This window comes from Lucilia sericata, unplaced genomic scaffold (genome assembly GCF_015586225.1).
Source record: "Lucilia sericata isolate MDLA Ls3-8-SP2 unplaced genomic scaffold, ASM1558622v1 Contig000083F_arrow, whole genome shotgun sequence".
NCBI classification, from domain to species: domain Eukaryota; kingdom Metazoa; phylum Arthropoda; class Insecta; order Diptera; family Calliphoridae; genus Lucilia; species Lucilia sericata.
The window spans coordinates 427201-499289 of NW_023994116.1; the positions used below are offsets into that span (position 1 = coordinate 427201).

Below are 72089 nucleotides of genomic sequence, written 5' to 3' on the forward strand. Positions count from 1 at the left end.
AAATCTTATTAAAACCGATGGATAAGATGAATGAAAACTTTTAATGCACTTTTAAATGTTTGAAGTTGTTATTTGACAAATCCAAAAAATGGATTAAGTGTAATCTACGGAATTATGTATATTAGAAAATAAAAATAATAATGTTAGATACATCTCTTTTATATTATGGGGATATAGTATATGTTCTGGTCATAGAATTTCATTCCATATAGTTCATAATTCTAATGATCCTTTGTATGAAAAGCTTCTAAAATTTCAATCAAAATCTTTCCACAAATTCGATTTGAATGAAATGAAAACCATTGCGATCGAAATGTGTAACAAGTCTGGTAGATTTAAAATAGAGAATCCTTATTAAAATCTAATGCAAAATAGTAATAAATGAAAAGTTGTTATGTAAAAATTTAGAAAATTAACAATTCGATTTAACCATGTGCAAAGCCATTATTGGTACTCTTACTATTTATAATTTTGTTATTTTGTGACGACTATCGAAATGGAATTAATTCCAAATTTGCCGTTTATTCACTTTGCTAAGTAAGTTAATTTTAAAGTATTTTCACAATAAAAAAAATCTCACAATCTCTTGCCATAAATTCCTCATCACAGTATCAACAACGTTGTCATCATCATTATTTTAATCGTCTTCAACCCTCAACATTAATCATGATTGACTGCACTCCAGTTCACAACACAAACAACACATCATTTGATGCTCAGTCCACCCCCATCCTCGAAAGCAATATGTGATTTTTATTTATTGTTGTCGTAGTAAAATCAACCAAAATAAACGTTTATATTACAAATTTTGTATTTGCAAAAACAAAAAGGAAAAAAAGAGTGTGTTTGTGGAATTTGGTTTCGATATTGCATGGATAAGTAGTAGTACACGTCCATTCATTCATTCATGGAGTTTATTTGATTTTTATTTTCTTGTCAAAACGGTTGGGAATAATAGCCAAGGGTTATTTGTTTTCTGGTCTAAAAGAAAATTTCGTTGTATGTGGTTTTTGTTGATTTTTGGGGTCCACTTATTGTAACAATGTTGTGTTTAGATGTGAAAGGCGTGTGAATTGCATACAAAAATTCTGAAAATTCAATTAAATTCTCTTCATATTTGTTCACGTTCGCACACATTAGCACTTACTTATACACAACCAAAATCTAAAAGAGTTATTTCATAAAAACGTTGTCCACTTTTATATCAACTTTATTCTAAATCGAATTTCTCTAACTAAAATTGTTGCAGATCTAAAGTCTTATTCAAAATCAAATTTTTATTTTATTACAGGATTGTAAAACTAATTTGGAAATTTTGTTTTATAATATAAAAATGTTATTAAGTATATAAGTTTTTATTTTCTTATAAACTTAGTAGTTGTTTTCCTACAATTTCAAATAAATACCAAGTTTTTAAAAGTACAACTTTAAGGGCCATAATTCATTTAATTTTTGTTTGAAAACAATCTATTCCTTTAAGTTTCTGTAACTATTCCTACACTCTGATATACAATAATGATAAAATCATTAAATTGGCATTGAATTCATACACACTACGCCCTTGTTTGCAAAAGGGTTTCCTAACTGGAAATTATATAAAATTCGCAATACATACACACAGTCAATCCAACACACAAACATACAAAAAATAATCTAGCTAATTACTTGAACAATTAGCACAAACAAGATTTCAATCGAAGAAGAATTAAACGCTTAAAATCAATAAAATGCCAAATAAGTCATCGTTATCACCAAAACTATCACTACCCTAGGAAAAATTGTCACTACTTTGTAAAGATTTTAATTGATTAAGAAGCAATTTCAAATATTTATTTACAGGCAGATGTATCGAACAAAATATAGAGATTTACAAATTAATTGTATTTTATTTCCAAATATTGGCATCGGCCTCCCTCTGGGCAATTTTGTGTGAAACTAAATTTATAAATTGGATTCCGAATTGAAAATTAAATTTGTCATCGAATTATGGTTCCGAAATACATTTTATTCCATTTCAAATTTTAGGTCAAACAAAAGCAAAATGTTTAAATAGCATACATGTAAGTATGTGTGTATTTAAATTTTTAAAATATGTATTTGTGTAAATTGGATAGATACAAAATTAGTCTTGTAAGTGTATGGGGTATATTTTAGAGAGTAGTTCTAGTAGTAGTAGATCATGTAAAATATACAGTTTTACAAATATTTTGTATTTAGTATTTAAAAGAATCCATATACACTATGTGGAAAGATATTTATTTTTTTCTGTCTTCTATGTGAGATTTTTGGAAAATGTTTTGTACAATTTAAAGAATTATTTATAGATCTTCTAAAATAATGAAAAAATAGATCAGGTCAAATTGTAAACAATTTAATTTAATTTTTTTTAAATGGGTTTACAATCAAACGCTATGAGAAAAAATATTGCTATTTAAGTACATCTATATATTTTCATACTAGGATGGTAGACACGATTTCCATTTTTTTAGTAATATTACTGACAGTTTTTTTCAAAATTGTTATAAACCAAGTTTTTCTAATGATGGGTTTTCATTCAAATTTTAATTGCGATCGAAACTAAGTGTCAATTAATTAAACAATTTTATAACATTAAAATATGTCATCAGTTTTCAAAATTATTGACACAAATATACTCCACTTTAGTGGGGAGGGTATATTGCATATTCGCCCTATACCCACCAATCGGCTTAGAATTGTTTTCTGAGTCGTCATATCAGTCCGCCTGGCTGGTTGTTCATGTAAACCTCAAGGACGAAGCCTATGATTATAGCTCGCATACAACAGAACCCCCGGAAAAGGGCCTTTCAGCTCATAATTTTGTTAAATATACTTGTACCTCGATAAAGAGCGGCACAACTAAGTTTTATACAAGCTTTGATGACCTTGCCAAATTTTATAAAGATCGAGCCTCATTTGACCCTACTCAAGTCCCTTCATAAAATGACTTGAAAGTCCAAAATATAAACACTAATAATAAACACCGTTTTTTTCAGAAATATTACTGACAGTTTACTTATAACCCCCGTTTTTCTAACGAATTCTTTATTCATAATTTCATTGCGATCGAACTAAGTCTGAATTAATTAATCAATTTTATAGCAAATATGTCATCAGCTTTCAAAATAAATAAACACACCATCAAAGTACTTTGTATCATAAATTTTAAGTCGATTTGCTACGATTTACCTATTTATACATTTAGTATGATTTTCGTAATAGGACCTCTAATGACAGTTTGGATCATGGACCGAGCTCTACAATATGTTAAAAAGTAATTAATGTTTAAAACGGTCCATTTTTCTCGAATTTTATCCTAATACTTGAATGATTTATAGAGAATAGACATATTTTCTGATATGTATTTCCTCCCACAGCAAATATTTTTATTTTTTATTTTTGAAAAATTGTATTAATTCAACGTATCCGGGTTTAACGTGTTTACAGATTCAGATTATTAGGTTGCAATGCCCTCAAGATATAAGATTTTTATACCCTATACCACTATAGTGGGGAGTTTAAATGATTTTTGTAATGATCGGGCCTCATTTGAACCTAGCCCCCATACAAAATGCCCTTCAGAAAATTACTTGAAGGATGAAATTCTGCATAAATAACTTTAATGTCATCGTAATTCGCTCTACCAAAATGTATACTGATAGGTGTAGGGTATTATATGGTCGGTCATTCCCGACTACACATTCTTGTTCAAATTGTAATTATATGACTATATGAACATACTTGTTCAAATTGTAATTAAAGTGAACGTATCGTGTTTTGATTGATTGTTCGGATTTGCAGTGTAACTAATGTTAGAAATATGAACGACTTCTTTAATTTTTCTAGTTTTAATTTATATTTAGCTTTCTATATAATATTGCCAATGTCAATTCTTGCTAATTTACTAATTTTTTAAGAATCATTTTTTTTTATTCGTACATTCGTTAAACCGAGATTTGCCTGTATGTACAATTAATTCTACATACTAAAAATGTTAAAACGAATACAAAGTACAAATTCTTCTTCACAATAATGTATGGAGTACTAAAATCAGACTTTTATTTTGAAAAATTGCATTTTTTAAAAATATTTTTTTGTGATATTTCCACAATTGTGGGAACCAAAAGTATTTATGAAATCACATTAAATAATTTTTCTGCATCTACTGTAAAATTTACTGAATAGTACTTGGCACGTTTTCTTACTACGCTAACGATATACATGCATATTTTGTGAAATTTATTTATTGTATAGTCTGTTTAGTCTATAGACTAGTATATAGCCGAGTCTATGGTTGAGTCTATGGTTAAGTCTATAGTTGAGTCTATTGTCCAGTCTGTAGTCTAGTATATAGTCTATTCTATAGTCTAGCCTTTAATATAGTCAAGTCTTGGTACATATTTGGTAAATTACAAAATTTCAAGCCATTGATTAAATCTGATATTTTTTTAGCAGCTTTTGCAAAAACTTATATCTGACGGTTTCGAGTGGTTTTCGTAACATGACTTGACGGAAAATGGTCAACAAAAGTTGCCAACATTGAAAATAAATATCGCCGTAATATCGTGTGCGTAAAGCGAGATGTTCTTGCGAATATATCGCCCATTATGCGTCTAACGATTTCTTAGTAGTGAAGCATTTCGTACTTAATAACATTTATAAATAATAAAAACTATGTAGTACATTAAGTATTTACTATTATTTTCATCATAAAATGTTATTCAAAATATTTGTTGTAATTTGTTGCATGAATCGTAAAACAAAAATTAGTGTGTCAGTGAGCTACTTTTTCTAAATTAGTCCAAATGGAGCAAGTACATGCTACAATTAATTTTTGGCGTTTGTGTTGATATTTTTGTTTCTGTTAGTTTTAAGCTCTTAACATTAAATGTTCATCGCTTCAGTTTGTTTAAATATACAAAGTATGTATGTATGAATGTGTTTTCCATATGCGAATGATACCCTGCAAAGAAATTGTTGCATAGTACAAACATTTATGTACGCATTTGTTTACTTTAACTAGACATTTGTACATACATATCCACATACATTTATTTGTTGCATAGAAATTGAAGCAGCCCATTAATAGCACTTCATTAAAAAATAATGAAACATTGATATATTGAAGAGGCAAATCAAATTCAATAAAATAAAATAGAATACAAAAAAAGAAAAAGACCCCAACATAGCAAGAGGCAATTTCTTCATATTTAAGTGCATTTTTACAATTAGATTTATCTTTCAGGAGTTCAGATACGAGGGCAGGGGGCAAATGTTTTGAATTGATTTGAAAAGCGCATTTTATGACCAAAAATAGTACAGAACACGATTAGTAAATCTCTGTATATGAATATAAAGAAATTAATTGTGTGTATTCATTAAATATTTTGACCAAAGGTGGTATCGGCCGCCAGAGTAAATATCTAAAAACAAGTAAAAAGCACACCGAAAATATGTGATAATGACGTTCACGATGGCGCAATCCAAAAAATTATATTTATAAATATGTATGTATCTCTATATGTTGTAGAAGTAAAATACAAATTACGAAATAATAAAAATAGAATAGATATTTTGAAATGTTGGAAAAATATTGAAAAATGTTTTCTATTTGTGCGGGAGAATCTAGAGCGACCTAATTATTAAAGAAAAACATACAGAAAGTACATATAGGTAGAGAGAAGGAGAGAAAACTAAAATATCCAAAATTCTCACGCCCAAGTGCAACGTTGCCATATACGGTACTTTTGCAGACAAATATTTTCACGATCGCAACACACAAAAGTTCGATCGTGCCTTGCTAAATAGCAACAACATGCATACATATCACATATATATGTATATTTCAGCATTTTTGCTCTCTCTTGTGCTGAAATACAATTTCCATTCTTTATGAATTCAAAATAAAAAAACTATATATTTTTTATCATGTTTATTAAAAATCTTCTCCACATCCACCTCCGAAGAAAAGTATGAGGGACTCCTCTGCTCGGGCTCTTTTTGTGTAGCAGATGAGTAAATGTATTCTATTTTTAGTTTGCGAGATCTCCGATCTCTGCATTAATTATCCGAAGAATCATCCATCGTATGGATGCTACTGTTGGCGGTAGCTGGTTGTGAATGTAGTGGTATTGGTGTGGTTGGTGATCGGTTGAGGGTGCTTGTCGTTGTATTGTGTATGTGTTGAAATGTTTAACGGAATTTTTGGATTCTTCACGTTCTACCACATATACATATACACATGCAAACACAAGAATCGTATAGTTTATGTGAAGGTGGATAGCATTCTAAGCAAACAAACATTCGACGCACACAGATACATACATTGCCAAACACATTCATAGATTGTTTTTCCGAATTCGTTTCATTTCGTTGGGATGTTTTATTTTTATCTTTTAAAAATATATACATTCATTTAGATTTTTTGTTGTTGTTCGATTTTTTCTCAATTTCCGTGATTTGTTTTATTATTTTTCGCGGTATAAAATCTGGTATCCGTTGCCCCGATACTTTAGTCAGTCAGTTGTGTTCCAAAGCGTACACACCGTATCTATTACTGTATTCTTCTCCGTTAGTTAAAAACTAAAAAAAAACTCAATCAAAATGTGTGACGATGAGGTTGCTGCTTTGGTCGTTGATAATGGTGCGTTTAAATCAAACCTGGATACATAACAATAACTGGATATATATTGGATTAAACCAACTATAACATCCTTTCACCAACATATCAATTGGATTAAAAGTGTCTAAACAAAAACAAAAAATATTAAAGAGTGCTCTATAACAGTCCTTTTAATGGACAATAATGTTATTCGATAAAAAAAGAGAGTGATAAAAAATTAAAAAAAAATTTTCTTCTAAATGTTTAAATTTTAACGCATTTAACGTGATTTCAGTTTTTGATTAAAAAAAACATGTGTATTAATATTCGATCGTTAAAGGAACGATTTTCATTTATTAAAATGAAGAAAATTCGCAAAAATATCTTAATTTGTCGTTAAATACGATTGATCAGTTCAATATTAAAATTTTTCCATTGCGTATTTTTAATTTCTTTCAATTTAAAGATTATGTAATTTATTTTGTTATTTTAACGTCACTCTCTTGCTCATCATGGAATAACTAATTTAAATTTCCCTCATAATACTAGAGAGAAAATTCCTCATGACACTCCGTTTTTTGTTGCTTCGTTTCCATGCGACACTTTGGTCCAAACGACATGTTGTTTTCTTGTTCGTTTGGCAAGTTATTGAACGTGTCCCTTCTGTTTCTTATTTTTAGGCTCCGGCATGTGCAAGGCCGGTTTCGCCGGTGACGATGCTCCCCGTGCCGTCTTCCCCTCAATTGTAGGTCGTCCCCGCCATCAAGGTGTTATGGTTGGTATGGGCCAAAAGGACTCCTATGTCGGTGATGAAGCTCAATCCAAGAGAGGTATCTTGACCCTCAAGTACCCCATTGAACACGGTATCATCACCAACTGGGATGATATGGAAAAGATCTGGCATCACACTTTCTACAATGAATTGCGTGTCGCTCCCGAAGAACACCCCGTCTTGTTGACTGAAGCTCCCTTGAACCCCAAGGCTAACCGTGAGAAGATGACCCAAATCATGTTCGAAACCTTCAACTCCCCCGCCATGTATGTTGCCATCCAAGCCGTACTCTCCTTGTACGCTTCCGGTCGTACCACCGGTATTGTTTTGGATTCTGGTGATGGTGTCTCCCACACCGTCCCCATCTATGAAGGTTATGCCTTGCCCCACGCCATCCTCCGTTTGGATTTGGCTGGTCGCGATTTGACCGACTACTTGATGAAGATCTTGACTGAACGCGGTTACTCTTTCACCACCACTGCTGAACGTGAAATCGTCCGTGATATCAAGGAAAAATTGTGCTATGTCGCTTTGGACTTCGAACAAGAAATGGCCACCGCTGCCGCCTCCACCTCCTTGGAGAAATCCTATGAACTTCCCGACGGTCAAGTCATCACCATCGGTAACGAACGTTTCCGTTGCCCAGAATCCCTCTTCCAACCCTCATTCTTGGGTATGGAATCTTGCGGTATCCACGAAACCGTCTACAACTCCATCATGAAGTGTGACGTAGATATCCGTAAGGACTTGTACGCCAACATTGTCATGTCTGGTGGTACCACCATGTACCCCGGTATTGCCGATCGTATGCAAAAGGAAATCACCGCCTTGGCTCCCTCCACCATCAAGATCAAGATCATCGCTCCCCCAGAACGCAAATACTCCGTCTGGATCGGTGGTTCCATCTTGGCTTCCCTCTCCACTTTCCAACAAATGTGGATCTCCAAGGAAGAATACGACGAATCTGGCCCCGGCATTGTCCACCGCAAGTGCTTCTAAGCAGTTTCGCCCCCTCCCTACCATCAAACCACCCCAACCCTTCCAACTCATCTCACTGCTGCTGCTACACTTGCTGCTGCAACAATCATTACAGCTGTTTACGCGTTGTCTATTTGTCTGTCTGTGCTCTCATCTGCTCAGCCATACTCCTACTCAACGCCTCGCAGCTGCTGAGCACCTACCACCCTGCTCATAAAGATGCCCGCTCACGCGATTTATATTTGGTTCCAGATTATTTTAATTTTTGTACGACTGAATTTCTTACACTAAATCCCCTCTTCACCATCAACCGATATCACCTTATAATTTCTGTGTCTTAAATGTCTCTATTTAATGTCTTAACAAAAATTATTTCGTGTGTATTAGTGCATAATAAATTTTTATTATTTTTAAGGGGTTTATTGCCACATGTAAAATAATCTAATGTTTTCTTATGTAATTTTCTTTTTTAATCTAATGAAAAAAAAAAAACACAAAAACAAAAAACACAAAACATATATTTTTAATTTTTTTATAATAAAATAATAGTAACAATTATTTTATAAATAGTTGATAATAGTTAATTATCTGATCGGTCACCACTGCCACTAGTGATCGATTTGAAAAGTACTTCGAAGAAGATTTTGATAGAAATAGTCTGTTTTTAGCAATTTGAAAATAAAAGAAGAGAGATAGAAATTAGTGTAAAAGTAGAAAGATTCCCATATTAGAATGGATTCAATGACCTCCTACTCGTATAAATATTAGGACCCAACTTTAAAGTGTTCAAATTCGGTACATCATGGTATATATTTTTAATGGTACAACCATTGAATGATATATTTTTCTTTTATATCGTTTTTAAATTATTGTTAAAAATCTATTTCTGTATATTGGAAGAATTTCTCCATTTGTGTTATATTTAAGGGTTAATTTTTTTATAAATCATCATTTTTTTTTTCAATTATTAAATTTTAAAGTAAAACAAAATTGTGTTTAAAGCTGAAACTTAAAATTACTAGTGAAAATATTGTCCACAAAGTGGACTACAAATGATATTTGGTCAGATGTTTTAAATACTCGGGAATAAATAGTTTTTTTTTTTGCTTCAGATTTGTGGAAAAGAAGGCTATAACGATGTTATTTGTCACATAATAATCTCTATAAAATATGATTTGGTGAGTCATTGCGCAAAATCAAAATATTTTTTTTTTTTTCTGAGAAAAATCATTAACTCGTTAACTCTTAATAAAACAAATATAAAATGTTTTGTTTTATTTCTGTTGTTTTTCTCTCTATATAAATGAGCATTATTCAAATGAATAACGTTTTTTTTTTAATTTTTACTTTAGTGTTAAATTGTTCCCAAGTGCCTTAAAGGGTTAATTTTGTTTTTCTCATTACTATCTTAAATGCCGGCCGACAAATAAATAATATTTCGAAATGGTTCACTTAGAATTTTCAAATATTGCAAAATTTGACCTTTGAACTCCACAGTTTATGGTTTAAGACTGTCCAATTTAAATAAAATAACGTATATGTATATATATATATATATATATATATTTAATATTATCTAGACTATAATACGCCGAATTAAAATCGCAGGTACAGCTAAACTGTAGGAAGTATTGACCTATTTTTAACCGTTTTATTCCCTTATTTATTGTCCATTAAAACGTTAACCCTTTCAGTGTCAAAAATAATTTATGTCTAGAAAAAAACTTGAAAACTTATATTTAAGATAATTTGAGTATGCTGAATCCGGGAAAAATAATATTTTTTTAATTTGAGTTTTCCCTAGTGAGTTATAGAAGGTCAAAGTTAAATGTCGAATATATTCGACATTCGAAAAACAGTCTCCAAAAAGTACCACCAATATTTTTTATGAATTTTTTTTTTGTAAAATGTCTTCTTAAACTTTTTTCAATACAATACAATTTAAATCTGCATAGTCCGATCTCCTAAAATACATTTTTTTGGCCATTAAATGAAGCTGTTTTTTAAACGTTGTTAAAAAGCACTTTTTAAAAAGTAGTCATAAGTCACAATTTCTTAAAATCTGATTTTTAAATACTTTTAAAATACGGAAGATCTTTCAAAATCTCAATTATAAATACAATAAAGTCTTCATTTTCATCTAAAAGAAAAAAATTAAAACTAAAGTTAAATATTATACCCAAAAAATGCTTAAAAACAGAGTCTATTGTAATGTCGAATATATTCGACAAAACTACGGAAAGGGTTAAAACAATTTTTCATTGTTACTTCAGAATAGTGCTGTTAAAGTATTGAGTAGTGGGTATCGAGTATCGAGTATTTGCCCTATTTTTTTGGGTACTCAATACTAAAAAGTAGTTACTCAATACTTTCAGACTTGTATATGGATTTAACTTATTTAAATTTAACGGCTATGATGTGAAAAAATACAGCTCTAAAATCTAATATAGACCATATCATTATTAGAAATGCAACTCTTAGCAATATCAAATCAATGTAAAAATAATTTAAAAACTGCAATAATAGTTAAAAAGTTACAAATATTTATCGACGCTATCTAAAAAAATAAAATGTCTCAAAAGTGGTGTGATGTCTGGTCTAACTTTACTTAAAAAAGGAAAAATTCCTCGTTTTTAATTTAAAATAAAACCGTTAAAAGTATCGAGTAGTATTGAGTACCCAAACGAAAAGTATTAAGTAGTATTGAGTAATCAAAAGTAGTAGAATATTACAGCACTACTTCAGAATTAACAAACGATTTGAAACAACGACATTTTTTAAATCGATACTGCCATCTAGTGTTGCGGAGTGAAATTAATGAATACTAATTCAACTATTCAACACTTGGCGACGCTGTTATTTGTTATTTATCTTAGACACACACCCTCAGTTTTGAATGTTTTACAAAAGCGATAATATTTATCGATAAATTTATAAAAAGTAAAAAATATAGGAACACAAACAAACAAAATAATTAATATTTTATTTGTTTATATAAAAATGGTATTATAAATCTGTAGTTGTGGTTTTATGTATTCTGTGGTGGATGATTGACATTAATAATAAGCATTCCTTCTTCATTTATGGATATCTGGTTATTTTTTAGTATAAGTATCCCTTGATTCAGAGAAATATGTATAAACTAAACTTATTCATAATCATTTATCAAGGTTTTATATGACACATTTTGTATGAAAATTTGTTTTATAAACCTTTGATAAATATATGTATTTATGAATGAGACTATAAATGATTATGTGTTCCATGTTAAAATTTTATTTTATAACAGGTTTATGGAACAAAACTTTCACACAAAATTAATTTTATAAAAAAATTTGGACTCATTTTTCGTGCGATAGGACTACATATTGGTGGCGCCAGGGCTCTGAAGTGGAATATGATTTTTGTAAACATTTGACCACTTGAAATTTTTTGAATATTAACAGCTAATAATTGATATTGTATTTTCATCAAACGAATATCATTTTAGAGATAATTTTGATTAAACATTTTTTTTTTTTTGCTATTTATTCGACTGTAAATTTCTTTTAATTTTGAGCAAAATTTTTTCAAATTAATCTTAAAAAACCAGAAACCCTTTTAAATGTTTTGAATTATAATTTAATAAAATCACTCACCTTATTTAACACTTGTTTTTTTCCGCCAACATTTTATTTTCTCTTTTTCAGAAATTTTTATTTATTTATTTTTCTCTTTTATTTCAAAGCTTTTTTATTTATTTTCACAACTTTTTTAATTTCTTGGCTTTTTTTTCTTATAAAGAATTTCCTTATCATTTCCTTTACTATAATTGAAAAAACTTTTGCCTATTTGAAATTACTCTGCTTCTTCATTTTTCTTTACAAAACTTATAAAAGCTTTTCTTTTCTCATTAACAACCTTTTTTTCCACTTTCCAACCAACCAACAAACAATGAATTTAACACACTCCCCTACCCGTACACCAACTCACACTTATTGACAACGAATGGCCAAACTAAAGCAAAAACCTTCCGGCACAACATTTTATCTTTTTCCAAACATTTTTGCTACACTATTTTTACCAATTTACAAGTTATTTTTTAACAATATTTTTACACAGAAATATTTACAAACAATTGAATTTCACATTTTTGCAAAAATATTAACAATTTATTAACTTTTAACCGGATTTATTAATTAATAAAACGACCACTAATCACCAAACAACCGAACACTTGCGAAATTTCTAGAAAACTGAAAGAAAAAATGCAAGTAATGATTATATTGATATTGTTGTTGTTGGTGCCGCTGTCATTATTTGATTTGTACTAAATTGTATGCAAATATGTATGAGTTTGTAATGTGTTTGTTGTAGACAGTGCGTAAATAGATTAAGAGCAAGATGTTAAGGAGATTTATTAGTGAATCTCAAATTGGAAATATTTTGTAAAATGTTAATAAAGGAATAATGACAGGGTTGGGATTTTGTTTTGTGTATAGTATTTATTAAGGCGAATGCGAATGCAAATATCTAGTATAATTTAAGTTAATAAAATCGAGTTGTTAGAACATTTTTACTTCATAAACAAATAAAACACAAGTACAGCGCAGGAAATTTAAATTTTTATTCGCTGAAAGTGTTTATTAAATAGAAATTTTTTAAATGATCTAAGTAATAGTATTCATTCAGAATTAGTGAATGTTGAAAAAATAAACGATAGTGTGTCAAAATAATAGAAACATCCTTACCAAATTATTTTCTATGCATTTTTTCGTAATTGAAAGGTGGAATTTTATCATTAGTACTATAATTTGAAGGTAAATAGGTATATGTATATAGGAAGGGGTACATGTTTCGCCTACCTGTTTCATTAAGTAAATTATTTCCTACTCCGGTTAAATTCGTTAGGTCCTATTTTTACATGGAAAAATTAATAGAAACGAGTGACTTTATTATACTTGGGACATAATATTAAAAGAAATAATTTTTTTCCATTTATATCTTAAATTTTTAATTGTTAAAGCAATTCTGAAAAATAAAAAAGAGGTTATGCTCGGATGTTTCAAATTAAAGATGGGTTTATTAACCATTTTTTTTGAACATATGAAACCTGACACTTTCAAAATTTAGATAACATAAACAAACAATAAAGAAATTGGTAAAATTAAAATATCATCTATAAAATTAATATTTTTATGAATCTAGGACAAAAAAGTTCATAGAGTTCGAAAACCTTTAGATTTCCAGGTAAAACTTCGAAAAATTTTGCAATATTTTACAATTGAAACTCTTTAGAATGGAAGAAATATCTAAAATTCCATACAACTAGAATGTCGTATAAGGCTTTACACTTAAAAATTAATACCGATATAGAAACGATATGTCCTATCAATAAAAAACTAAATATTTGTTAATATTTTCGGTAAAATACGTTATAAAGAATTCGAATACATGTATTTTATAAAAAAATACTAAAAGAACAATTTTTCTTAGATTTATATACGATACTGCCATTAATGCCTTAAAGATAAGTCCTCTGCGACATTTTCAGTTGTTAAGAATTTTCTTTTCAATGATACATACATACTAGGGTGATCGATTATTTGACATTTTCTAAAGTTGATATTTGACAAAAACAAAAAAAAAAAACTGGTTGATATTTTTCAAATTCAGAAAAAAATATATAAAAATCTATTTTAATTTGCAAAAAATTAACATTTACATATGTTTAAATTTGTTTAGTTAAACATAGCCCGAACTGATTTTGAAAATTTTAATAGATTATGACTTAAGATCTAATCATCTGATTTTCTCGCCATAAAATATCAGCCTCAAATATAAAGTATCTTCTATTATTATTGTAAAAAAAATCTGAAGATTGGTAAAATTTTATTGAAAACAAAATATTAAATATTATAAATATTCTCAACTGCGGTTATTCCAATCAATTTAAGTATAATCCTTAAGTATAAGCAACGTGTATTTTTGATTTCATGTACTACTTATATCTTATATATTCTCATTCAAGCTAAAATTTTATGTTTATATTATAGAAAATTCAAAAAGTATAATTTGATGATCGAAAAAGTACCTTTCAGTAGATTCTTGGTCCCTCAGATCTGCAACTCTTTTATATGCACATATATAGGCATGGATTAACGCCGTTCAACTAGAAGCAGAATAAGTTAAACAATTATTATTTTATTATTTTTTAATTTTCGTAACAAAATTCCAGGCAATTCATACTCACTTAAGAAACTTCTTTAAAACAAAAACCCCAACCCTGGCTTTATTCCTTTACTAAATAACATTTTACTAATGTATTGCGTTTGACCATTACTAAACACTCTCCTACTTAACATTGTGCTCCTAATCTATTTACGCACTCTAAAATATTCTCCCCCTCAACCCAACACAATAAAATAACAACAAACACATTATATGCATATACATACATACATACATAATTTAGTACAAATCAAAAAATGACAGCAGCAGCAACAACAACAATAGTAAAAGAATCATTACTTGCATTTTTCTTCTTTAGTTTTCTAGAAATTTCGCGAGTGTTCAGTTGTTTGGTGATTAGTGGTCGTTTAATTAATAAATAAATGTTGTTAAATGTTAATAAATTGTTAATATTTTTGCATAAATATGAAAAATCAAATGTTTGTTAATATTTCTGTGTAAAAACATTGTTATAAATAACGTGTAAATTAGTGAAAATAGTGTGGGGAAAATATAAATGTTGTGGCAGTCGGTTTGTTGCTTTAGTTTGTCCATTCGTTGTTAATAAATAAGTATGGATGTGAGGGAATGTGTTAAGTGCAACAGTTGGTAAAGGGGGGGGGATAAAGAATAAAGGTTTGTGTGAAGCAAAGAAGAGAAAAAAAGCTTTTATAAGTATAGTAAAGGAAATGAGGAAATAAAATAAATTTTAATAATCACTAAGCTTTCAAATGTAGTGAAGGAAATAAAATGATGATCTTTTATAGAAAAAAGCTAAAATAATGAAAAAATAAAAAAAGTTGTTAAAATAAATAAAAAGTAAAGGAAATGAGGAAATAAAATAAAATTTAATAATCACTAACCTTTCAAATGTAGTGAAGGAAATAAAATGGTGATCTTTTATAGAAAAAAGCTAAAATAATGAAAAAATAAAAAAGTTGTTAAAATAAATAAAAGAGCATATCAAAAGCTGAGAGCATATCAAAAAGCTAGAAAAAATATAAAACGCAAATAAAAAGTTTGTAAATAAGAAAAAAATATAAAAATGTTTGTGAAAATAAATGTAAAAGCAAATTTGAATTAAAAGGAATAATTGAAGTTGTTTGCGGAAAGGAAACAAGTTTTAATAAGGTAAATGCTTATTTTATTATAATACATATAAAGCTTTTTAAAGGGTATATTAAAAAATGTTGCATTAAATAATACCAAAATTTTTAGTTTGTATGAAAAAGTAAAATATAAAAATATCTCTAAAAATTATTACTTATAAAGCGTTGGGCAGTTTAAATTTTTTCTATCAGGTTTCGTAATTAATCCTCTCCTACTTCGATGATACCTATTTGGTGACTCATCTATCGACCAATATGTAGTTTTACATAATCGTCATACATTGGACCTTTCTACTAGATGACGGTCTAAAATCCATAACTTTTGACTGGATTGGAATTGACTGAATTATTGCCATAAAACTTAAAAGTTACCCATTTTAGTTGAATTTTACTACATATAAATTTAGTTTACAACAAATTTTTAAAAATAATTTGTTAACTTTAATCTTGTCATAATGTTAAATGAATGTCAAACTTTGACCCTCCTAAAACTTTTCACATATTTCTAATGTTCACAAAACCCAAAAGTTGTTTTTTTTTCCGTCCGCCTACGCAATCCGCTTTTTTAGTTATGTTTGTTTTCAAACTTTTGTCTGTGTGTATGTTGTAATCAGTTTTCAGAAGACCCCATATATCTTCGAGATCCTAATCTTCAATAATTCTATCAGAAACGATATTTAAAATCATCAAAATCGGTCCATAAATAAGAGAGATATAACGAAAAATCTGAGACAATCTCTGGAAATTTCATCTAGAAACATAAAATTAAGCAAAAAAGGGGAGTTTTTGGTACTTTTTTGTTCTTCAAAAGGTACTTTTTGATTTTTCTATATTAAAACCTAGATACATGATATTAAGCAAGTAGAGCCCGGAGTAAGTGAGAATCTATAAAATACTGGAACATTTCGCTCCATTATTTCACCTAGCCCCCATTCAACCGTATGCCTCGAATATTTATGATAAATGTTGTAGTATCTTTACAAAAATTGGCACAACTCAGTTTTATATAAGTTATTGCCGTTTTTCGTAATGATCGGGTCTCATTTGACCCCATATAAAGTCTTCTTCAGAAAATGACATGAGGGACAATTATTCACTTATAAGCACTTTTATCACTATAAAATTCTGCAAAAAAAAACTTTAATGTAAACGCAAATTGCTCTACCAATATTTATTAGGATTGGTCCATATTTACCCTTGCCCCCGTATAACCCCTCTTTCAGAAAATCACTTTTTTGTCTACCAATTGTTAAAATATTTCGGAATTTCTTATTAGTTATTCTTGTAAAGCTAAAACTGTTGCATTTATAGCAGAAATTATGCTAATAAAGCTAAATAATCGATTTCTAAAAAAACGAAAATCATGTCCCACATCTTTTTTGTATGTATTACATATTTGTGTATGTAATATTTTGAAAGCAATTTCATAAATATTTAGTGTTAACAAACATTTTGATGAAAGTTTTAATTGCATTTTATAAATGTTTCATAATAAACTACATACTAATCAATTATTAAATTCACACACATTTACTTACATATGTATATGTACATTCATACATATGTATAAACATATACTATGTTCGACAATACTATCTTTTGATCACTTGCATTCATTATTTGATTACAATTTTTAATAATGTTGATTGTATGAAAATAGTAGACCTTGTGATTTGTTTCAAACTAAGCGCCCACACTACTGCAAAATTGACGGTAGATACAGAATTTGTCACGACAATTCTTGTAACGGCAACAACAATAACCAAGAGGTTCTCTCCTTCCCTGATAAGGACGATTATGTCCTTTTGTTTACAATACATTTAGTAGTTTTAATTGTTCGGTTGGCTGGTTAGTTGGTTCGTTGAATAGCAGGTTCGTTTGGTTTATAATTGCATTTAATTCTAGGTTGTCAACACTTCCTTTGCAGAGAGAAGAGTGGTGGTAGAACGTACTAGGGATTGAAAATAAAATATAGAAAGGGGACTATTGTATGCCCGTTTTGTAGTTGTCATGTGAAATTGTTTAGTTACTTTGGTGTTTATTTGTTCCTCTGTTAGTTTCTACAAGTAAATCCAACTGATTCCTCTCTTGTTTTTAATTTTTTTTGTATTAGCATATTAGGTACGTGTGTTTTTAAAAACACATGCGGTATATAGTGGTGTGATTAATTTGTTGTGATAATGATTTAATTGATTAATGCTTCAGTCTCGCTGACATTTAAATTAAAAGGAAGCAAGTTCTACATTTTGGTTGTTTTTAGTTTTTGATATAATTATTTTGTAATTGCGGCAACTAATTGCATTAGAATTGTTAGAATTATTTAATAATTAAATGGTTATACCCGGCGTTGCACGGAGTTGTAAGTATTTTCATAAAGCTACGCTACAGATAAGGACAACATATACAAAAAGTATCTTAAAATACACACTCTTTTGATTTATCTAAGTCAATACTTATAAAGACACAAATGCATTTATAGGGATAGACACTTATCCCTATATAATCCCTCTTTCAGAAAATCACATTTTTAAAGTCATAACTAGCTTAAAAATACCAGTATATTGACTATACTCTCCACATAAAATCTCCTTATTCCCCTCAGAAAACTACTTTAACGCTCATAACTTGCTTTAAAATGTCAGAATAGCAAACAAGTTTTATAGTTACTTAAATCTCTCTTACAAAGGTACTAAGGTACTCTGAAAAAATTACTTTAAAGCCGATAACTGGCTTAAAAACATTTCAAGTTTTATTGTAAATAAAAAATTCATCGAATTTTCTCAGCTTCGGTCCATAATTCACCACACTTCCTACAAAATCCATACTACTATCACCCTGATGTTCATACAACTTTTAATATACGATAATAAAATTAAAATAAATCTAATAAATGAAATCCGAAATTTCGTTGAAATGTATGGCATATTGATGGTGTAATATAAGATACAAAAGACAGAATCCAAATTTACTCCAAACGGCTTAAGTTAAAAAGTACTTGGAAGCTAGAGCTAATTATTTGATTGATTTCATTCCTAAAAATATGTATATTTAACGAGCCAATGACACTCGATTGTTTTAAAATGTGAATTTATTTATTGGTTAATGATCTAGTAGTCTATCTCTTAAAGTACACTATTAATTATAGATTTAATAAAAATACAGCTACAGCTATTTATAAATACAATAGTACAAACTAAAATATAATATTATTTCTTGACTTGACTGCCGTGAGAAATACATTTGTATTTTAACTACTTATAAAATGTTTTTTATTTCGGATTTATTTGCGATTAAAATTACAAGTATGTAAAGTTAACTAATGTTTATTTCTTATGAGTGAAGGTTAAATTACATTCTTAACTTAAAAATGTTTAGAAACTAAGTACAACTAACGATTTAATAATTTACTACTCGAATTTATTTAATTAGGTGTTCAATGGTTTTAATTAATTACATATATTGATTTTTGTCTGTATATAGAGCCGTGTGTATTTTTGTGTAAATTACTTAGTTAAACATTTGTGTCAAAACATTTAATTGAAAAATGACATAAAAGAAGGCTTGGTGAGCGAGTCATAGGAATAAAATTAAATTACGGTGACGGTTAACCAGACATTCTAAACCATAGTTAAACTTTTATTTATATTTTCGAGATGTTCCTTGGCCTTGATGCGTAATGTTGCAATAGAATTTGAACGTATGTCTGTCGTTTGCGGTTGTTGATTTGTTGCTGTCACTGAAGAAGCAGTGTTGGAGGAGGCAGTAGAAGAAGGTGGTGTTGAAGGCTCGTTGACATTTGAATTAGTGAGGCCATTATTTGTTGCTACGGTTGCGTTAATTGTGGGTATGGGACTTTCGCGACCCACATCCACCACATCAATGTTTGCAGAAGAGCATTTTGTCGCACTCGAGTGGGAGTCATTGTCACCATTGACGGTGGTAAGATTTTGCGGTGACAGTGATTGTGGTGCTATAGAGACAGAAGAACTTAAAGAGGGTGGAGGTAAAGAGGTGAGTGGAGAATTTGTGGCCGACACATTAGAGGATGTTGTTGATGTTGAGGACATTGAATTTGCTACAGATATTTGAGGATTCATTGCGGCCATCGACTGTGGTGACATGCGTGACAAATGAGGTGACAGATGTGTTAGCTGCAAATGTTGATGGCCTCCATGTGAACTACTAGATCCCAATGTCATTCCAGGTGGTGGCTGATGATGACCTGTTGAATGCGGTCCATGACCATGTGGTCCCATTCCTGCTAAACTGCTCATCGCTAGGTTAGATGGAGTTAAACTTAGAGGTGGTGTGAGATACGATGGATAGACTGTTTGAGGATGTGAAAGAAATCCTAAAATGAATAATAAAGAGTATACGTTAATAAAATGAGTTTTCAATATATTAATTAATCGTTTATTACCTGGCAAAGCTGACAGTAAAGGAGGCGATAGCCAGGGATCTACCGGCAAGCCTGAAGGACCACAGCCCAAACGATGCGGTAGTTGTGTAAAATGTGTGAGACCAAGTCTCAAACTTTCTGATTTTTCCTGTCTTCTCCATTTGGCTCTGCGATTTTGAAACCATACCTACAAGTAAAAGATACAACATTTATTTTAGTTGTACAATTCAATTTTCTTTTACTTAATGAAATTTTATAATATGAGTTTAAGAGGAATAATATTAGCTTGTTCTTTCATTAATCACTTCAAAATTGAAATTTATTCTTTGTGATTATTTGATGATATCTTAGAAGAAACTATTACAGATACTTCCGACGGCATCTATCATTTTTACATCGCCGTCATTTGCTGAAATCATTTTATGATTAATAAAATTAAAAAATTTTCTTCTTATATACATTTATGTATTTGTATGTATATATTAGCACCTATGGTGAAAAATTATTTATTATCGTCTGCAAATTTACTTGATTTACTTAAATTTCACTAATTATGTTTTTAAATCTTCTCTAAACCAATTATGGCCTCATTTAATGTTGTATATTCTTTGCTGATAATCACCTTAAGCAACAATTAGTTTAACGAACGAAAAAATTAATTAAACTTACAACAACAAACAGACACATACATTCAAACAAAGTTCATCACGAACATGAAGGCAGCAAAAGACAAGTGAATATTCTAACAGGCATCTAGTTAAATGTCATTAATTTGACAAGTACAAAACAACGACAATGGGAAGAAGAAAAATTACGTTAGAAAAAAAAAAAAACAACTCAGTAGACACAAACAATTTTACATAAAAGAGGAAAAGCACATCTACTGTAAGCTTTTTTGCAGTTGTTTTTTTGTCTTCTTTTACACAAAAACCATAAAATATAATTTCAAATGAATGAGCTTAATTATAACACTAACTAAATATGTATGTATGGATGTATACTTAGTACTCGTAGTATTTGTAGAGTTAAGTTCTGTATAAAATAAAAGAGAATTACATACATAGAAAACAAAATGGCGGCTGTTTAACTTGTTTGCATTCTTAGCTTCAGCCATCTTCAATTTAACATTGACTCTGAGTTTTTATTCTCATTCAGAAACGGTATTAGAATTAAGAATGGGAAAAGAACGAAAAAAAAAACGACGAAAAGACGAATAAAATTCAATTAAGTAAACAAGCTGTAATTAGAATTATCTTTAACCAAAAATGTAATAAAACGAAGTGAATGTGGCAGACATCAACTTTTGGGTTTCAGCATCCCACCAAAAGATTAAGGGTATGACAGCCAGACTAAATGAGTCACTAATTGAGATAAATACAACGGAAACACATTAAATAAACGAAAAGTGTGGTAACAAAACTAATGGCGGAGTATAAATGAAGAATTTTATATGCATACATATTTACACGCAACCATTTTTCCATGAGTGGGGGAAGTTATTCAAGTTTTCCAATAATTTTAGATTATCTTATAGTCTCGTTTGAAAGTGAAGTAATTAAATGCAATTTGTGTTAATTAATTATAAATGAATACAAACAAACAAAAATATGCGACTACAAATGTCCAACAATATAGTTTTAGTAACTCTTCAAGTATTTCTTTTTTTAAAATTATGTATATACATATATGGCAAAAACATGGTTTAGTATCGAAATTTCTCGACAATATTGGAATTACATATTATTAAAATACTTTATTTAATGTGAAGCATAATTGAATAAATTTTAAAACACTTATTTAAAAATTAAGGAAACGAAAAATATGAAAATTTATTCACAATTTTGTAACGAGTACATGTTGCGTATACGTAATATTGAAAACTAAAATTTAATTATTTTTAAATAGTAGAGACAAGTCTGATAAAATATAATGTTAGGATATATGTATGTAAGACGGGATTTAAACTTAATACAAATTATGTGAAATTTTTAAAACTGAAGTAAAAAACTGAAGTGAACTGAAAAACTGAAGTCTGATAAAATAAAAGTCTGATAAAAATCTGATAAAACTGAACTGAAAAACTGAACTCTGATAAAATATAATGTTAGGATATATGTATGTAAGACGGGGTTTAAACTTAATACAAATTATGTGAAATTTTTAAAACTGAAGTAAAATGGGTTTTCGATTAAAAATTTTGCTGTGTCAATAAAAAAATAAACATAAAATTTCCTGATTATTTTAATCGACATTGTATTTAAATTAGTAAATTTACATTTATTTAATTCACTAGATTAATCCATGAATTGAAATGCTTTGTAATTTTACATATTAAAATAAATAATCGATTAAAAAACGTTCATTTCAATTTTACTAATTGACATTGTCAGCTTTTCATTTATGTGTATATTTTTTGTTTAGTTTTAATGCTGGTTTTAATTAAATATTGCGTTGTGTGTTGATGTGAGTGGAGGATGGAGGCTGGCAGCTTCTTCATTTTAATTAAATCATCAAAAATCAATTTTGTAATTTCCATTCATGGCGCGCCATAATGAAAATAAACATCATAAAAACTCAAATAAAGACATACACACCCACACAATATGTATTTGTATAACGAACTCGATAGAATAAAAGCAAAAACGCCCCCATTAACCCCAACTTTTTTAATTGCCACCCATCGGAGGCGAAAAAAAGCTTTATTGAAAGCTTTCATGTTTTGATCTGAGCTGTAGTTCAAAATGTACAAAAAATGAGATACAACTTACTTCGCAATTTGTTTTACTTTGTTTGTTTCATCCCCATTCATCCCATATGAAATAAATCCCCCATTTTTTACCTGCCTCCCACAATCACACTCAGAGAAAAACTTAACAACATTCGTTAGTGCCATCAACCACTTTTCATGTTTAATCTCTTTCAAAAGTCTTTATTGTTTGTCCCCCAACACTGCCACATTCTGACAGCATTCATAGTCAACAAAATTTTACGAGTATATTAACTGAACCCGTACCGTTGGAAAATATTCAATGGCGTTTTTGAAGGGTGTGGGTCAGAACTTTTGGGATGCAGAACAGGGGTTTATAAGAGAATAGTTAATACTGAGTTTAACCCGAAAGCATCACCATGATGGCAATTTTATTGGAAAACTTTGTTGTGTTTAACATCTCCTTCTTCAACTGGTAGCAAGAACTCACATACACGCACCTTTACACATAGTACATCCATTTCGAAACAGCACGCGACTTGTGAACTCAGTAAATAAAGTACGAAGATAGAAAACGTTTTCTCTACATCATCAATATTTAGCAGTTGTGTATGTATGCAATGTTGAATTAGTCCTTCGTCCTTCGTTTCTTGTTTGGTATCTTCATATTTGTTAAAAATGTTTAGTCCACCCAAAAAATCATCAAATGATAAACAACAGCAGCAAAGTGAAAACCAAAAGTTTACAGTACGCACTCTCTATGCTTTCATACCACCACATCTGGAATAATACATACTGATTAAAATTAAAGTTGGAGAGAAAAAAGTTTGGCACCAAATTACTTTCGAGTATGTTTCTGACAGTTTGCAAATTGGAAAATTGACTTTTAACTTGAATACACCAGTTAGTGTATATGTGTGAGTGTGTAAGTTTGTAATATAAACATAAATACATGTATTCATACATACATACATATATGTACACGTATATATAGATATGCATATGCACGTTTGTGTGTATATGAAATATAAACGATTTTAGTGTTATAATAAAAATGGTCAAAGCAAATTGATTAGAAGAATTTGAAAGAACATTTATTCTTATTAACCTATAAGTATGGAAGTGGTGGTAAATTTTAAAAGTCCTATAAAATAAAATGTCTAGTTTATTAAGCAAAAATTATAAAAATATAATATTTTAGTACAAACTTTTAATAAAGAGGGGTAAAAAACGTAATAAAAGCAAGAATATTATAATAATAATAAATATACTAGGTAAACGTAAAGACTAAGGGCCTTATTCATAACAATTTATCAAAGATTTATAAGACAAATGTTTATACAATATTTGTTCTATAAACCTTTGATAAATTGTTGTAATTTTACACAAATATTTCCTATAGGTAATTTGGTATTAAAAATGGGCAATATCGGTCCACAAGTGGCCTCCAGGAAAACAGTTTTAATTGTCATAGCTGTTTTAAAAATACATGTATAGCGATAAAATTCGACAAGTTTTATATGAGCCATAATCTCTCTACCAAATTTTATGATGATCGGTCCATAATTGACCTTACTCCCCCATATAAGGTCCGTTCAGAAAATGACTTTAATATTAATGGGTTACTCGAAGTACAGCGATGAAAATCGAGACAAACAAGTTTTGTATAAACCAAAATTGCTATACAAAATTTAATGTGAATCGGACCAAAATTGGCCAGACCCCCCATATATGGCTTAAAAATACTAGTACAGCGATGAAATTCGACATAAATTTTGTATGAACCACAATCACTCCACATCTATCTGTTTTATGAGGTTCGCTCGAAAATTGACCCCGTCCCCTCATATAAGGTCCCAATTATAAAATCACTTTATCGTTCATTACAGGCGAGTACAGTTATGAAATTTGACATACGCAAGACTTATAGGAACAAAAATCTTCCTACCGAATTGCATGGGGATCGGTCGATAATTGAATCTACCCCCCATATAAGATCTCAATCAGAAAATTACTTTAACTCTTATGACTGAATTACAAATTCGATTATAGCAATGAAATTGAAAAAATAAATGTTATACGGACAGAAATCTCTTTTCAAAATTTTATGAGGATCGATTCATAATACTCCTTTTATGATTATAAAAATTGGATAAAACTTATTTGTCAATAATTGACTTAAGTCCTCATTAAAGGCCCTATCGCAAATATCATTCGATTTGTTGGTGGGATTCGGTATAGCACTCTTACTTGTTACTATATGACTTTTTACAATATTAAGATATAATTGGCTGTTCATAAGCAGATTTCGTAATTCTGTATTTTAATAAACTAAAAAATATGTAACATAACATTTGTGAATTGGACAATTATGTTGACTTTGGAATTATTCTATTCGGTCGACGTACAATTCCACATCATAACCACATTAATCTATTAACGTTTTATTAAATAATTGTACAAAAACAATTTTTTACAATTTTAAAAAATCCAAGAAATGTTATACTACATTTGTGGAATGAATTCAAAATTTCCAAGTTTACTCAATACTTTTTTTTGCTTATTGGCGAATGTTTATCGGAATTATTTTTTCAAAAATCATTTCCTAATACTTATCACGTGTCATGACTCAATTCTATTTAACTTCATTAAACAGATTCTATAAAAAATAAAAGATACGGAAATATTAAGGGAGAAATCATCAACTTGAAAAGAGCAATTTGTATGGACGCAAATATCTATCTTCAAATAATGTTGGAACGTCTTCAAATATGTATGAATATGTGAACACGTTTTTAAACTCGAATTACACTCGTTGCGCACCCTTCACTATTATAAAGACGACAGCTTAACTTGATGAGTCTTATGAAACGTTTTGAGCAGATTACATATTCGAGGAAAATAATATATTTAAAAATACATTAAAATTAAATATGATAGGCATTCTGAAAAAAATATTTTTTTAAAGATTAAAATTTATTTTTAATAAATCTTTTTTTGTACGTATTTTAATATTGTAAAATATTATGAACTGTGTCTTTAGTTCAACTTAAATGCACAAAAGTTTAATGTATATGTATGTTGTACATATATATGTACGTTCTTTATAAAGAACAATATAAAGAATATATTTATTTTTCTTTAAACCATACGTTCTTACGAATAAAGCCTACATGACGTAATTGGATGCCATTATTTAGATAAAGACGGCATTTCAAAAACAATGTCAGTTAATACCGCAAAAACTTTAGAGCTTTGAAAAGTTGTCGGTAACTGAAAGGACATGCTCGTAGATTTAGTAAGTCTCAAGCATTTTAATTAATTGAGACACTTTACTAAGAATGAATGAATAAAAAAAAAAAAATAACAAATGATTAAGGATCAAACACGGATGAATTAAATGCCGAAACATTTATTACCATTAAAGGCGGTATTATTTTTAATTCGATTATGACAATTATAAAAATGTGTATAAGTAAAAATTTAATTAAATATTCGTTTTATAGATTTGTGAAAAATATTTATTTAATTACGACTCTGTTAACAATATTATGAACGCCTCCAAACTAAAACATTTTAAGTCGAAAAAGTAAGTTTTAAGGTCTTACTTTCGAGTTATTTCAAAATTTTGACCTAATATGCAAGGATCTAATATCGTTTAATCGACACAAATGTGAGTTGAAATGCAAACGCTGTTTGTTTATTCCTTATGGCAATGAGTGTGTTTGTAATTGTAATTTGTTTATGATTATTATTAATGTAGTTTAAAATCTTAAATTAACAATTTTTTCTCAGCTATATTATGAAATATATGTACGTATGTAATTGTGTATGTGTCATGTAAAATTGTTAGTCTGTCCATGTATTATAAGTGAAAGTTTGACACTAATACTAAACTAATCACATGCCTGTGTAAATAAAACACGTGCTTGTTTTTTGTTTCACTGAATTTGTTACCAGTTCATTTCATTCAAACATAAACACACACTTGCCTTAGTAATAACGGTTTTTATTTCAACGTCAAAAATCATAATGTAATGTAATACTGAACATGTGACCGACCTTTTACTAAATCAAACGTAATAGTCAAACACAAACAAACTCTGCTACTTGTATCCTACAGCAAACATGTATTTAAAATTTTAGTTTTTGTCAAAAGAATCTGTGAAAAAGTTCACAACCACTTTTTGTCAAAATGTCACATCAACAAAAACAGGAGCAAGCACAAAATCATCATCATCAAGGCGGTGTATTAAATTGTATTTACTTTAGAGTCACGTGTCTCCATGTATTTAATTAGCTGCTAAACCAAGAGTCCTTTAATAAAACTCCTTCGCAATAAAGCAGGCGTTTTATTTCTATTTCCATTCAATTTTGTGTGAGCGGATGGGGAGGAAGGGGCGTTTAGATGTTGTCGTTGGTTCTATTGACAGTTTTGTTTGCAACAAAAGTTGTTTATGCGTATTTAATAAGCAGTTAAATTGTAATATTTTTTCTTTTTCCTCTTTATTGTTTCTATTACTTACTCGTACTCTTACCTTATACCTCACCTACAAACATACAAACACACTTACATATTGAAAAGAACAAAGAACATAAAAGTAACCATTATTTTGTTTCTTGTTTGGATTTTATTTTACTTTTAACAAATAAGCCAAAATGTAAATATTGCCCTTGGGGGTCCAAAAACAATTTTATGATTTGAATGTGTTTGTGAAAAAAGTTTAAAAAGAATAAAAACAAAACCTAGAAGTTATTTTTAGTGTCAGAAGATCGAAACAGAAATTGAAAATAAATTTTATATATTCAAGATTGGCAACCAGTACCGATTTAATACGTTTAGATTTAGATACTAGTATTGATGCTGACACTAAAATAGAAAAGTCCCCTATTAAAATTTTGAATGTTTATTGACTTCTAAAAACTACGTTATTTTATTTTTATAGTTTATAATTAATGTAATTTGCAACCTTATGGTTAAAACCTTTAAAATGGCATAGAAATTACTTCTGTTCTAGTCATTCTGAAGTAATGAAGAGGAATTTTAAAAGAGAATCCCTCATTTGATAATATTATGTTCAGAATTTGGTTATGTATGCAATTATCGTTCCTATAAGATATAAACACAGAAATCGGTTAAAAAATTTAAAGTTATGAAGAAATAGCTATCTGATCTCCTTTGAACAATTTTTGCTAGGACCAATAGGTGAAAAGTTACACTCATTGGAATGAAACCCTGTATGACCGAAATGTCCAACTTTGACCCCCTCTAAGTCCGGCAGTTCTTGACCGATAGAGCTGAAAATTTGTGTCTGACCTACTATCCAATAGTACTAAACTTAGTATTTCGTCAAAATCAATTTTTTTAGTTGGGTCACTTGACATGAAATTCCCCATATGTTAAAAATATGCAATATTGGGAAACTTTCTTGAAACAATAATGAAATTTAGAGAAAATATGTAATAAATACTCATATTTATAAGGACATATAAAAGATCGATATTAAACGTAGATACATATATTTTTAAAATTATAGAAAATGTTTGAAGTATATGAGCTAAATATTCCATATTCCGAAGAAAATCGATATATGAGATACAGGTTTCAACACCTAAAAATAAATGAAATCGAGTCAGATTGGTTTTAAAAGTTTTTCAAAACATTCATTTTGTTGGCCTGCGCAATTAACGGTTTTTATAACAAAAACTTTAAAAAATAGGAATTGTTTAAAATGATACGGCCCCTTCAACTTCAATAAATTTTAATTTTTCTTAATATGTGATAATTTTTTGAAGTCTCCAAAAAACTTATACGTTTTACTCTTTAGGGATGAATATAAAAAATGCGCTTGTAGTCGGTATTGTAAATTGATATACGGCGCCTAAAATTATAATAAAATTCCATTGTTTTCCAAACACAATCATGTTTGCTATTGAACAGGATAAAATGATTTTAAATGCTGTCACGCTGTTTTAATTTTAACAAAAAATATGAATAGATGTCCCGTAGTCATAATTAAACATATACCCTAAAAAATGAGTTAATGAATAAGTTCATAATGCACTTCCCTGTAATTACAAATGATTCGTAAGAAGAGAAATGTTACTTTTATGAAATAAATACTTGTGTGCTTTGGATTTTTCTCATACATAAATAAACATGCTTTCTGCCAGTGTTTATAATTTTAGTTTATTTAAGCTTAATTCAATTTTATTTAAACAAAGAAATTTTATAAATCTGACAGAAATTATGACATGTTTTATTTTTGTGATTTTTTTTCGTTTTGTTTTGAATTTGAAGGTTAATTTTTAGTTCCGCCTTTGTCAAGGTTTGTAGTTTTACTGATTTTATTGTTCATGTCTTTTGGCATCCTGTTTGTTTGTTTGTTTGTTTGTCTGTTGTGTGGTTAAATAATTTTTCAAATACTCTTCAGACAAAAGCCAAGGTAAAAGGAAATATTTTAATTAGTTAAAATGCCGACAATGATATTGATTTTCAAAAAGGATAATCTTACTCATACCTACAATACATTAACACATGTGCTTATTATATTAAACTTGAATGTCCATAAAATTACAGTTAGAAAGTTTTGTTATATGATTCATTTTTAGTTTTCAATTATTTTTTCTGGATTTTTTAAATATTAAACTAATTAGTATGTGCTTCATTATAATTGAAAATCTGAAATATCATTATTAAGCACTTGTTTTTAAATTAGTTTTATATTGTGTGTAAGTATGAAATTAATATCACTGACGAGATTTAAGAATTACAGTTATTCACTGCAAAAAATTCATACCAACAATTTTCCAAAATTATTTCCTTTGTTTAAAATTCTTAACAATATTTTTGACGAGATATTTCTATTTTTTTATTTACATAATATTTATTATGTAGTCGAAGTCAATAAATTTTCTTTAAACAAATTGTTGTGGGTTCACCGTTTTTGTTGTTCAGTGTGTTCATTCAATTTAGAGGGTGTAGAACAATTAACACATTATTAGCCTCCTTCTTTACCATATTCACTTACATTATTTGCTAAAGGGATTTATGAGTAAAAGTCAAAACACTTGAACCGAAAAGCAAAACTAACTAAAACAAAAAAAAAAAAAAAAAAAAAGTAAATGCGTGCATGTAAAAAATGCTAACAAAAGGTATGAGGATTTGGTTTTTTTCACTCTTTTGTGGTATAATTTTTTGTTGAAAGGTTGTCAGGGTAATTATGCAATAATTTATGTGGTTTTTTGTTTTGTTTTTAAATAAAACTATAACATAAATAAGTGTTCAACAAGGTACGAGTTAAGCAATTCATGTGAGGGTGTTTAAAGAAAAAAATACTTATAAATAAATAAAATAAAATACACATTTATGAACCTTGTTTGATATAAACATCTGCTCATAAAAGTCGAAAATTTTCAAATAAATGTCATATATTACGTCAAGTAAACAGGGGACAACATATAGTTAAAAATAATTAAAAATCCCTATAATTTAGGTCATTTATACATATTGTCTAAAATATATTCTAAACATCAATCTTGCATATTGATGATAAATAATGAATATTAAACTTAACATGTGCATAAAATTCATATTCAGGTTTACTAAAAAAGTTTATTGCTAAATTAAAATACCCATCCACATAATCAGAGTGCTATATGCCAGAATTATTGGACATTATTTTATACTTACATAGATAATTGTGTTTAACGAAAAATCTTTTTTTCCAATAAAAATTTGTTTCAAATTACATAATTTCATTACTGAAAGAAACCTTTTTACCCCGCCTCAGTCATTAGAAAACAATTTCATACTCATTTAAACACTAAAATGTAAGAGCTGGAGAGTATAACACCCCTTCTCTTATTTATTTACTCAAAATGCTTACAAACCACTTGACATCTGACATTAAAAGTTTTACTTGTTCAAGTTGCTTTTTCGTTCATCATGTTCAGATTTCTCTGAAAGGGACATGTGTAAAAAAATCAAGTCAAATACTATTATAATAATGCAATTTACTTAGAAAAAATTGAAAATAATAAATAAATAAAATTATGTTTTATTTGTTGCCAAACAAAACATTTTTTGACTTATGGCACACTTCATACACTTGATTTCGAAAAAAAAACTGTCATAAAGGTGGTCCTTATTTACATGGATTATAAATAAATTGCATGGAAAATATTTCCATATTTACTTTACCACCCTAATGTTGATACATAATCATTCATAATTTCATAATGCTACAAAAAAGCAAGTATGTACTTACAACAAGCAACACCAAGGCATTGGTTTGTTCTCGTGTATTAGTTGCCGGTAGAATGTTTTTGAACAGATGTGCAACTCATTATAAAGCATTTAAGCGTTTAAATTGAATCATAAATGAAAAATATTACAATCATATTGATGATAACGTACGAATGAGTGGATTAGAGGGAAACAATTTACCACCACCAACATAGCCCTCGTTGTTAAATTTCGTAAATTTTGTCACTGTTTGTTTTTTAATAATTGACACTTTAAGGATTTCTAATGCGATGTATGAAGTCGAATAAAGACGTAGACTTGTGTTGAGTGGGACATAAAACTTTACACTAAGTTCAACAACTACATAAATGAATGTATGTATGTAATTACTATCATAGGATTTTTAATTTAAATAAATTAAAGAAAACTGTTCCATGAAAGTTAAAGAAACACTTTAAATTGAATACGAAATCTTAGTTTTATATACAATTTTATTTTCAAATCTAGACACCAATCCAAACTAGTCTAAACCTGAAATGAATATTATATAAAAAGCGAAAGTTTGTAAATGTAAATTTTCAAAACAGTTTAATAATTTAGTTTTTAAAACTTTCTGCGTAGCTTTGACGAAACTTTTATTTTCGTAATATAAAATCCACGGATTTGATGTGAAATTTCTGTATTCTATGTTTCAAATCTTGGAAACAATCGCCAAAGTCTGATAGTAGGTCCTACTGAAATATTTTAAACTCTTTAAATTTCGCTCTTGGGAGTATAAACGAAATTTTATATTAAGCCCCCTTGAAAATCGAATATTTAGAGTATTGTAATTATTATATACAAGTTTGTTCCACGATCCGATAGAAATGGTTTCAATTCTGCAGTTTTATTTCCTATTGATTTTGATTTAACTTCTTCAATTCAACACGATAGCCAATATTGTGTTATTTACGAAAACTTTCCGCATGTTTTGAATGAAAAACCTCGAGCACAAAATCAATTAACTCGTTTATGTATACGGGACACCGGTGTCCCAAGATTTTTTAATTCTTCTCGATTTTGATGGTTATTTCCAAAGAAAAATAAGTTATTTTTTAGAATTTGATGTCAGTACATGCTAAAATGCTGCGATAACCTTCGAAAACACTTATTATTTTTCATCAAAAATGATCAATATACGTCAAAATAAAGTGTGTGGATATAAAAGTCCAGCGGTTTAGTTTTGTGCGTGAAAGGGTTAAATCTTTTTCTATCGAACTCTATCACTTATTTTTATTTTCTTTGTCTCTCAATCAATTTAATTTGTTAATAAATCATATTATTAAAATTAAAATAATTATCCAACACAGTTATAAAATTGTATTACCACATATTGAATTATGCACTTAACAGAATTGATGAAAATTATTCATTAGTTATAAAAAACAGGAAAAAGTCCAAGCTTATTAGAATGTTCTCTGGAGAACAGACTGGTCATGTATTTTCGAAACTTGTTTTTTACAGGTATTTTATATAATTTTCTATGCTACAAATATTTTGTTGTTCAATTAATCCCTAGGGATGCTAATTTGGTTTTGAAATATTTACTTACAAAAATAACATATTGTCATCAATTTTCCATGAGGGGGAAAAGAAATCATAATAAATTGGTCACTTGGGCAATTAGTTGAATTCAAAACAATTTTATTAAGTAGATGAAAATTTTAGCAAATAAGTTTAGGGAATTTCAATGAAAGAGAAAATGATTGACAGATAATGAAATTTGATAACATGATGACATAAAATTTGTAATTCGATGGTTATGTTTTTACAATATGTGAAGTCAAAATATGTATAAAGGATTACTTCATATTGATATGTGTCATATTTATACGGAAATAATTTGTATTTTTTTTATTTAGGGCACGTGTCTTATTCCGTTATTTCTTTGTATTTCCTAGTTATTCCCCAATAAATATAAATAAGTAATACATATAAAGCTGCTTTATAATATGAGATATGTCGTTAGTTTTTTCTTAAAGCTGCCACTCAGTGGCATACAATGAATGGTACATTTAAAATACCATTTTAGTTCTCTACCGTTAGCAAAATAATGAAAATTAGCTTTACCGTTACTTTTTAGCCGTTTTTTCTCATAGTTTTAAGAGGTTTTTCTGTTAACTTTTTTTGTTTTTAGTAGAAATTTATTAAATTTTTTATTAGAAACACAATATTAATTTTGATTAAGTGCTAATTAATCACTTCCCCGTATAAATACACGTTTATGTTAATTTTCGTCATGTTTTCCGTCATAACTTTTCGCTTCGTTTGTTCGTTGTTACGTTCAGATTATAATTGTTTGGTACGCATAATTATGCCTTTAGGAATTAATAAATATTTTGGTTTAGATGTATGTTTTAGTTAGTAAAATTATAAGCTAGAAGTTTTAAACACGCAATTTTCAATTAAGTTATCAAACCAAAAATGTCAAAATTCAAAGAAACAACAAATTAATTATGACACAATTCCCTTCATGCCATTTAAAAACTGTGTTCACCCTACTTTTAGTTCCTTTACGCATTACATGTTTAATCTGATTTTTGGGTACATTTTTAGCTTTTTATTGTTTTTTTTACATTTAATTAACACTATGTAGTTAAGAAAAATATGTAGTTATTTATGTAACATAAGTTAAAGGAATAAATAAAATCGATTCTATATTTTATTCAGTTGTAATCAAGAATATCACATTACAGCTTAGAAAAATTTCATTTTTATTTTTAATAGAATCAATTAATATTATAATTGACTTTGAAATTTTTTTCTAGACCTACTTTATTATTTAGTTTAGTTTGTAATGAAAATTAGTTTATTTGTTTTTCTGCACATCTTCGGGCAATACATCTTTATATTTCACAGGGAATATAAAAATTAAAATATTCTTATAATTTTTATGATTTTAACAGAACAGCATTTACGAAGTTGTTTTAATTAAACTTCCAAGTACAACTGAAACAAATTAGATCAAATATACAATTAACTGCCGAATAATAGATTAAATCGCATTGAATAAAGTTCTGATTAAATACAATTAAACTGTCAAATAATAATTTACGATAATGTTAACTGAGTTAATAATATGGCAGACTTCAACTTTACACACAACATACATATGTACATGTACATGTGTGTGGATGTATTTATGTAAATTTAAATGTATTAGTGTATTCAAATAATTATTATTTAAACATAAAATAACAAATAATGTTTATAAATTTATTGAAAATAGTCGTGAATTCATTTGAATAGACAAAAAAGAAAACAAATAAAAACAAAAACTAACAAATAAAATAGATTTTTATTAGTTGGCAATACAATATATTTGAATTTAAATTCGAATTTGTATTTCTATTTTATTTATTTATTTGTTTGTTGTTTACTTCAGTCTGTCTGTCTGTCAATTGTTTTAGTTAAGAAACCCTTATGTATAAATGTTTAATATGTATGTTAATATGTACATATATTTACACAAATGCATATGTACATACATAATATAAATGACAATGTACATATGTACAAACTCACATGCTAAATAGAATCCTATTTACGACCATATTTGCTCTATATGTGGCACATATACCCACTTAGATGGCGTGTCAAAGACACCTTAATTCATTTTTATTTAGTTGTTGTTGATTTAACATCCACCTGCTCATTTGAATTTATTTATTTAATTTTTTCCATTCGTTTATTTGTTTTTATTTATTTTTATTACAATTTATATTACTTAGATTGTTACTATATGAATAACTAGTAAAGATTTCTCAAATTATAGTTTTTTTGTTTTTATTGAAATTCAATACAAATTATTTATAAATTCATATATTTTGTATGCATTTGTGTATAAAATATTTCAAGTAATTTTTTTTTATTGATAATCTGATTTACTTTTCTAACAATTACTAAAACTTTGACAGTTTTATTTGAATATTGATACACGTACTAAGTCTGTGAGTATACTAGTAGTTTTTATACCCTACATCTCAATAACTATTCGAGGTTTTAAGTTAATCGTTTCATAATCGTTTAATTTAAAATTGATCGGTTAATCGAGAATTTTTATCATTTTTACTACCTTTTACTTGACATTTATTCCATTAACTCAAAAAGTTGGCAATTTTCAATAATACTACAATAATTTATTGTACAGACTCATGTACAATAAAACAACAATAATGCCGTAAAAGGAATGTGCTTAAGTCAATTATGGACCAAGCTCTTTCGAATTAACAATTCATTTTTAAAAACAAAATATATATATTTTTTGTTTATCTCGAATTTCATTGCCACAGTTATGAGCGTTAAAGTAATTTTCTTAAGGAGGACCTTATATGGTGGTAATGTAGATTATGGACCGATCCTTATAAAATTCGGTGGGAAGATTTTGGGTCGTAAGAGGCTTATGTCGAATTTCATCACTATACTCATATTTTTAAAACAGTTATGACTGCGGAGGTAACTTGTATGGAGGCTATGCGAAAACGTGGACCGATATTGCCCATTTTCAATACAAAACAAACAGGAATATTATAAACAATAAGGAATATTATAAAATTTCGGACTCTATCATGCATTCATCATACGGACAAGGCTAGATCGTCATAGAATTTATTTAGGATCCATAATTTATATATCAGTATTTCGATGTGTTACAAACGAAATGACAAAATCAATATACTCCCATCTTTTTTGATAGTGGGTATAGCAAGTGGACCCATACTAATTTCAAAATAAATGGTTCAAATATATATGTAATTTAAGTAATTCAAAATTAATAAGAAATAAGTTCTTGATATAGGATAGAAACAAAATTGAACTTTTTTTAGGGATCTGTCCAAATTTGGACATAGTTCTTCACAACATGTAAAGAAGTTAATCGTTATTTTAGATCAAGTTATTTTATCAGAATCAATCTTTAATTGGGCACTGGAAGCTAACAAAGTGGGGCATCATACAGTCGGCCAACCATAATCTCTAACTTGTTTTACATAAAGTTATACATACAACTATAAGTATGTAGAATAAAAAAATCATTACTAAATCCCATTGTTTGAAATTATTTAATCCTTTTTTCCTATTATAACTCAATCTTTGTAGTGGCACTTAAATTCGTAGAAAGGAATCAAAAGAATCAATCAATCAAAATTTGTTAAACTTAATCAATTTCTATTAGACAGTTTTCTGTTGTATGTGAATTAAATGAATTTCTTTTCTATTTGATTTACTCTACAATTTACTCTGCTTTTACACTAAATTACATTTTAATTAACCCTTCTTGTGGCAGCAACAATAACAAGAACTACAACAATGTACAAACACAACGATTATTTATAACAAGCATAAATAAACGTACGTACGTACGTACACACTACTACTTCTTCGTGTAAAGCTAAATAAAACTCCCTTTTAACCATAAACACATTCAAGTAGACGTACATACATACATCTTCATCCAGGAACACTTCGACTCCATCCACACTCTACTAGGTTTTTTTGGTTCTTTTATTTTCCATTCTTCATACACATTGTAAATTGTAATTTTCTTCAATGATTGTGCTTAATCCAGCGTATGATTAGGTGTTTTCAAACACTTTACAGATGCTGCTACATGCCACTTCAGTTTATGCCACGAACGACCAGAGAACAACAACAAAAAGTCTTCCAACATTAAGTCTAGTTTTTTTCTTTTCCCATTCAGTCCGTATAAAAACTACAACAACAATAGACAACTAATAGTATGTGGAATACAAAAATCATTATTTTGCCACCCCTTAGTTTTGCAGATTTTTCCTTAATGTCATCATCCGCTGTCTCTTCTGTGATGATTCTTCTATAAACAATTGCTCTTTTTTAACCCTTGTGGGAATATTTGTCTCTTTCTCTCTATCTCCTCTACGTATCCTTTTGCTCTCTTTCAGGGATTTTGTTGTGTTTTGGTTTTAGTCTTTTAATCTCAATAAAATAATTGTCATTTATTACCACAACGTTGCCATTTTCAGTTGCAACAAACATGTGTTTCCTTTCTCATCATAAAAGTTTCCTCGTTACTTATTTGTGGCAAAACTACAAACCAAAAAAAAAAAAAAACAACAACAACCGACTAAAACAACACAAACTTTTTATTTGTTTCAGTTATTTTTTCGGTTGGCATTTAATTTGCCAAGTGTCAAATGTTGTATTATGATAATCTAGCGCATAATTTCAAGATTAATGTTATCATTATTGTTGTTATTATTATTTTATTATCACAACTGTTATTGTTGTAGCGACATTTCGATTAAAAAGGGAACATTTCAATCAATGGTCGACATGGTATATTAAATGTTTTTCTTTTATTTTAATTTGGATTTATGATCATAGATGCAAACATTTGTTGCACCGAATTTTAATAATAAAACTGATCAAACAAATTAAAGGCCATCGATGACATACAAAATTTAATTTTCCTGGATGGATCTGTATAGTTTATTAGTGTCTAAAACTAACTGGTGTTAAATTTATTATTTCTAAGTATATAATAGCAGAGTTTTGCATTACTTCTTTAATATCTTCTAGAGGAATCGACAAATGTTTAATACTTTATTGAAAAGATAATTTTCTCTTAAAGATAATATTTTTTGGAAAAGATTAAAAATACAATTTAAATAACATTAGTTTAGTTTTAAAAAAATCTGAAAAAAAAGTTTCAAAATTGGAAAATATGGAAAATTTATACTTTTTAGTACCTCTAAAGTACACATACAGAAGGACATATACCAAAATACATATTCATAATAGTAAATCTCGTGTCATAGAATCAGTGTTGTCTTGCCAAGTTCCAATTTGAGATATCCTATTTACGTTATATTCTCCCAATTAGTCATGATTTCAATGAACAATATAATTTTTATTGCAAACTAATTTCCTCTAAGTAATAATGAATAAAAACCAATCAAAACTTTTTAAACAAACATTTAACAAATCTATTGAATCGATTACAAAACACCAGAAACAAAATAATGTAATAAAGTTATAATTTCAAAGAATAATACTATAAAACTATTTGAAACTTCTATGAAAATTCCACAGACACAGAGACAGATATTGCCCACTTTCTTCGGCACCAAAAATATTTTGAAATAATTTGAATTTAGCGTCAATTTGACAAAGTGACATTTAAGGGCTGTACCATAATAATGCCAAATAAAAATCTTTGATAAGGTAAATTTATGCAAAACAACAAAAATGAGGCAAGAAAAAATCGAAATCAAATTCAAATTTATACTTTTATTATGAATATTTTGTGCATGTTTAGACTTCATATACGATTAAGAGCAGGTGGGTGGGTGGTGGTTCATCATTCTATTCAAAATTTTGTTTGCATACATACATATTTTTCGTACTTTCCTTTATAGAATTTGACAATATTCACACAAAATATTTGCAGACAACGATATTTTCGTGTGTGTTTTTTTTTATATTGTTGTGGTATTTTATTTACCCTTTTATTATATTACATTGTCATTGGAAATTGTGTGGTGGATTGAACCGTTTGTACCCTGTTATTTATTTCCATACTGCAGATGACAATTTACTAAAACCAGGTTTAAAAATTTACTGTATTTTAGATCAAAATATTAAAGTAGTTTTATAAAAATGCTTAAATTTTTAATTTCATACCCCCATTATCTCAATGTCTGGTTATATTTTATCGTAAGGTTAAATTGACATTTTTTATATGAAAAATATTTTAACCGCAGTAAATCTACAGGTTAAACGATAACGGGAGGTGGAGTTAACAGGGATTAAAATTACATTTGATTTTAAACTTTAAAGCCTTATTCATAACAATTTATTAAAGGTTTATAGAACAAATTTTGTATGAAAATTTGATTTATAAACCTTTCATAAAAGTTTATGAATAAGGCGGTACAAATCTATTTAATTTTATAAATTTGCCAAACTTGAAAATTGATTTATTACATTTATACTACTTAATTCATTTTAGTTAAAATTACACTCCACAAAAGTATGTATGAATGTGTTGTGAAAACAACCCTGAATATAATTTTACTAAGAGTTGTTATTATTGTATTGTTAAAATTTGTATGTTTTCGGCTGTTACTTTGGCATGATAATGTTTAGTCAATAAAAATGATTTGTCAAATCACGAAATTTGATAGTATTTATGTATGTTAAAACCGCTAAAGTAAATTTTTGTCTATTTGAGTTTCTTTTTACTATAACGTTATTTTGTATACTCGAAGAACTTAAGATACAATGAAAAATAAATCACTTGATATTTCTGAAAAGTATGTGACAATTTAAATAATCGAATTTAAAGATTTTTTAACACAACAGCATTAAGGATACATTTTCGACTATCGACTTCGACTATACTATCAAGCACCCACTTTTTTGTGTTGATATAAAAGGTCTGCAGTTCAAAAAAAAAATTAAATTTAATATACATAGTCATATAATCCTCCTTTATTTGCCATAAACTATGTTTTCCTTTAAATTGAGAGTTTTTTCCTTCTAGAAAAAAGTTTTTAGGTTTCTTATTTATTTCAACTTTTCACAACTTAAAGTATTTGCGTAAAAATGTTGAAAGGGGATATGAAAAGTAAATGTTTGACGACAATATTTTATTTATAAATCAACTAAATGTGATTTTATTTTTAAACAGAAAATTAACGGAATTTTTAGTTTTTTCAAAGTTTTGAATTACGTCTGATATTTGCCTTACCTTCTAGGAGTATTTCATATACACAAGTACGTAAAATACGTATGTGTATTATTTTGTATCTATATACAAATTTATTTGTTACTTTTATGCAACACCTAATTTAACTTGATTGAACTTAATTTCATTGTGAAAATAAATTGTTAACGGAAATTATTTAATTTCCGTTTTTTGTTTTGAATTTGAAACCGTTGTATTTTATTCACACTTTTTATTTTGCTTGCGCCCACTAATGTGTTTTTGCTACGGTATGCGTATGTATGAATTTGAAAAGAATTTTTGCCCAACTCACCTGTACTCTAACTTCAGGTAAATTAACCTTCATGGCTAACTCTTCGCGGGAATATACATCGGGATAGTGCGATTTTTCAAAGGCTCTTTCCAATTCATGCAATTGATATGTTGTAAAGGTTGTACGATTGCGTCGATGTTTCTTTTTTGAACAATTGTCATCTTGTCCTATAACGAAATAAAATAAAAGGGTTGTTTTTCAACATGAATGGTATTTAATTTAGATCGTGTTCGGATATTCTTACCTTCATCATCACTGCCGGAAGTAATTTTTTCACCCTGTTCACTGGAATTTGTTTGATTAAGATCTTCACTTGATGCACAACTGCCATTCATGACACTATCGTTGTCGTTAAGCCGATCCTGTTGGTCCCCGGCTGGTCCCACACTGCCTCCCCCACTTATGTGGTGTAATCTGTTATAATCGTCCAAGTGCTTTTGTTGCTGTTGTTGTTGTTGAGACTGACCGCTAAGATTGTGTTCCATAGTTGAATTCCCATTAAGCGACATAAAATTTTGTTTCTGCATGTCTTCCAATGATCGCGGTCTCACTCCTCCTTCGAATTGAGTCTTCAGCAAATAATTATCCCCGGCACCGCCGTTGCTATTCATTAGATTTTTGCTTAGGCACTCGCTAGTTCTATCGTCATTTGTATTGATGTTGTTGATTGTATTTAAGTCATCACAGTAAGAAGAAGAATTTGAAGTTAACTTTCGTTTTAGTCCAGAGCCATTGCCAAACCCTGTGTGTTGTGGTGAAGATGTTACATCGATGTTGTGTGTATCATTGGGGTCCTTCGCTTCATCCTCATCTTCAGTAACGGCATCAATATCCCCTCCATTGGACATAGAGGACAACGAACGCTCGTCATAATCGTTGAGATTATGTACAAGATTGGAGGCGCCATTATTGGAAAAATACGTAGAAGAAGCCGTCATTTGATTAGCCATTGTTGATGCCACTAATGATGCAGCAGCCGCTGCTGTGGTTGTTGCTGCTGCAGTTGATGTTGTTGAGGATAATGACGATGACTTGGCAAACTTTTGATCATGCTGCGCTTGGGCTTGGGCATGTGCAGCTAAGGCAGCCAAATGTTGTTGATGACTATGATAGACACCAGAATTCATAATTGCCGATGTCGCTGGTGGTGGTTGGATTTGTGATTGAGTCGTCATGTTAGCATGTGGACTCATGTCATTGTTGTGGTGCAATTGGTTTAAATTGTTGGCTTCGACCATTTGATGCATTGAATTTAAATAATCACTACTATTCATGGACGGACTAATACGACTGTCGTTCATATCGGTGGTATCTTGAAGATTGCTATATGATAGTACGTGGTTAGTGGCAGCATGAAAATTATGTTGTTGTTGCTGCTGTTGGAAATTCATTAACGTATTATGATAGCCAAGATGACTATGTTGACCATGTTGCGGATGAGTAGAAGGTGGAGGTAAATTCATAGATGACATATTACTTTGGTGCATTTGACCGTTAGGTGAAGGCAGGGAATATGAAGAATTATGACGTTGCTGTTGCATTAACGTGACCATATGATTGTCCATGTTGCGTAGTTGTGCCAACGTTTTGTTACAACGCAAATCGGTGGCGTCATCACAATCACCTGTTGTGATTTAGGAATAAAACATATTTGTTGTATATTAGTTTTCTACATCGAAAATCTTAGAGTTTGAATTTGATTATAGATTTATACATATTTATATATGTAATTATTATCATTCAATCAATTTAAGTGATTGTCTGTCTAATTTGAATCAATGTATTTGCATGTAATAATCAAGTATAAAACACCTAATAATTAAATACAATTTAATTAACCACGAAATATTTATAACGTGTAGTAATCATAGTATTATTTTTAAATTAAAACATAATCGTATGTTGAGCATTAAATGCTAAGCAATCTAGTGTTAACATTCACCCTACAACACGCGAATCAGATTTGAATTATATAAAATAAAAGTCAAAAAAGCAAAATAAAACATTTTTCCAAGTTCTTTTATCCGTTGACTTCAATGAACATACAAAATTGTTTCCCTTTTAACAGATAGTACTGTGACAACGAGTCGGTATTGGTTGGGCTCCTGTTTGTGGTATACAAAACCTAAATGACTTTCAATTAGACGCCGTTTTATATTTACAATGTGGCATAATAAAAATTTTTAAAACGCCTGCTGAATAGACTTTAAACTGAACTCGAAATAACGAATTAACTCATGAGACTATCAAAACCAAAATAAACAAAAACAACAACCACAACGACGACGAAGGAATAAAAAGAAATCATTTAATTTTATTGAGCAATATGCTTTAACTATTTGCCAAAGTTAGAGTAAAGAACGAAAACAATACAAAAGTATCATGTGACATGCAAGAAAGTCATTAGACTCTCTTAAACAGAATATTAGGTACACGTTACAAAAATTTATTCGTAATGAACGAAAAGCTAACTAACCGAAAGTTGAGTTAAATAAAGTGGGTTGTTTGGGTGGTGTTAATGATATCACTATGAAATGACTAAAAACTAAAAAGGATAATTGTACACTTGTTCGACAAATACATTCCAAACGATTTCCCTCCCATCCCATGCCGCCCATCTATGTATGTATTTATCGAAGGAGTGAAAGCTATTGTTAGTTGTTCGAGTAAAAGTGCCTAAAACCCGGCAACAAATTGACTTTTTCCAGTTGTAATCAATTTGTGGTCATATTATAGTCATATGTTGGCTGTGTTTGTGTGTCGTCTGACAATTCGAGGTCCTTGTTTATTACATTTGTTTGATTCATATTAGTGCACAATTTCAATTCATTTCATTCCATTTAAACAATGAATGCAATTACATTGTTTAACTTCGAATCCAATTAATAGTTTGAAAAATGTATAATTATGTTGTGTTGAGTAATTGCATTTTGATGATGATGTACGATTGTAATGGTTTATACAAAAACAACTACAATAACAACGGCAAATATGAAAATAACACCAATAACAACAACGACTATTAGTACAACAATTATTGGGAATTGTATATATTTTTTTCTATTACACCTCTAGAAATATTTTTGATAACTGTTTTTTTTTTCAACTAGAATTAATTAAATTTTATTGATTTGACGTAATGTATGTAGTTGCGACTAAAATGTGACTTTTTACAAGTCTATTAAATAATTTTATATAATTAATACCGGTGGTTACAGGGAAACATTTAATTCATAGTTAAATTATTTTTCCTATTTATCATGTAATGTTTAGGCACTACGGTATAGCGGGAAATAAAACCACCAAAGAGACCCGATACTCCATGTATATTGTGGAATGGGGTTTTATTACGGAATGAATGATATTAAAATAAATATAAGAATATCTGTCAGTTACAAACTTATTAAAACAGAAGATAAACTGTTTGGTATCCCGAAAGTTTATATTTCAATCTGGAGGTTGTAAGTTCGAATCCCACATGTTTGTTCTGTATATGTAAATGGCATATATTCTTCCGTTAATTAGGTTAGAATATAATTTGTAATTGTATTGTAATATATAAGGGGAATTTCATGTCAAGGCTAGTAGGACACAAATTTTCAGCTCTATCGGTCAAGAACTTCCGGATTTAGAGGAGGTCAAAGTCGGACTTTTTGGTGATACAAGGTTTTGTTCAAATGAGTGTAACTTTTCACCTATTGGTCCAAAGGAGTTCATATAGCTTTTTTCTTCATTCTTTCCAAAAAAAAAAAAAAAACTTTTTTTAATTTTTTTATTTTTTTTTTTCAAATTAGGCCCTTTTTTTGCTTAAAATAAAGCTTTTACAATTTCCTTTCAGATAGCTTTTTCTTCCTCTAAGTCCGGTAGTTCTTGACCGATTCATCCAAATCAGAAGACAATGATTTTTAAAGTTGGGTCACTTGACACGAAATTCCCCATAAATTAACAAATATTACTTTATTCTATTGTACAATTTATATTTGTTTTCAAGTAACACCAACACTTGTCTTAAACATTTTTAACTCTACGATCTTTTCTGGAAAGACTCTATAAATACCCCAATTAAGGAAACAAAATATTTTATGCTTCTTCAAAAATATACAGAATTTTATGTTTTATAATCATGTTGTTGTTATTCTTTATGAAATTATTGGTTATATAAACTATTTTACTGTCCATTAAAGAAGCATGACTATACAACTTTAATTTTCCAAAGGTCATTCATATATTGTCCCTTTGTCTGTATTCATAAAATGTTTACGAAGTACGCGTATTACCAACTAATAACATTTCAATTAAGTGTGCCGCCACTTAATTTTCTTTAATAAATTTTGGTTTTTATAAAGAATTATCATCATCAACATCAAGATTTCTGTATAATTTTTTTCTTAATGATAATGCAATATACGAACAGCATCGGAGACCAGTATCTGGATTACTGTCACTTTTTAAAAAGTCTGAGATGAGAGACGTTGTTTGAAAATGGAGCTAAAGAGAAAGAGCAAAATGTGTTTAGATGTGTCAAATCATCATTTTGACACGATTAATGTCAAATTAAAAGGCGTTTAAGAAAGAATATTTGTTGCAGCGAGTAAAATATTTTTCATTGTAATTGTTTTTTATTTTTTTTTTTTGTAAAGGAAAAATATACTTAAAACAGAAACAATTTTGTTCAAAGTATCTAAACATGTCATTTAACAAGACTATATTTTGAATTTGATCTTTATCTAAAGAGCCGAATTGTAATTTTGGTTTAATCTATTTTCTTTAAACAGATAATTAACTGAATGTCTTAAACTTAAAAGGCAAATACATATCGGTGAAAGAAAGAAAGGTTTATTTCTTAATTTGTTTGATCCAATTTCTTAATGCTTTAAGTGCTCGTTGTATCTTGTTCATTCATTTTTTTTGTAATTCAAATATCATTAATAAATGTATTTCATATTTTGTTAATTGGTAAATGTACATTTAGTTTTTATTTTTGGAATAAAATCTGTTTTTATATACAGCTGTTCATCAACCTGTGTGCGTGTGGGCTTTTAACAAATTAGTTGCGCCTATTTTTTAGGTTAAAGCTTCCAGGTGAGCTACTTAATTTGTTTTATCTTTATTTTTTCCTACTTATACACTTTTTCACATCTTTATTAATAGTGTTTTTATTTTGCACTTTTTTTATTATTTTGTTAATTATATTATTAAAGCATTTAATTTGCTAAGCCATAACCTGCTGAGTTTAATAATAAATTAAAAAAAATATATATGTATACATACTACATATGTACATATGTATGTAGGTATGTATATGCCATTTAGCAGAAATAAAAAACGGCAGTGTGTTGAAAATGAGTTATTGAATTTTAATGCAGAAGCTAATTTCAATAAAAATCATGGTGTGAATTAATTTTTTATTTTTTTGCAAAAGTTCTTTGGGTCAACGTTTTATGTGATATTTGCAAATGTGGCATTATTTATTCAGCTACCAATAACACTTACTATATTATATTCTCATTGGGATATTAAAAACGAAATTTATTACTCTAATGCAACCATGTTGCAAACGTCCAATGGTATAGTGTCGCAAGTACTTCTTCCCCCATCTAGATTTAATCAATTTGTAACCATTCATTACAAGCAATTATTTTGACATTACACTACCAGCCGAATTACTTTTCTTGATGACAAATGTTTTACAAACAAACTAAATTGTCGGTATATTTAGTAAACCAGTTAGAATAAATAGTAAAAAAAAAAACAAAAAATATAAGTAGAATGTATGTACATATGTATATTCGTAATAGTAAAGGATCTAATGTGCTAAATTGCTACAAGTTTAATACGAGTATAGAAGTAAAACTCACAAATGTCACGTAATCATAATCATACAAGTTTCATGTTTAAGATTATAAACTGATAAGGAAAAACACAATTTATATAATTCTTTCTTGCCACAATTTTCGCTGATTTGTAACTGATTGCCTTTTAAAAAATACATATAAATAAGGCATAAAAACAAGGAATATCTTGTGCATTTTCCTTCAAAAACTGAATTTCAATTATGACTTTAACAGGTTATAAAAACATGAAAAAAAAATCTATACTGATTGAGCTCTAACAAGCTAAAATATTTGGTTATGATTTAAATATTCTCATTAGGATTTCTTTGAAAAAGAAAATATATTTGTTTATTATTTTTAAATATTTTTTGTCTAAATGCTTATTTAAGTTTATCTCGTTTCTGATTTCTGTTTTAACTAATACGTATTGTATTTTCGAATGAAAACAATCAATTCGTATACATATGGACAATTTCGTTTCAAGTGACCCTTTTTAAATGTCTTTTAAAATGTCTTCTGTCACTGTCTTCCGATTTGTATGAAATACACCACGGTTAGTACGAGCACAAATTTTCATCTCTATCGGTCAAGAACTGCCGGATTTAGAGGGGGTCAAAGTTGGACATTTTGGTCATACAGGGTTTTATTGAAATTAATATAACTTTTCACCTATTGGTCCTAGTTCAGAAAGCTATCAATTCATTGTTACTACTACTATCCAATAGTACTAACCTTTTTTGAGTTGGGTCACTTGACATAAAATTGCACATATTGCAAAAAAAACATTAAAATTTTTGCACATATTGCTTAGAACATTCAAATCTCGCAACCGATTTCAAATTTTCAATAAACTTGTATAAAATAAATAGAATGTGTAATTTTGTTTAAGTCGATTTAAGATGTTTTATTTTAATAACACAAACATACAATTATTATTTATATCGACTGCAGCTTTTTAAAAATTGGAAAAAAAATATTTCCAAAGCAACATTAAACTAACAAAACTGTTTTAATGATTTTTAAACAAAGATAAGAAATAAAAATGTTTTGTTAACGAAATGGATTAAGGATTATCCTTTAATGTATTTACATACATACATAAATATGCATGTACATACATACATACATCCAACTAACTATCTGTTTAATATAAAGAATGCAACATTTATGGGGGATTTGCAGAAAAGTGTTTGTAATGGGCGGTTTTTATGGATTCTTTTTAAAAGGCAATTTAAGTTTATTTTAGCTTTCTTTGTAAGTTTTTTTTTTGTATTTATGTGGTTGCAATAAAAATGTTTATTTAAATGAATTATATTCAAATATTGTCTTGTTGTTCAACAACAGAAAAAGGGAAATAAGCCACCGACATGGTGCCATAGTGAGATGTCACGTCACTCGAATAATGTCGTTTTGTGGGATTTTATTAAAGCAAGAGTAAGTTGAATTGATATTAATTTGATTTTAGCTAGCGATTAGATAAAATTTTATTTATTTTTTAGGGGGAATAATACGCCTACTTATTTAGTAAATGAAGGTGTTTTCTAAAAGTGGTTTATTACTTTGGCGCGTCAAAATTAATTTCGTTTCATTTTTATAAATAAAAATGTAATTATTACAGTTTATATACATATATGAATCGTTAATTTTGAAAGTTGTATGAGTCCACTTTCCAAAAAAAATTTTTCTATTATTTTTTTATATTAAAAATAATAATAAATTTTATTAGAATCTCTGCTAAGTGCTTACACTAGTTTACAGTGATTTTACTCATGATATAAAAACTTTATGGGGTTCTTTATTTAGGCCGTCTAAGTCCAGAAAAAAATGCTAAAAAAGAGTTAAATTTTTTAGGAAAAAAATATCAATGTTTAGAGTTTTAACTGATGACAGTTAGTTTTAGAGGCCGTCTAAGTCCAGAAAAACATGCTAAAAAAAGTGTTAAGTTTTGAGGAAATAATCAATGTTTCGAGTTTTAACTGACGAAAGTTAGTTTTAGAGACCAATGAACAAAAAAGACCCATCCAAATGAGAGGTGCAAAAAATCGATAATTTTTGGCACATCTAATGCACATCAGCAGGAACAGCATTTTTAAAAATATCATATAGTAATAAAAGTATTACATATATATGTACATATGTATGTAATAAACAGTTGATGTAAAATGACAAGACCAACATAACAACTCATACAAAAGATTGATACAGGATTGAATGAATTTATAAATTGTAAATCAGGTGCCGAATTACCGCATATGTGATTGTGTAAAATTTTGTAGAGTAGAATATTTTGAAATGTATTTAATTAATTTCATTTTCTGCTATAATTTAAGAAAAAAATACTTCCACTAATTGAATTAGTTGTTAAGAAATAACAAAGAGAAATAATTGACGTTAAATAACAACATAAACAATAAACCAATCTTGCAAATTCATTTCATTCATTTACGAATATTAAACAGCAACCACTACTACTACTAATTTTAATGTTCGTAGGAATACATTGAGTGGTTTAGAAGCTGTCAAATATCATTTTAAAATGACAGCTAAAGGTTGTCGGGCTACAAGTCCATTAGTAGTTACCGGCAAAATCTTTACAGAATATCTTTTAGGATTAAAAAAAATCCACAAACACACATGAATGTACTTGTTATGAAAGTTTGTCTAGTGCTCTTCGCTAGAAGTTTGATTTATTTTCTATCTGCCTGTACGAATTAGCGAGTAAGTATCTTCCACAAACATTGTTAAAGTCATGATAAATGCATTTTCTTTCTTAATTTCTTCGTCTTCATCATCATCATCATCTTCATCAGTGTCTTTCTGTTTGTATTCTTTTGAGGTTTTCATAACTTATGTTATAAATTAAGCCCACTATAGAGCGCTACTAATTGGTTTCAATACACTACACCACACAACATTAAACGTGAAAAAACAGTTTTAAACGTGGTTTATTGAACGATTCAATTCATTAATACATTTTTTTCTTTGTTGTTGTTTATGTTGTATTTTATTTATTTGTTTGATTGACAGTTTAATAAGCCTTGTTTGACTTTTGATATTATTAAATACATTTGTAAGCACTTAATAAGTTTTAAGTGGTTATTAATGCAGATTAATTGAACATTGATCAGAGGCGTAGCGATCGTGAAAGAATGAATTACAACTTTAAAAAAGTTTTTTTTACTTATTTATTCGGTGAAAATTTCTATCGAATTGAATTTTTTATTAATTTTTTTGCCTTGGTAAAATTTATTAAAAATATTCCGATACTTATGGGCCGATTTTGAAACAGAAAAAATCTTGAAAGCATGCCTTATAGAATAATTTGAGATTAGAATATGGGGTCCTCAGAAAATTGTTTTCAATAAAAATACAGACAGGATAACTCGATGAATTAACTGCTCTATGTATAAGATTCCGAATATATGCACTTTATACACTTTTTCGTTTTTAACAGGGTTGGCAAAGTTCAAGAGAAAATCGTCATCAGAAAGCATGTAAGATTTTTATACACACCATCAAAAAATATGGGGGGATATTGGTTTTGTCATTCTTTTGAAAACATGAGTCCAAACGGAACACGCTTGAGAGATGAAATTTTGCCAAAATGTTTTTGGTTGATGTTGTTTGGTACTGAAAATGGGCAGTATAGGTCCGCGATTTCACCTGGCCTCCATATAAGGACCTCTTCAGAAGACCGACTCACAAAAAATGATGCTTGAGTTACCCCCCTCAAAATATTCGCCGTTATTTTGGATTCAGTGTTGTCCGTTCGTGAGCTGGACATTTTTCAAGAAAATATCTTATGGGGAACACGATTTTTCATGTTCAATTCAATATTTTACCCAGCTCCAAAAATTCTTTGTTTTGTTTTATGATGGTTCCGACAATATTTCTACCCGTTCGCGAGCTGGACCGGTTACAAAAAAGTCCCTTTTTAGTTATTTTTTAAAATTTTACAGTTTTTTCTTAAACAAAATATACGATGTGGTATCATTTGAAAGGTTTTTTGAAGCCACGTCCAGTGGTGTGCAAAATTTTACGCTTATTTATGATTAATACATCATTGGACGCGGCTTTAAAACCCTTTCAAACGATACCCCATATTGGATATATTGTTTCAAAACAAAACTAAAATTTAAAAAATAATTCAAAAATACCTTTTTTAAATTTGGTCCAGCTAGACCTAAAATATTTTGGGAATCATTATAAAACAAAGCAAGGTAAATTTTGAGAGGGGTAACAAAAACACGTTTTTGCTTTCCATATAAAGTGAGTCGGTCTAATGTATAGTGATGAAATTTTACATAAACAAGTTTTGTTTTTGTGAAATCTTAAGTGGATCGGCCCCTAATTGATCCTTCCCCCCCCCCCCCATATATTCCTCTCAGAAAATTGCTTTATAGCAACAAAAGTCGACATAAATAAGAACTAAAATATCTCTCAAATTTTATCAGGCTCGGTCCATAGTTGTATCACTCTATCAATTTTCATTACTTTCGGTCTATAATTGACGCTACTTCCCATTTAAGTCCCATTCAGAAAATGGTTGTAAGACTAATAACTTACATCAAATACCAATAAAGAGGGGAAATTTTACATAAAAGGATTAATTTAGTTTTATACCTCAAATATGAATTATTTTGGGATATACATACATATTGGGAATTTCTTGTCAAGTGGGCTAACTTAAAAACTCGATTTGGATGAAATTTACACCATGGTTAGTACTATTGGATAGTAGGCCGTTAATCTTCAATCTGACCTATTCCAATAGTACTAACCTTGGTGTAAACGTCATCCAAATCGATTTTTTAAGTTAGGTCACTTGACATGAAATGCCATTTTTCAAAATATTAATATTATATTAATATTTCACTTACCGTCATTCATTTGGTGGCGATTTTTTAAACCTAAAATTGCATCAATCGTATGACGAGGAGTGATCGCTTGATTTGTATTGGCATATCTGCGTGTAGTATCCTTAATTGTACCATCTGTATCTGAACACAAATAGAAAGAAGCAATAAAAAGTTGTTTTTCTAAATATTTTAAAATTTAATTTACAATAAGAACAGAACACTAAAACAACATATCAATTGAGTTTGAATAAATGAAAACAAATTAAAAAAATATATTTTTGCGAAATGTTTAAACACGACAATCTTCTGCAAATTAGTAAACTATTCAAATTACAATGTCATTTTCCATAAACTTTTGCCTCTTTCTACTTTTATAATTAATTGGGCGCATGATTTTATGCGAACACATGTTTGTAAATTTACAAAAGAACATAATATGTAATTTTATTAAATGGGAAAATTAAAAAAAATCGACAAATGTTACTAAAAATATGTGACGAAAGTAACATTGATGTGGAGTTTGTTACGTATATGAAGTTGGCATATCTTTTCATTTAGAAATTATTTTAATTGTATTGGAAATATTCACAAACTTTAAGTTTTAACATCAAAGTAATCTATGTCAAGTGTATTCCAATGCATTCACACAGATTATGATAAAGTAGAGTTCATAAAAGTCGTCCTTGTGAACAAAAGAACGTTTCAATTTTTTGTAATTATTGTTAGTTACATGTTATTTTAATTACATTCCATAAACGTACGAATGTCCTTTTATATGAAAATTACTATATAATTAGTTTTAATTTTGAAATGATTTCACTGTAAAAAATGTTGCTTTTTTCTTCATGTTCATGTTTCGTTAATAAACATTGTTGACAACATGTAAAATAATGCACGTGTTGCTGCAATTGTTGCTCTAGAGTCTAGACCCAAAGAAAACGTAGCGTGGTATGTCTAATTTTATTTTTTTTTTTTGCTGTTGATTCAAATGCGTGTTTACTTGCAATTTCTGTTAATTAAATCAGTTTAAATTTTTTGTCATTTAATCCAACGTTACTGGACAGTCCCCCCATAATCCCTCAATATAGAAAGTATGTCCATGTATTGTTTATATGTATGTAATCATACGAGCTAATTGTTTTTATTTTAACGTTTTTGGAGCTATTTACAAAAACTGAAATGTAGACTATATAAAATATTTCCATGGCCAATGGTTTAAATTAAATGAATGATCTCTCGTGAATGTTTTTATCTTAGGGATTATTGACTATAAAAATTTACGTTTTGTATTTGGTTTTGCCTCTAATATTTACATAGCTATTAGCTATCAGGAAGTTTATTTATAGAATTTACTGCCAAATTTAGTTTTAACTAAACTTTTTTAAGTAGAAGAAAATATAAAAATAAAATTTGAGACCTAAATAATCTAATTCAATAGATTATTAGATGGGTATTTACTAGAGCCCTGCATGAGTAACTCTATTTGCTACACACAATGAGTGACTCATTGCTTTGCACTCAACTCATTGTTTGTTTAGAATAGTATTTACAAAGTTTTGTTATACTCAAACGTTGTGAGTTCTATCAAGTGAATGTGCAACTACATTCAAATCGAGCGAGTAAACAATTTGTTTATGTTAAAACAATACAAAATAGATTGTTTGAATCGAATGAATCGATTCAAACTTTTTCTTGAATAAATGGTGAAAATTTTGAATGCTGTTAAAACTAGTTCCTGTGGCCCGAATTCGCTGAAATTTGGTAGTCTTGAGTACAATTGATGACAAGATAATATTATGTTCGAATATTCGAAATTAAGTTCGAAAATTCGAAGTTATGTTCGAAAAATTTTTTATGCTTTTAAATTATTCTTTGGGTCCAAAAAACTAAAAAAAAATTTTCGAAAATTCGAACTCATGTTCGAAAAAAATTTAAAGCTGATAAAACCAGTTTCCGTGGACCAAATTGGCTGAAATTTGGCAGTGTTAAGTACAGTTGATGACGCTACTATATTATCTTCGACTATTCGAAATTAAGTTCGAAAATTCGAAGTAATATTCAAAAAATCTGTTAATTTGTCGAACTTAAAAATTGTTTTGCTTTCACTCGATTCACTCACTGTATACTACTTGAATTGAATCACACAAACACTCTCATTATTTGTTTCGTTTGAATTGAGTATTGACTAACATTCCTTATTTTCAAATATACTATTCATTTCATTCATAAAACAATGAGTGAGTCAAACACAGTGTTTGAAAAAAATCAAATGTTTTAATTTATTATTTAAGTCACTCATGCAGGGCTCTAGTATTTACATATTATCGTATGTGACATTTGTGCGCCTTCAGAGTGCGACAGATTTTGTAAAAATAGGAATACTTTGAAAAAGTCATAATCGTTTTTTCCTGCATTTGTTAGGTTATGAAATATTAATTTTGTAAATACATATACATATTCATATTGTTTTTAACACATAAACGCTTGGCAGATATTGTTGTTCCATCTATATATGTATATGGGTGGTGTAAATATTAAGGAATCAAAAACTCTTGATGTTCTGGGCATGAAAATTCAGTGCGATGACCGCTGGACTAAACACATTTTTCAAGTGTCGAAAGAAGCATTCAAGTGTCTCGGTTTTTTGAAACGGTGTAAGACATACTTCACGCCATCTGATCTTATTACTATTTACACCACTTATATCCGACCGAAAATGGAATACAACTCTCATGTATAGGCCGGAGCTTCGAAGTCTATTTTGGAGCTACTCGACCGTGTACAGGAGAGGGCGAAGGTACTTATCGGTGACAGTAGGGTATCCAACCCTATTGATTCACTGGAGCACCGTCGCAACGTGGGGTGTATTTCACTGTTCTATCGATACTACAATGGAATGTGTTCCTTTGAAATTAGGGAACTTGTTCCCGATACCCGTATATTGCAGAGGTATTCCCTGCCACTTTCGATATAAGAAGATTTAAATCAAATGTTCACAAACACTACTCCCTCTATCCTCCTTCCCACAACCTATTTACCTAGTTCCAACACAATGCTTCACATAAGTAGGGGTCATCCCCTGAGTGCTGGTCCAATTAAAAAAAAACTGAAACAAATCGAAAGGAGTTGGAAAGGGCAGTCGGACATGACCGACACACATACATATATCTATATAAAAATAAAAAAGGAAGTGTTATATGGCAACTAGGGTCAAATATGGATCGATCCTCATAAAATTTGAAGGTGGGATTTATATAAAACTTATTTATGCTAAATTGTGTCATAATACTAGTGCTTATAAGTTTAAGTGTTTTTCTGAAATCAAACTTTGCATGGGACCTTGGGTCAAATGTACGATGTTAAAATTTGGCCGTGAAAAGGTAAACCACGACTGAAAAAATAAAACCCGTAAAACTTTCGCATTTTTTAAGATAATTTAACAAAATTATTCACAAATTTATGGATGTTGAATGTATTTAAAATCGGTCCATTATTACACCTAGCGCCATACAACCGGACCCGTAAATATAGTTTTTTAGCTCATAATTATGTTAAAAACACTTAAACATTCATAATGCACTAGTATTATGATAAGATTTGCTATAAATATGTTTTTTATGAGTTTTATAAGAAGCATCTACAAATTAGCAATTCCATATTTTGAAAAACAAGGTTCCGATTGGAATGTTTTTTTTCAACATATATTTTCTCTGAATGGAACAATGGAATTGCCCATATATTTACATACATATATTTATTATCATATGAAAACATTTCTTCAAATTTTTCCATCGTATTTCCAATAAATAAACAGTAAATTCCAAAATTGGTATGAGTCCACTTTCGTAAAAAAAATGAGTTAAGGATGAAGTTAGGTACTATTTTATAGAATCGTTTAATACTACAAATAGTAAATTTAAAAATCTTAAAAACAATTAAGCTTTTGTCAGCATACCCGCTACAAGTCTACATTTTGAAACAATTACATGTAAATTACCCTTACCCGAGCACATAGATTTTTTAAAAACATTAAAATAAAAAGCCTTTTATATCTCATTTTAAAAACAAGAGGTCTGTCTCATACTACTTTCAATATTAAAAGTTCAAATATGCATCAAAAATTTGGTTGTTATGAATTACCTTCAGTCATCATAGAATTTTTTATTCCATTTTGCGAAAAGTTCGTATCCATTTGCTCAAGATTTTTAAACTTTTCCACAATCATTTGCAAATTTTTGGGATCGCGTACATTTTCCAATAAATTTCGAAAGTATTCATATTGTTTTGGTGGTATTTTTGCGCTGCCGCCGCTACTGACAACCAATTTTTCAAAAATATGTTGAAATGTTTGCTTTTGAACATCGGATAAACTGGTTATGGATGTTGCCGTTATGGGCGAAGGCGGTGTTGTGGGTGGTGAGGATGATATATTGGTAACACTAGATGATGTACCACTTGGGGTTTGGTTTGGTGGTGGTGTGGTTTTAATGTCCATTTTCTTATGGTATTTTTTTGTTAGTAAAATTGATTAAAACAATATTGATTTTAATTTTTGAAATATCGAAAATTAACTTTTATTATCTTGTAATTATTAAAATTTTATCTCATTTTGATAATTATTTAAAATCACAGAAAAATCACTTTTGATAAAAAAAATAATAATCAACTTTTTTAATTTCTTAAATTTATATTTATTTATTTATTTATTTTTTTTTTACATCAACATTCATGTATGAGTATTTTATTTATAAAAGCCTGCGAAGCTTTAAAGCTATTCTTAATTGATGTTTTAAATTGTAATTTGTCACTTGAAACTACTTTTTTATTTTAATGTGAAAATTATTTAACCGCTTAATACATAAATGAATTAATTTTTTGCCGTTTGATATTTATTTAACATTAGTTAAAACGCGTTAAATCCGTTTAACTCCAAGCGCCAAAATCGCGTAACGTACTTTCTGTCTTAAAGCAAAGGTAGCAATAAACATGAAAGCCCAAAAATTCTAGCACAGAAGCCAACACGTAACGTACCTCTAATAAATAAACGCTTGTTATGTTTGCTACCTTCCATACAATACAGTCTTTGCGGCAGGGGAAATGTTAATACAAACAAATTCAAATTGGAAACTCGTTTTGGTGGATGTTTGATGAATGAAAGAGAAGAGGTTGGTTGGTCATGTTGTTGTTGCTGTTGTTTTTTACCTCCATACAAACACTCACATTCAACAAGGCGGAGCCACATTTATTTCCTATTTTGTTTAATGTCCTTAAATGTTGTTGGAAATAAAATATCCTTTGTCATCTAAGAGAGCGAGAGAGTTTGTTTTTAAATCCCTGCATTTGAGGGCAAATGTGTTGTTTCCAATACAATGATCTGTGTTGTTATTGTTTGTGGTATGTTTGAATTCTTTTGTATTAACGCGTGCTGATAACTGAGCTAAGCAGCTTTTATCCTGCCGAAAGAAAAAAAGAATACACAAATAAAAAAATGTAGTGTGAAAACCTTTTACATTCTCTTTAGTTTAGTCTAGTTAGTAGTCTATTGTATGCGAGAGAGTGTTAGGCTTTAATTCTACTTGACTTGATGTACACATACGAGTGAGTGCTTGTACCGCAGTATATATTTTGGAAATTTACAAACAAATTAAGCAGATTAAAATGGTTTAGCAAATTGCTATTCTATGTTTTTTTCGGTAGCCAGGTTTAGTGAGATTTATATTTGCCGCAATTTTTAAAAATTATGCCGCAACGTTTTAGGAGTTGTACATTAATACTTAACTAAAATTTTTAATTACAATTTGAGAGTAAACAAGTTTTAATAACAATATTAGTTGTATGTACATATATTTGTCGAATAAGAGTAAGCAATAACTATTGCCAATTGATTTTATTAACTCTAAAGCTAAAAATAGATTAACATGAGGTGAAAATGCCCAAGCTTCTGATACCATAAACCATACATTGCTATAACGAATTTTATAAGAATACCGATATTAATACATATGAGCTTTAAACGCGGAAGAATGGCCTTTAAGGGGATTTTTATTAATGGCAAATATATGTATGTATATCTTTCCGTCGTATTTCCCATGTCTGGTATAAATTTGAAACCAAAAAGTGATATCTTAATATTTTTATAATTAGCAACATTGCGCTTGTGAGAGAAAAATGAAAGAGAGTAGAAATTTGTTAGAGTTTCCTTCTTTACACAAAAAGAAAAAATCCCTCTTAATAACAATATTTACTTAAACAGCTATGCATTTTTATGTATAAATAAGTACTTATGAGTATGTATTCACATATTCATACATATGTATATATACATATTTATGTAAATATGTGAACTTGAGTGTGAAGTTAACAAAAGGCACTTAATTTTGTTATTGTGCCATAAAACGTTTAACAAGAGTTCAGAAAAATTACGTTCCCTCTCACAATCGTAATATTCGAATGTAAGTATATAATACATTAGGTTGGTTTCAGATAAGAATTCCCAATGTCCTATATAATGTAATAAAGTTTTACCCCCGTCTTCATAAACGCTTAATAATGTTATTGATTTGTATGAAAAATGTGCTTCATAAACTAAAAATAAACGATTAATATCTATATGAATACGGGGTTATTCTTCGCAAGTCAATGTCAAATGCTGTAGAACACTTTAGAATTTTTAAACTGAAATTTTGAAAAAGTTTAGCTAGAACATTCACTTATAGAGTTTATAAACCGGTTAACCGGTTTTTCCAAAAGTCGGTTTTTTATAAACACTAGTTCCATGCTAAAGGAACCACCTTACGCTCAACTATGTATGGGTCTTATATACACATTAGGGTGTCCCGTGGACCATTTAAACGATGCCTTTTAATAAACTAAAGACAAAATATTTTTTTGGAAGAGCCTCAGTTCCCTGTCAGCGATTGAAAATCTTGATCTAAGTACAATATGTTATAAAAATATTCAGGAATCTTTTCGAAATGGGTTTCAGAAATTTCGTAATTTTGATCTTATCGCGGAAAAAATAATTAAATTTTTTTAGAGTACTTTTGACTATCGCATCGATTGGGAAGTATTCCTACATGAGATTCTTAAAAACGCTATTCTTCGGGACACTCTAATACACATATGTACATATGAACATCGTACGTTCGTATCAGCAATGCCTTCAATATAAATGAGATGTGTACAAATATAAGCGAATAAATAGATACAGGATTTACAGCATACATTGATTTTAATATGAGAAACTACTTTTTGAAACTTTCGAGAATATTTATAATTTTGATAAAAAATTATAAAGTTTTACTAATTTATTTTGATGCTTATTGTGTTATCGGTCGAAACAAGATTTTTATAAAAAATTATATGCAGAGTGTATCCTTCGCAAAGTTATGTATATATGGTCGGATTTTAGAAAAAATAAATTTATAAAATTTTTACATAGATTTTTAATTTAATTTATTGAAAATTATTTATTTTAAACCTCTCTAAAATTCACCAACAGATAACAGTTACATTCATGTTATATATAACTTTGTAATTTCCACTTTGCCGACCAAATAAAGTATATGTATATTCCGAATCTTTATAGATATTATCGATGGAGATTTCCTTCTATCAGCATCTATGCTGAAATCAATTTTCTAAAGACCTTAGATATCTGTTGGATCCAAATCTTTAATAATTCTATCAGATACGCTTTCAATAAGTTTAGAAAATCAAGAAAACTGGTTCATACATTACGGAGATATGAGTAAAATTCCGATAATGCCCATGATTTTTTCAGAAAAATATGGGGTTTTGGAGATCTAAATATATATTGTTTTAAATTAAAAAAAAAAGTTTTTCAAAAGCTTTCTATTTTTTTAATGTTCGGATTTTAGTAAATTTTAGCCAAAATTTTAAATTACCATGATAAATTTAGCATTGTTATTTTTTAAAAATACATTTCATTCTATCTAAAATCATTCATAATAATTGTTACACCCTATAGCGTTATAGTAGGATGTATGTATATTATATCTACCAGAGAGCAATTATCAATTGGCTTAAATTACATTCAGATTCGTTCTAATAGTACCTGTTCGCACTAAAACTATAGTTTAAGTTCGAACAGACAATTTTTTTGGATAACATTACGAAAAATTACTCTAAATTATTAAAATCAGTATTTTTTACTAAGCTTTCCGAAAATCATAGGCAATCATAAAGTCGGACATGCTCGACTACTAATTGTTACTCTTTAATTCCTTTATTTTTAATAGGGGTTGTTGGTTTTCATTTTTGATGGAGTTTTTGTTTTATTTAGCTACTGTTGCGGTTTGTTGTTTTATTATTTGATTGAAAAATTAAAACGCAATATATGTATGTACATAAAAACATCTTCTTTTTATTAACATACCTCCGTTGATGTTTTTGTTTTCTTTTTCTCTTTTGATTTTGTTTCCTTTTTATATGTAGCCATATTGGTTTTTCCGGTATATGTATAAAAAGCATGGATTTATTTGTGAAAATAGTAAAATTTAAGGAAATATTAATATCTTATTTTCTTTCTAGCTTAACAGGATATTATTTAATAAAAACGGATTTGTATTACTTTGCTGGAATACTATTTATTGATCTTATTTAATATTCAATGTATATTTGAAATTTAATAAAAATAAAAAAAATATTAAAAAAGTCATACAAAATTTAAAATTAGTATGAAATACTCGATTAACTGTCGTACGGTTATCCGATTAATTTTGGTCAATTAACTTTCCCAATAAACAACTAAAAGCTTAATTAAGCCATATTGGTTTACCTTTATACAGTAAAAAAGTAAAATTGATAAAATAAGATGATAATTATAATTATGAACTAAAATTACGATCCAAATGAACAGTAAACATTAAGATGAATTTAATTATTTTAGAATTTATTATAGAGAACTGAACTTGAAGTAATGCTAACTTTTTATTATCCTGTCTGTTCTGTAAATCGATTCGGTTTCAAAACCGAGAAACTTTTAAAACCGAATTTATTATAAGTGAAAAAGAGTTCAAAATGCTCATAGCATTTATATTAAGTTACAATTATTGTAAAAAACGCAAAAAAAACAATTATTTAATTTATTTTAATAAAATTAAAATCGATTTACTTTCGACTAGATTTGTGTACTCGGTTTTAAAACGAGAAAAATTATGAGAATTCGTTTTGAAACGAAAAATTTACTAGGATTCGCTTTACAGAACAGACAGGTATACAAAAGAAAATTTCATAAAGATTAGTGACATTAATATGAAAACAATTATTACTCGACTCGTGCGATTAACGGAAAACAATACGTAATTATCCGTTTATTAACCGAGTTCTATTTATTGTAGTGTTCTAAATAAATTAACGTTCTAAAAATGATTAAATTTAAATGTATTTTATATTATAAACAATTTTCATTAGTTTTTGTTGAACAAAATATCTTATTTTATTTATTTTCCCAATTGTATTCCTGTATAATGATTTCTTAATGTTATTATAATTTACTCGTTAGTTTTTTGCGTTTTTATACCCACCATCAAAAAAGATGGGGGGGGTATATTGATTTTGTCATTCCGTTTGTAACACATCGAAATTTTGGTCATAGACCCACAAAAGTATATATACATATTCTGGGTCCTTATTAAATTCTAAGACGATTTAGCTATGTCCGTACGTCTGTCTGTTGATAGCACGATAGAGTCCGAAAGAAATGAGCTAGAGGATTGAAATTTTACACAGATATTCTCTATAGGTTTGTTTGGTATTGAAAATGGGCAATATCGGTCAACGTTTCCGGATAGCCCCCATACAAGTGGACCCTCGAAAAAGAGCTTTAACAAGTATATCTGTTTTAAAAGTACGAGTATAGCGATGAAATTCGACATAAATAAGTTTCATATTAGCCAAAAACTCCCTACCAAATTTTATGAGAGTCGGTCCATAATTGACCCTACCCTCCATATAAAGTCTCCTTCAGAAAATGGCTATAACGCTCATTACTGGCATAAAAATTTGAATATAGTGATGAAATTCGACACACTTAAGTTTCATGTGAGTCAAATTTGTATATGGATCGGTCAATAATTGAACCTGCCCCCCATATAAAGTCCCCTTCAGAAGATGACATTAACCCTCATTACTAGCTTAAAAATACGAGTATACCTATGAAATTTTACATAAGTTAGTCTCTTAGAAGCCAAAACCTCTCTACCAAATTTAACGTGGATCGGTCAATAATTGTGCCTACCCCTCCTAGGCCCCCTTCAGAAAATGACTTTAATATTAATTACTGTCTTAAAAATACGAGTATACATAGCTATGCAATTCGACACACATAAGTTCCATGCGAGCCAAACTTTTTCAAACTTTATGTAGATCGGTCCATAATTGACCCTATCTCCATCAAAAAACAACTTTAATCTGGCTTAAAAATACAAGTATAGCAATCAAATTTGACATAAGTAAATCTCAAAGCAAAATACTCTCTACTAAATTTTATGTGGATCGGTCCATAATTGACCCTACCCCCTAGATAATTACTTTAACGCTCATTACTGACTTAAAAGTACGAGTATAGAGATGAATTTTGACATTAGTAAGTTTCTTACGAGCCAAAACCTAAGAAAATTTTATAGGAACGTAAATCATCCTACCGAATTTCATGCGGAAAGTGTCGGGAATTGATATTCGATGTAAACATGTTTTATATGAACCAAAATCGGTCTACAAATATTTATATGAAAAAACGGTCAATAATTCACCCTAATCCTAATAATATCACCCTGATTTTTATAGGGGAGCATTCTTTTTACGGCATACGGTTTAATGGTGGGTATATAAGATTCGGCACAGCGAATATAGCACTCTTACTGGTTGTTTTTTTGTATGGATTCCTATAAATAAGAATTATCTTAACACATGAAAACTAATAGAACCATCGTTCATGATTAATGACTTTAATTACTTTTATAGAACATAAAAAATCACAAATGATACACAGAAAATGCATAATTAGCGAAAAATAATATAATATTTTTATTGTCTCAGAGCTACAGCTGGATTTTAATTACGATGTGTGACAGCCAAAAATGTCCTAGTGTGTTTTATAGATCTGTTTGAGAAGATTGCTTTACCATGTTCAAAATTGTAACTGATAACCAAATCAAAACTCAGAAGTTATATCCAAAAAGGGTTATTTCCGTTTTTTGCACAAAAATGACCTGAGAAAAAGATGTTCGTTATTAGAACACTACTGGCTACAACGTAGTGATAGGGCCTTATTTTGAATATAACCCTAATATAAAAGTTATAATTTTTGAAAATCTTCGTTGTTCCATTGCCGTTTAAAAAACTAAATCTGGCTAGGAAACTCTTTAAGTCCGGCAACAGGTAAAAATACATTTTTTGGAAAAGCTCCTGATTTTCGGTATTATACATTGTTTAGAAATAGAAATCTAGAATGTATTAGCGATTCATTAGTCCATTTCTTGGTCCAATATTCTTTCAGAATTTCTGTTCCAATACAAGTATTATTTTTTGTATACTTGATATTCCAAGAAAGTTCGACCTTTTTTATTTTTCCACATTGCCATTGATATTTATTATTTTATGTACATACCTACATACATATGAATGTATGTATGTATGTTGTATGTATTTAAGTATGAAGTTTAGGTTCATGCATTAGTGAGTGGTTTAATTAATTTATATTTAATTGGAATTTTTAATGGTGGTTGATTGGTTAACCGACGGTAGATGACACTTTACAAACATTTTATGAAAATCGTTGGACGCCATGATTTAATCTTAAAAGTCTGTATGTCACATAAGATTACAGCACAACACAAAACTACGCACATTTTTGTTGAAATGCTTGATATTAATTTATTGCTGCTATAAATGTAGTTCTACCAACAAAGGCTACTAAAAATTAAAAATAATTAATCTTTCAAAGACTCATCATTTTTGTTTAAAGCAACAGTTTGTTACTTGTTATTTCTACATGTTTAAACGGATGATAAAACGAAAAAAATACATACATACAAGATATAATTGAAATATAAACTTTGAGGTTAAACTTATAATGAAATTACCTCGAATCCAAATTCAAACGATAAATAAATTTCCCCTTATTTGAAAATGTAAAAGTACATATGTACATACATACATGTATGTGTATGAATGTGGTGCTTGGATGGGGTGGAGTTTAAAAGAGTTGGTTTAAATTTATTCGTGATGTTACAGAAGTGATTGTTAATAGTAGAGAGAATTTTAATGGAAAAGAGAGAGAGCAAGAGAGCTTCTGCGTAGAATAAATCACAGAGTTTTTTTTAATAATTGTCATTGTATGAATATGGTATCTATGTGAAAAAAGGTGTTTGTGTTTGTAATGGGGTTTGAGTTTTGTGATGGTTACCACACTTTTTCATTAAAGTTAATGCTCTCTTTACAGCTTTATTGGTTTTTAATGAGTATTTGAGTTGATGAAGAATTTAATTTATGATGTCCCACAGACCCAATCCAATCACAACATGGCATCGTACATTCCATTGATGTGGAGTCAACCCAACCAACAAACATGCCCTCGCCCTTCAACTTGGCAGAATTTAGTACTACATACACTACACCACTCTACTGTTATGATCTGCATGCTACAAGCATAAATGCCACATACGACATGTGAGATACATGGTCAGTCACAACAACCACATTAAGGATGTGTTCAGCTTTTATTCAATTTGAATACAAAAAAATAAAAACACCGAAAATAAAACCAAAAAATAGGAACATCTTTTTTATTTCGTAATGTATGCAAGTACACTTTGCCACACACAGTTGTAGTACATGTAACACCTCCTCTGAATGGTCGGTCATCATCTCAGTAGTTTGTTTTATTGTTGCTATTTGTGTGTTGTTGTTTCTGTTATATTTTTAATAGAGAATATGCAAAATGCTCGGAGAACTTAATAAATTTTACATTCATACATACTAAGTATTAAGTGTGTTACGTACGTATGAATGGGTGTGTAGATTGCCAAATTGCTTGTTAAATGAAAAGAAGTGACACGGAGTGTGAGGAAAACGACAACATTTTTAAGTTAATATAACAAGCAGCCATTTAACCGAAGCCATCATCATCAGCATCATCAACAATATCAATATATTTCTGACCATTTTCATGTTATGTTATTCTTTTAAAGCTGCTCCCCTCTACTCATCTTGACCCAGCCCCTTGCCAACGGTCACCTCAGGGGACTTAATATTTACTTTTTCCTAGTTGCATTTGATCATTCAATTCATATACATATGTGTATATATGGAACACAAAGATACATATGAATATATGTATACATACAGATGTATGTACATATTTACTTACATAACTACAATATACGTTTATGCAATTGTGTTCGTCGACGTTGTCGTCGTGCTTTGATGATTTAATTTTCTGGTCTTCTAATTTAATTTTATTATAGAAATACTCAATAACAAGGATGTGTGGTGTGGTGTGGCATACTATGGTTCGGTATGATGAAGTGTGGCATGTATACGACATGTTTGCCATTTCATCGACTTGCTTGTTTCTCTTTAACAAACATTCTCCTGCTCCTTCCTGCCGTAGTCTGTTCGCAGCACTTTTGTACGACTATAAATATGTATGTATGCAAATTCATTAATGGAAAATGGTGGTATTTAATTGAAAAAGGAAACGTGCCAAGGTGTTTTTATAAATAAAATTGACACAAAAAAATACTACAACATGTAGCACAATACATGTAACAATGTGTTTATGAAGTTTTACAAGTAGTCTGTCTATTTTGACAGCACTTTTCACTAATGACAAATTACGTGGCATATATGTACGTAATGACTTGTACTTACCGATCAACTTACTTTACAATGTTTACTACATACCGTCTGCATTACTTAAAAGGAGTCTAGTAATTACTAACAAATAACTATATATGTAAGTACTTTTCAGCCTGGATATTTTGTTTTCAAGTTTTATTTTTTACACAAACAGAAAAACATTGTATTTTTATGTGAAAACTATTAGTGAACGCAAAGTACCTACTTAACTAATTATTTGCAAGCGATCATTGTAAATACTATAAATCCCGACTTGTAAGCGATCATGCACAGAACCAAAAATTTACCTAAATGAAAATTTTGTTATAATACAACCAACGAAATTATTATTCCAGATTACATAATTTTTCATTAAATTATAGTATTTACTATTATCGTTTCGTTGTTATGGGGTGGTAAATATGAATAAATTTTAGTTAAATAAACTAATACTTTTAATTCATTATTACTAATAAAGGTAGTTAATATGAATAATTTTTTGTGAATAAATTTCTTCAAATTAACTATTTTACTACCCTATTTTAGTTAATTACGATGGGAAGTACTTACCTCCATTGACATCGTCATGTTAAAATAATGCCTTAAAATGCCTTTGTGTAAGCAAATATTTGTATTTTAAACTATTACTTATCATGAAAGTTTTTGCTGGGTACGTATGTATTTTTATGTTTATCTGAAACTTGTATGATTTTGTTGCTAATAGAATACAATTGATTATTAAACGTATCATACGTAGTTTAACTTGAAATCATTATCACTTTAGTGTCCCAAAGTAATCTAGGGGGTAGTTATGTAAAAATTTTGTTTCATTTTTACTTCTGATTTCTATACATTAGTTTTATACCACATATAGACACTTTAGAATATTTAAAAACTATTATAATTTAATTGATAAATATTTATGTCAAAATAATAAAAATTAATTAATTTATTTTATGTTAAACAAACAGCGGCTATATGTACAATGTGCGACCAAACTAAGGTACGAACTTTTATTTGTTAGAAAAAGTTCAATAATACAATTACAAATTATATTCTAACTAAATTTATCAATCCCAGGACCTCTAGACTGATAGACTAGACTGTATTTTCGATTCGTTGGAAAATATCGAGATATCAAAAACATATCAATTTTGTTTGCATGAATGTACATATATTTTTTATTACATTTGTAACTCTGCAACCATTTTTAAAATTGTTCATAATGAGTTAATTAATTTAATGACGAGCGTACTTTTTTTTATTTAATTCATGTCATTTAATATATTATTTACATACATACATAAACACATACAAGACTATCTATCTCTCTTTTTCTCTATGTTTATTATTTTTTCTCATTAGCATATCATACGTGTGTAAATGGTTGTTTATGTATTTGTGTATGTATCTGTATACATGTAGATAATTATTTTTTAATTAAAAATCATTTTATGTGTATTTATAAGCGCGTGTTTTTTTGTTGTTTGAGACTTAATTAAAATGTAAGTAAATAATCATTTTGATTATTAAAAAAACACTTATTTTTCAACCTTTGTGCATGTGTTTTTTGCACTTTTAATTTGTTGTGAATAATTATTATAATTAGTAAAATTATTAAATAAAACACATAATTATTATCAATACAAATGATTAAAACATTTACAAAAAAGGAATTAATTCATAAAAACATCCTTTCATTCACATCGACGATCAAGTGTGTGAATGTTAAATAGCAAAAAAAAAAAAAAAAACAAAATCAATTAAAAACTATTAAGAAATTGTAATTTTAAAACAAACACAAACATTGTCGCAGTTAAAGTTGCTGTTTTAAACTTACACACACAGTTAAATGTATATGTAATTATTTTATTGGTTTTAGTAGTTACTCCTTTATCAAATTCATTATACTTCTCTCAAAGTGTAACTAAATCAAAATTCAGTGCAAAAGACATTTACTTAATTTCATCATTCGCTCATTTTCTCAATTACTCAATTTAATTTTCTATTCATTCAAATCTTCTTACGAAAGCACTCATACATAGATATAACTTACATACATGTGTAGATGTATATGAATGTGGTCTCCTAGATATACATTCTTCTAGGAACAAACTGTTCTGCATCTGACAAAAAATTTCGAAGAGTTGTACTTAATCCTGGAAATGAAGAAAGCAACAAAATTACAGTGGAATGAACTGAATAAAATTCTTAATAAACAAATCAAATAGAAGAAGTTCATATTATTTATTGTTCAGTAAAAGTTTCGAATCTAAAAAATAGTTGTACATCTTATTTCGTTTTATGGACTCATAATTAAAACATTAACAGCAAATTTTTCGGAAAAATTTCTTTTATTTTTTCATTTCTTTTCGAGAGGGAATATTTTCGTAACCACCTTCAGAACGACGGACGAATGTACGCAGCGAAGATATACTTTTTAATTTCCCCACAGTATACAGTCCAGTGATATAGAAAAGAAAACGTGGGAAAAATTATTACAGATTTATTAACTTCTAAACAATAATATTATTGAATTGATCTAACTGTTTGGAAGTTACAGATTTATTTCCCTCTTTATACCCTACACCACTTTAGCGGGGAGGGTATATTGAATTTGTGTTGATGTTTGTTACACACAAAAATATTCGTCCTGTACCCACCTTAAAGTATACCAATAAGCTTAGAATCATTTTATGAGATTATTTTACAATACAAGACCCTGTTGTATGGGGGCTAGGTCATATAAAGGGTCTTTGAGCTCATGTTAAATATACCTGTATCTCGATAGAAAGCAGCACAAATAAGTTTTATACAAGCCTGGATGACCTTCACAAATTTCATAAAGATCGGGCCTCATTTTCATTCATTTCCCTAACTCCCTTACAAAGTCCCCTTCAGAAAATGACTTGAATGTCCAAAATTCACATATAAACACTAATATCGCTATGAAATCCAGCACAAATAAATATTATATAAATATAATTCTATTCACAAAATTTTATCGAGATCGGTCCATATTTGCCCCAATCCTCCATAAACCCTTTTTCAGAAAATTTATTTTTCGTCCATAAATTGCTTAAATGTATCGGAACGAGGTTATATTGAAGATAAATACTTTATTATGAAAAATAAATCACATTTAATATTCATAACTGGTGTAGGGTATCATATGGCGGCCACGCCCGACTATATTTTCTTACTTGTTTTTATTTTCTGTACCACTGTGCATCGTTAGTAACATGTATGAATATAGTGTAGTTGGCGTCAAGTAAAACTAAACTCATTTACAGTCCTTAGAAAGTTACAACGTTTTTGCTGATGTAATAGTGGCTTAAAAAATATTCACAAAAGGCGAAACCTTAATGAAATTTTCTTTTGTACATAAATATGAACATTGAAGTGTCTGACGAGTATAGATCTTACATTTTTCCCCTTTTACATCTTCGCCATGACGCACAGTGTTTTAATTTTATATAAACATTTGCGAAACATAGTTGCAGTCATCACAGATGAATGAAAATTGATATAAATTGTGAAAATTGGGTAAGATATATTTCCAAATACCATCTCGAATAATAGCAGGTAAGAAAAAATAGTTAATCGTTATGATTAAATTAAAGTGTAAATTTAAATTAAATCAATTTATTGATTAAATAGACTGATTCCCTGAAAGAATGAAAATACAATTGGATGGATTCTAGCTAATTTCTGTGGGCGATTTTTTATAGGGTCTAGGTTAAAATTATCCTTTATCAATACGAAAATTGGAAGTATAATTTAATTTTATATAAAATTAAACGTACCAATATTTGTAGAGATATTACTTAATATTATTGACATAATTATGAGCTCTAGAGACCACTTCGGGGATGGTTCGGTTGTATTGAGGCTAGGTGAAACTATGAACCGTTCGACTTATCTTCAAAATTGCATACCATTTTAGCAAATTTGTTCATCCTATGTACATTTATATTTGAATACACATACATACATATTTTTCTAAACCACACAAAATTCGTTGCAAATTAAGTTATAATTAAACAATTTTAAAATTAATTATAAACAAAACCCAACTAAACACGTAGACATACAATACACAATGCTATACAAAAACATGCTCATGTGTTTGTGCATTAGAGTTGTTCTAAAATATATGTTTCGCTCAGATACTTTAATACTTAGTGATATTGAATATTAGTCCGTGACGGAAATTGATTGAAAAGTGTAAAATCGGGTAAAAGTAATACTTTTTAAATGGAAAAAATGCCTATAAATTTGTTAATTGTTCATCGATATTAATGGTTTATAACTAGTTGCAAAGGCAATTTTTTCTAGAAAATAAGGTTGAAAAACTATTATTTGAATTATATTTTATAAGAAATCAAAAATAGTTCTATTATTTATCCAATTTAACAATTTTCGATCGATTTCTAGGCGGGTTTCCGTTATCCGATTTGACTGAAATTGTACATAGGTAAGTTTTAGACACTAATATACAAAATAAAGCTCATCTGAATATCTATATTCTTGGACACCTCTAATGTACATATACATACATTCACAAACACAGACAAAACAAAAGAGCCATAGAGTGAGAACATAGTTTAAATTAAATTACTAACACTCGCTACAAATAATGAAAATTCACTTGTTCATAGAATAAAATAAATTTATATGTACATTCATATAAATGAAATAATTATAGACCAGTTGAAAATAATAGTTTTTACGAATGTCGCACTTTGCGAGTCTTTTAAAATGAAAACTCTTAAATTTTAAATGTGGAATTGAAATTTGTTTGCAATGTTTTCAACTTTTTATTTAATACCTACGCCAAGAACTTGATTCTTATTTTAATAATCAAAATAATTCCTTTGAACATTTTTGGATTCTGCAAAATTTTGCTTAATTTAAAATAATGCATCTTATTATAACATTCTTTTGAATATTTTTTATAAACTAGCCACCCTATTTATAAAAAACATTTTATTTAATAAAAAGTTTATAAAACAAAAATTCCATACAAAATTTGATTTATAAACCGTTTATAAAATACATTTTTTTATGAATAAGGTCTTAAATGTATTTCTAAATTATAAAACAACAAAATATGAACAAATTATTAAAATAATTGTTCGTAGTTATTAGGGTATTCAATTATTCGGGTTTTTGTCTTGTTCGGTTTATTCGACAAATAATTACATATTTGATGTTTTATGTTAGCCGGTTAATAATCAGATAATACAAAATTATTCGGTTAATCGAATTAAAGGAAATTGCGTATTTGAATACCCTAGTAGGGGTGTATATTTTGGAAATTTCTAAGAAGTCGATCAGTATGTGTAAGGTTCTGAGTATATGTGGCTCATAAGTACGAATGTATGCACATCGTCTAACTTATTCAATTTTAAAGCAATATTTTCATTGACTAGCAAAAAATCTCAAAATACGAACTTTTTGAACTAAGTACAACAATATACATATATTTACGAACTGTGGCCCATTATACGAGATACCGGCCGAAAATCAATAACTTTTTTATTTTTCTTACAACTAATATTTAAAAATAATTTTTAACTTTAATATTTTCACAAAATGCCATACTTTGGTCCTCATTTCGAAACTCATCCTCATATTCATTTCATTACCGATATATGCTAATGCAACTCATCACAAATCTAATATAAGGCTAAGGTTCAGCTTAGCCAAATATCACAGTCTTACATGTTTCTGTTATGGTAGTCTGGTAGTAAATGCGTGATGTTATTTACATATGTATATATAAGTATGTACATTTATTAGACAGACACGCAAATATGGTGCTTCAGTTTTCAAAAAATTATTGTAAAGGGGGCACGATTTTACATGTTTTATTTGAAATTGCACTCCTCTTTAAAAAAATCCTTTTTATAATGGTTCCCAAAATATTTTGAATCACTGTACTAAATACGAGAAAAATAAAAAACTATGTTTTTTTTTGAAAAGGTCCTTAGTTCCTCAGTTCAATCGCTGGTAGGGAACTGAGGACCAATCCAAAAAAAAAATATTTTTTATTTTTCTCGTGTTCAGTACATAAATATGCATCTATTGAGTGGCATTCCTACATGTTCCTACAATTCTTAAAAAGACTTTTCCTCGGGACACTCTAATATACATACTTACATACATACATATATTTTGTATGTATATGTTTTGCTAAATGCTGAACAAATTCTCAGGAGTTATTATGCATGTGTTAGTTAGTGTTTATATTTATGTGTGTAAATACATTGATGATTATAATGATTTTTATTTAATTAAAATTCACATTTTTAACAAATTGTCAATAGCAAAATAATCAAAATACTCAAATTAAAGATGACATTAGCAATTTTGATCGTGTGCCTTTAAAAATGATTTACATGTTTAATGAGTTTTAAGAGGACAAACAAAAACAACTACGACAACAAGTAATTGAATTAGATGTGTTCGAAATACTTGTGAAATCGAATCTAAGGATTTTCTCCCTCGTTACAACATTCATAACAGTATACATACATGTAGAAATGGTTTAATTAGAATTTATAATAGTAAATTTAACCTCGCACCGAGTATATGTATGTCATTATTTATGACATGCTGCGTTTTAACCTGAGGCTTTTAATGTCAACACCTTCATAAATATGTTGCATTTTTCAAATGTCTTAAAAAAAAATCAAATTAAGTTGCGATTTTGTTACAGCTTTAATATTTTCATCCCCATTAATTGAGGAAGTTTAGTTGTTTTCCGTCTACTAAAGGACCACTCAGAATAAAATCAAAATATTGCAATCAAAAACAAACCTATAATTACATAAATAAAATGTTACTTTTCCACCCATACTTTAACATTTACAAACTTAAACAATAGTTGTTTAGTCTTATGTACATATGTATCTGTGTAATCGGTTGACAGATGTCGGTCATGTTAATGTCGCACGATTTAGCATTGAAAACTGTAACAGCAGGATATGATTCTCTTTCTCTCCCATAGAGTTGTGAGTGTCTCCATGACTAAATGTATGCATTTGTATAGTAGATGTACATATGTCTGAATGAAAGTATAGGAGTAAATTATGTCTAATACAGTTTCCGTTTCCGTTTTGTAGTCAAACTATTTATTTTAGGCTTGTGTTTAAATTACACAGACATTCAAAGCAAAAAAACAAGCTTCTCCCGCTGCGATCAACAATATTTTGGTAGCAAAACACTATTTGTTTTTGTTTCTTCTTTCTTATTGTTATTTGGTAATTTAGCATTAAATTAGCTGCTTATTATGTATGTAAGCGGGAATTTCATACATATAATATTTTCAAATATCCCCTCTCTTTTTTAATAATAATTGTAATAATTGCTTTTAACAACTCTTTCAAAAATTATGTTTAATTAATATCCTGTTCGTCGTTGTAAATGC

General features: G+C 28.8%; 2 protein-coding genes across 2 annotated transcripts; one reads left to right on the forward strand and one right to left on the reverse strand.

Annotated features, from left to right (window-relative positions):
* Nucleotides 1-6080: 6080 nt before the first annotated feature.
* On the forward strand, nucleotides 6081-8883 carry LOC119599624 (actin-57B). The gene is made up of 2 exons (XM_037949478.1): nucleotides 6081-6661; nucleotides 7300-8883. Exons 1-2 carry the CDS (start codon nucleotides 6622-6624, stop codon nucleotides 8388-8390), a joined length of 1131 nt encoding a protein of 376 aa, XP_037805406.1. The 5' UTR covers nucleotides 6081-6621; the 3' UTR covers nucleotides 8391-8883.
* A 10038-nt stretch (nucleotides 8884-18921) lies between these two features.
* On the reverse strand, nucleotides 18922-55286 carry LOC119599591 (retinal homeobox protein Rx). The gene is made up of 6 exons (XM_037949407.1): nucleotides 54932-55286; nucleotides 50813-50932; nucleotides 40343-41722; nucleotides 40099-40265; nucleotides 20109-20274; nucleotides 18922-20039 (listed from the first exon to the last, which is right to left on the reverse strand). The coding sequence occupies exons 1-6, from the start codon at nucleotides 55284-55286 to the stop codon at nucleotides 19306-19308; spliced, it is 2922 nt and encodes a 973-aa protein (XP_037805335.1). The 3' UTR covers nucleotides 18922-19305.
* Between the last annotated feature and the right edge of the window lie 16803 nt (nucleotides 55287-72089).

Coding starts and splice junctions, on each gene's coding strand:
- LOC119599624 (XM_037949478.1), top strand. CDS start 6,622: ATGTGTGACGATGAGGTTGCTGCTTTGGTCGTTGATAATG. Junction 6,662..7,299: donor TGCTTTGGTCGTTGATAATG/GTGCGTTTAAAT, acceptor TCTTATTTTTAG/GCTCCGGCATGTGCAAGGCC.
- LOC119599591 (XM_037949407.1), bottom strand. CDS start 55,286: ATGGACATTAAAACCACACCACCACCAAACCAAACCCCAAGTGGTACA. Junction 50,933..54,931: donor AAATTCTATGATGACTGAAG/GTAATTCATAAC, acceptor ATTTGTGTTCAG/ATACAGATGGTACAATTAAG. Junction 41,723..50,812: donor TCGCCACCAAATGAATGACG/GTAAGTGAAATA, acceptor AAATCACAACAG/GTGATTGTGATGACGCCACC.